Source organism: Diplotaxodon limnothrissa, linkage group LG2 (assembly GCF_057381915.1).
Source record: "Diplotaxodon limnothrissa isolate DT_005_m linkage group LG2, D_limnothrissa_male_GT1.1, whole genome shotgun sequence".
Classification (NCBI taxonomy): domain Eukaryota; kingdom Metazoa; phylum Chordata; class Actinopteri; order Cichliformes; family Cichlidae; genus Diplotaxodon; species Diplotaxodon limnothrissa.
The window spans coordinates 4,352,863-4,414,403 of record NC_140597.1 but is presented as its reverse complement, the minus strand read 5'-3'; the positions used below and the strand labels follow the sequence as shown (position 1 = coordinate 4,414,403).

The following is a 61,541-nucleotide window of genomic DNA, read 5'->3' as shown; positions in this document are numbered from 1 at the left end:
AGGTGTTTGTGCTAATATGTTCTGTTTGTTCTTTTCCAAACATGCTGCCATGTTCTTTTTAGAGAACAGGCTTTCTTCTCCTATATCTTTTTTTGGCAGCTTACAGGGTTTTAAATCATCCAGTGCCCAATTATTATTTCTACATCCACTTATAAGCACTTGGGTCCGAGAGATGTAAACGGTGACAGCGAGGGTCTCTGCAGATGTCCGCAGAGGATTTACATAACAATGCACCAACTACCCATGCGCCCCAGGCGGCAGACTTCAAGAAGTATAACAGGAATGACTGCTCGGCCGTTGCGCCTCGAGCTGTCTGTGCTTGTATATGATCAAGGTATAACATGATCGGTGTCCCAGCCACTAAAGCGTCAGAGTATCCAGTTTGTAACCACTCTCACACAGCCTTGTTTGAGCCCAGATGCATGGTTCTAATCTTTACGTTTTGGTCTGCTGTTTAGCATAATGAAAACATCTAAAAGAGTCCATTTCCTCTTTTATTAAACAGCTCAAGAAAGCAGCTCATCCAGTAAGAACTGATTTTTGTTATGCTGATCAGACATTGGAGCATTTCTCATTTTTAACCTCACACTCTCATACTGTTATTGAGTTTTCAAATAGGTTCTTTTCTACTCCTTGAATGAAACAGGAAGATAACACAGCACAAGTTTCAGGCCAGAATCAAAGAGACTACTTGACTACTTCCTTTATTCTTTTCTTACTGTGCCCATCCTTTTGCACTCCTCAACTTCCTCTTCCCCCTTCCTTTTCCTTTCTAGCGCTCTGTTCCTTAATCTCTCCCGTTGGTCCCACCTAGTCAGCCTCTTTTCACTCATCTTGCCCCCCCTCCTTCCCTCCTTCCCTTCCACATGTTGGCTGGATTCTTCACGCCTGCGGTACCCATCTCCACCTACAGTAGATTAGATTCAGTATCTACTCTCTTCTGTAGTGGCATCCACATTGTTCTGCAGCTCACTGTCAGCATCCATAAATCCAATTTGTTGCCCATGCGTGTGTCTGTATGTGCCTGCGTCTGCATGTGTGCTTCAATGCGATGCAGCTGCCTTACGTTTAGTTGTCCGCGTGAGTGCATTTAAGTGTCGCAGGCATCCTTTTGTTTGTGTGTGCTGCAGAAATATTATTTCCGTGTACCTGCCTTTCAGTGTCAGTACGTTCGTCTTGCATGAGTGTGCATTTATTAAGCTTGTGTCTTTGTGGATGTGCAGGCGTGTATCTTTGCAATTGTTTGTGCGAGTGAGCATGTGTGTGTGTTAGCGATAGCTCTGGGTCTAGTTCGCTGTCAGTCTTGATAAGACACGCTGCAGTGACTATAGAGAGAAAAGGAGTGGGAGGGTGGAGATGTATGGTGAGAACGCCTGAGAGTGGGAAAAAGAGAGAGAGAAATGCAGGAATGAGGAATGGGGTAGGGGTGGAGTGTGTCGTGGTGGTTGATGGAGTGTGAATAAGATCAAGATAGAAACTGGGAGAGGAAGATGATAAAAATCATCACAGTCAGATAAGGAGGGCAGATGCAGGCGAGGTGAAGGCAGTTAGAGAGAGAGGATGAACAGGAAAAACCAAAGGAAGTCTATCCCCAGTTCTTTCCCTCTTCTGTTTCACCTTTTCCCTCCTGAAAATCATTAAATATTCAATCTCTTTTAAACTATTTTTTCTTTTTTCCCTTATATCTCTCTACTACCCATCCACCCCCCTTTGTTTCCTCCTTGCTCCCTGTGGAGCTTGAACAGTTCAGATATCCCCGCAGTGTCGCCTTTCTCTGTCCTTATTTAGAAGCACCAAATATGCTTCATATTTCTTCCATCTCCTGGGGAATATTTGTCTCTCGTATGTTAGCTGAAGTCGCTGTCAGCCTCAGAAACAAGATAAACACGTCTGTTGCTTCTCTAGTCGACACAGGGATGTCAGTTTGCATTTGGTCTGAGACCTCGAGCACCTAACACATTCCTTTTAATAGGATACATGCAACTGTGATGTGTCAGAGAGACATTTCTCAATTACTAATCAGTTTAACTACTAACTGGCATAATTTGTTGAGTTCAATATATCACGGTTATGATACTAAAATACGAGACAGCTCGGGTGCTTCTTCTTGAAACAGCAAGTGGCTGATACATTCTGCAGTGTGGAGCAAATCTCACAAACCTCCTAATCCCACAGCAAATTTTTAAAGTATCTGCTGCAATTTGCACCTAATTTATACGTTGGTTCGTGGGCTTTTCCTCGTCGCAAATTTGATCAGAAACACATTTAGTTACACATGTTTACAGTGCAGAGGTGGAAAACCTTGTTTCTTAAGTTAGAAAGCGCCTCAGGTCTGTTCCCGCCAGCCGCTGCTACTGGCTGCGATAGAAAAGATTACTTCAAGTCAAGCTTTACAAGAGAAACATTCAGAAAATGCCATCGCTTGCCACTGTTCGGTGCTGCAGTGTGAAATAAGCATGAAAGTGTTGTGGAAAAAGCCAGGAGGACCCAAAACAGCCAAAATAACGTGTTTTAGTACATCAATTGTCACGGCTGACAGGTCTCTGGTTCAGTATGTCAAGGCTACTCATATATACGTGCCTCATATATTTGCAAATATGAGGCAATCTGCAGCTCGTTCCTTTGACCTGTTTTTTTTTTAGCGTTGTCTTGTCTAAACTGTGTTTTTTTCCTTTTACTATGTTTACCTTTGGAAAATTTGGAGTCGACGTAATTTCCATCATAGTTCTTTGAAACAGGGCCAGAAAAAAGAGGTTGGGTTATTTTATTTAAAGAAAGAGGCAGTGGCCCAGAGCCATGTATGGTCCACTTCACTGTGTAACTAAAGGGGGGAAAAAGGTAAGGGAGGAGGGTACTGCTCATTTTTAATTTTGTTTCAAACAATTCAACAGTGCATGAAAGGAATGATGGGAGGAAATGCTGGTGTTGAAAACAACAGTTTCGCTAACCCTCTGCCTCTTTTTGGATTTGAACAACTCGCCCACTGGCTGTCTGTGACATTTACCAATAGTGAGCGTGTGATGTAACCATCATTGCTGTTAAACTAGGTTAGGCGCCGGCAGTTAGAGGGGCGTCTGAGGCCGCTTATATCACAGCCGTTATCAAGTGGCTAATGTGTAGATGACAGGAGCTCTAAAGCCATCACTGCAGTCAGTCTGGACAGGTATTTACTGTTGGTGACCAGACCAAAGCACCCAGATGGAAAATTGGAGACTAATTGGATGACACACTAGCTGTTGCTTGCATTTTTGGACACACCTATGAGGTATTATTAGGGAACAATAGAGCATGAAGGAGAGAACGGCCATATTACATCACTGATAAGATTTCTCCTTCTGATAATGGTCTACTTTAAAGGCTTAGTTTTTATGCGCAAAAGGAATCAACAGAAAATAACATGATAAAAATGGCGAGGACATATATACTCGCTGCCCACTTTGTTAAGCACATCTGTTCAGCTGCTCATTAATACAAATATTTCATGCAACAGCAACTCAGTACATTTAGGTATACAGAGTTCAAAACGAGCATCAGAATGAGGAAGAAAGGTGATTTTTAAGTGGCATTGAATGCAGCCTAGTTGTTAGCACCACAAAGATTGGTCTGAATATTTCATAAATTGCTGATATTCTGGGATTTCTCCACATAGCCATCTGTAGGGTTTACAGAGAATGGTCCAAAAACGAAAAAATATGGACTGAGTGGCAGTTCTCTGGCTGAAAATGCCTTGTTGATGACAGAAGTCAGAGAAAGTAGGCAACAAGAACTCAAATAATCACCTATTATAACCAAGGTATGCAGAAGAGCATATTTGAACCTTAAAGCAGAGCAGCAGCAGAAGACCATACCAGGTACTAATGCAGTCAGCAAAGATCAGAAAACTGAAGCTACACTTCACACAGGCTCACTAAAATTGGACAAATGAAGCTCTGATCTGGTGAGTCTGCTGTAAATAACATGAAGGCATGGATCCACCCTGCCTTATACCAATGTTTCAGGCTAGCAGTGGTGGTGTAATGGTGCGGGGGAGGATATCGGCAATTCAGTAGAGCAACTTTACATTATGAATGTTCAACCAACAAATTCATATGGATTTAAGCATCTTTTAATCTACACCATACAAAAAGCAGTTCTGAAGGCAAGAAGACGTCAACTAGGTAGTAGGAAGGTGTGCCTAATAAAGTGGCCAGGACAGCACATAAACAAGATAATTAGAAAGAATAGTAATAGTAATAGAATAGTAACATTTTATTTTTAAATAGATGGATGATTTAATAAAGAAACACCATAATGCAGTAATAAGAACTTTTCACTTATAAAATTTAATGTTCTTTTTCTGGAGGAAATCATTGTCACAGGTTAAATATTTAGCCAAGCAAAACAAGCTAAACGTATATAACAAGGAACTATAGCACAATCAGCACATTTCATACGCTTACTTAAGGCGGGGTAGACTAACAGCACTGACTTCCTCAAGTAACTTCCTTAAAATATAAAAACATGAACCTGTATTCATGCATGGCATAAGCACAGTGTATTTACCCATATAGAAAGTGTGCATTACTCATGGAAGTGGGTTAAGTCAAAAATATAACTAATCCCTCGCAAAAATAAAAAGTTTGAATGTTCTCAAACAAACACAACGCAAGAGTAAACTTATAAACCAAAGATGGTGATTAAACGGGTGTTACTAAAGGCACACATTGATTGCAGTGTTACAACTTGTCTCCTCATTATTCAAATTAAGTTTTGTTATAGTTTCGTTTTTATCACAGAGAACTAGTTTTTCCTCTCTTGCTTCAGCCTTGAAATTGCACAACTCTTCTTTCTTTCGTCTTTCCTCCTCCCTGTCGTCTTTCAGGAAACAAAAGATGAATTTTGGCCCGCGTTAGCTCCTCCCCATTCCTGCTCTCCCTATCGCTCTCTCTTTTTTTCTATGCTATATACCCCCCCGCCATCTCTTTTGCACTCTCCCGCTCTCATAAACGCAGCAGCTCTTGCAAACTGTGTGTGCTTCTTTTTTTGGTGACAGAGAGCTGGAAAGACAGAGAGATTTTCTGTATTAGAAAGTGAGAAAGGAAGGGGAGGGAGGTACCTAAAGACAGCGGGGAGGGAGGGGTAAGAGATAGAGAGAGCAGGCGAGCGAAGGGGACGGAAGGGAGGGGAGAGAGAGAGAGCGAAAAGAGGGGGAGCACATGTGTATGCTTGTCACTAAGGGGCTGGGAGAAGGACTAAGGGAAGCGAGGTAGCTGGCCACAGCCGCCATATGCTGACTGGATTCCTGTTCATGTCTGCTGTGTGAAGACTGTAGGTTTCTGTTGTGTGCTGGCCGGCTGGGGAACACACCATGGGAAGCTCACATCTCCTCAACAAAGGCATGCCTTTAGGTAAACAACCAGCACTCTGCTTTTATGTGGGAACTGCATATCACTGTGTGTGTGTATGAGTGTGTGTGTGCCAATATTTGTGAACTCAGTGTAGATTATTCTGCCTCCTTCTCCCCTCCCCCTTCTCTCTCTTCCTCTCCCTTTTTCCGTCTCCTCCTCCTCCTTCTCTTCTTAATTCACTCACACTGTTATCTTTTGTTTTTCCTTAATCGCTCAGCCGCTCTCATCACACAAGAATGGTTAGTCCTTTCTCTAAAGATCTGTGTGTGTGTGTGTTTGTGCGTGAGTGAGTGTATGTGCACGAAGAGGCAAATCTCTGCTATTGAAAGCTGCTTGAACACCTCTGTTTGCGGTGACAGAAATAGATCTCCCTCTCCTTCGAGGGCTAGCAAGGACATGACACATATTTGCCTTTCATTGTGCTTCTTTTAATGGAAAGTGGTTGCCTTCACTGAAGTGTGCGCACAATTTACGTGCAAGCACACTTACACACTCACAGACATAAAAGGGAACTAAAGTGACACACATATTCAAGTATAAACATGCATGCCCCCAGCCGGATTCACAGGTAATAGATGCACCTTATGATAGGGGCTGCAAAAGACTGTTCTAGAAAATGGGATCAAGGTAGGGCTGCTAGGAATAAGAAAGGGGTGGGAGGGGAGGAGGAAGAGGGGGGTCGGGTGTCGAGCAGGAGGATGAGGGTGTGAAGATAAACGATCATTCCCGTGTTATCGAGTTATTATATCAGCTAAATCTGCATTTGTGAATCCAGTTCTTCTTCAAAGAAAGCAGACATTATTTGATGTCATCAAGAGGCTGCAGGCTCTTTTTCCTGATGACATCAAAGATTAAAGTTGCAGCTATTATCTTACTACCCCCCCACCCTTTTTTTATTGCCCCTCGCTTTGGGCAGATATCTTCTCCACATCCACGCCGGCAGCTTGAGAATCCAAGGTCACAGGACTAAATGACTGTGGCTCAGCAAGGTTTGTCCTTTTCAAGACGCTCATGCACAAATCTCCACCAGTCAATAATCGTGACACTGATTGGGTCGTGGGGTCTGTTTCAGTGCACGGTGACAAGCACTGAACCTTTAAAGGGTGCTGTAAAATCAGCTTGCAGTTTCAGGTGATTGATTGATTCATCTTTCTGAAGGCAGGGGAGCCTCTGATCTCTGTGTTGTATCGTGTCTGAGCTGATTATGAAGGCCTAGATGAGTGACACCCCTCTAAAACCATGTTAAACCAGATCTGCTGGTAAAACACAAAAAATCGAATGTTGGTAAACGCATCCCATGAGGCCTTTACACTGTAAACACGACGGTTATAGTTCCAGGCAGTTTCCCACTGAGAGACGCCTAATGTCAAAGGCAAAAATCGAGGGAAACCGCTCATGTGGTGGCATGTTGTTAGTTTAGAGAAATCCAGAGTAATCTGATTACAAGTCACTACACATCTATGTTGGAATGTGAAATAAGGGCTCCAGTACCATTTCACACACTTATGAAAACAAATACAGGTTTTTTTATACTGCACTACTGCCATATAAAAGGCAGGAATCTCCTCAGGTGTAATTTACAGCACTTAGAAATCTATAAAGTGCTCAGCAAAGAGACTGTAGCACTAAGAGCCATTAAGATGCTTGGTCTATTATGTCAAATGCTTACAGAAAAATGACTGAACTAAAATGGGAATCAATAGTGAAAGATGTGCCAGTCAGAACTAATACATCTCACTCTTTTATTCAGTCAAGGTTAGCCTTATGTAATACTTGCTAGCTGCATTTGACAAGTTCGTTTTTTATTGAGAAGGGCTGTTCAAAGGGGGGAATGTGACTGAGACAAAGTGGCAAGATCAAAAGACGAGTACAGAAAAAACAAAACACAACAAAAAACCAACAGACCTACAATTTACCACCCCAAAACAACAGTTAGCAGGTAGGCTATAATTCAGCTATGGTAGGTAATTAGCAGCTTTGCATTATGATGAGTCCGTGCATACTCGTTATTAATTTATATGTCAACACTGTCAAGTGAGTCTGATTGGGGTAAAACCTGCAGATTAAATAACTTTTAAGATGATACCTGTAAAATGGCTTTAGCAGCCTCTTTAAAACGACCAAACAGCACTTTAAGCAGTTATTTTAGCTCAGCTCAAATAAACGGTGCAATGTGTGAAACTAAACCCTTTTTTCCTTTTGCTGGGAATACCCTTGAAACCGCTCAAACGCCCCCCTGCGGGTCCCCACACTTCAACAAACCCGTAATCTAAATGCAGTAAATGCTTCATAGCCTTAATAATCCATTACGGGGAGGCGTTTACACCAGAGTGTCCAAACTGACCCAATCCAATTGAAACTTCAAAGTGACTGTGATTTAAAAAAAATGTATATTAACAATTAATCCAATGTAACAGGCCAGCAGCCATACAATAATCCAGTTACAGCCTTATAAATGTATTTTTTTCCTCTAGTGCAAATACTGTTTAAGCCAGTACTTATAAACAGTTTATGAATTCCTGCAAACAAACAGTGGGTACTTGTGACATTCGTGGCAATCTGGAAATTGAACCCTAAGTCATGTCAAATTGAAAATGATTGACTTCACAATTGTAAAATAAATATTTTCCAGCAGAAATAGCTTCCAATAATAAATTATTTTTAACAATTACAATTTATTGATCTATTAAGCTAGTCTCTGGAATATTTAAAGTATAGGCACATAGCACAACTGGAACTATAGCCTGCCTCATCAAACTTTGAACTGGTTGCCATTACTGAGTTGCTGTCAAATGTTATTGCTGGTTTGCTGCTGGTGTCTTTCATTATGAGAACAAAGACCTGACAAACCTGAACTGCTTTGCTGACACCATACCTGCAAATGAGAGCCCTGCATGGTGATCGTTTCTATGTGTAAGCACCTGTGTGTGTCATACATCACTGTATATTAGTCATGTCCAAAAGCACTGACTGACGAGGCAAAAGTGTAATACCTGTGTTAGTGTGTAGGTGTGTGAGTCCATGAAAGAAGGAGGACCAGTGGTGATGGATATGTCTGTCTTCTTATTTTTCCTTCCTGGGAGTTGAAGTGGGGGTAGGGGGAGAAAGACGAAAGACAGAAACATCAAGCCACCCCTGAACACTTTGTTCCTGGATATTCACCCGCTTTTTAGCAATATAAATACAACTATTATACAAAGCACGCCTTTATGAATTGCTAGGGAGTTGTGCAGAGCGGGAGAAAAAAAGAAAAACGGCAAGGGAGATGAAGAAAGCCTGGGGAAGTGAGACTGAAATGAGAGATGGAGACCAAAAAATGAGGCAACATCAGATGAAGAGATGTTGAGACGAACACTGAAGGGGTGAGAAGGAGGATACGGGGGCTCTTGTGGTTGCTGCACGCCACAAGAGCCAGTAGCATTATAAATCAGCCATGCTGTGGCTCGATGATTGGTTTCTACGGCTGCAGGCGACTTGAGCGATCACAGGTGCCGACAGCGATGTCGTCCCCGCTTTTCTTCCTTTCCTTTTTCTCGCTCGCACAGTGAAAAATAAAAACACTTGATCTGCTGGAGCTGAATGTAGTCAGACGAGGAAAAGGAATGTGAAGATTTGTTTTTAAATATTGAAATGAAGAAAACGGGAACTATTCTTCTAACTATTCTTAGCTTATAGCTTAATAAATAAACTGTAACAATAGTTATGACCTTTTTTCAGCTGACTAATAGTTCAACACAGAGGAAGCCCTACAGATGCTTCGGAGCGGTTTACCCTTGTTACTAGAGTGCATGTTCTTGTGGGAAAAATCAGGTCCGCTGCAGCTTGTTTTGGCAGATCATTCTGCATCGAGGCTGGCCGACGTCCCGTTGACCTGTACGTTTAAAACGCATGAAATTAGCTGATCCTTTTAATTGTCTTTGTTGACTGACAGTGTGAAAACACGGTCTCCCTCCTCGGGGACAAAAATCCAGCTGTTCCTAAGAGCTGGTCAATGACAGCTGGATGCAGGCAGGCCGCAGGGCTTTCCCATTGGCTCTCGTGCTGCAGTCCCAGCAGTCACTGGCAGATGCTTTTTCAATTTCTAAATGTCAATCAAATGGCATTACCATCATTTTGCTACTTTGGGATGGAGCCTATTTTCATATCCATGATGTCATTTGATCTTGCCCCCCCTCCCCAGGCTCAACTGTTACTGTACAGATGGTTATTGTATTATAGTGAACAATGAACAAAACTTTCTTTGTTTTCGCTTTTCCCAAGTTGCAAATCACTACCACTGCTTTGCTGCGTTTACTCAAAATGTCTACTGTTCATGCTTGTGCATCTGAGTTAAAGAGTACTTGTTCAGAAATGCTGGATGGAAAAGCACGAGCAGAGCTGAAGCTCTGAGGCCTGTTTGCACCGTGAATGCCCCCAGCAGTCACCAAGCCCCGGGGCTACGGGAGAGGTAAAGACAGAGTGAGAGATTACTGGAGTATTTAATATAATGAGAGAGGGAAAGGAGAGGGATAAGCGTTTACAGTTAGGGAACTGGAAGTCTGGCCAATTATTTAATATAATGAAGGATTTAATGAGTGTTTAAAGTGACGGGAGAGCGAGAAAAATACCAGTAATAAAAAAAGACCAAGAAATAATGACCATTTGAGTTGGAGGATTAATATTTACAGGGCACTGCTGTGGTTTGTGAGTGTGGGGGAAGAGACAGAGACAGTGAATAAAGCAGTGTTTTATTGCCTAGTACTACTCAGCAGGCTGAAGTGCTGGTACTCCCAAGGTCATTCATGGGGCTGGAATGAGAGCTATTTCCTCCCTCAGTCTGACCAAGTGTGTGCTGGAGAAATGTCTGGAATCTCTGTAACCCCCCCCCATAAAAATAATACCAGAATGACAAGATTTCATGAAAATCCTGTCTGCTCAGTTACTACTACTTTTTCCATGTCAGTGCCAAAAACTGAGCAGCGCGGTGCCGTAATTCTTCTCGCTGCCGCTGTATTCCATTTTCTAAGCTATGCACCATAGATTTTATATTGATGTGTAAGTGCAGTGGCCTCCAGGCAAATCCTATTAGGTATAGCTGATGTTTTAGCAGGCCACATAAGGCACCATGTGCAAGATTTGAGTTTCACCTCACTGGACTGCTTCATCAGATCAAGTTTCATGCTGTAATCTGACAATGCAGATTTAAGAGACAATGCAGAAGTCGAGTGACGGGTCGCGCGATGTTGGGAGCTATTCTTTGTCGCCGTGCAGCTTCTGAGTGCTCTTGCTTTTCTTTTTTATCAGTGGAAGTATGAAGGAAATGCCCACATTAAACCAGGAGAACGTGCTGTGGGCAAAACTGAGGTGGAAACCAAGTTTTAGCTCACGTACAAGTAGCTGAGCTTCTGTTGTGGCTGCACGACAGCTTCATACCACATGAAACCAAAACTGAAACGTGTTTGAACACAACTGTTGGTGTTAAATTCCCGACAGCGAAGCGTCTCTCTATGTATTTTGTCATGCACTTATAGCGTGCTAGTTTAAAAATAACCACGCGACTATGCTGCTTTAAACAAAGGGAAAGTTAACGGTAGACGGATCAAACGAGACACAAACTGAACGCAGACCCCTTGTATCGGTTTTCTTAATATAGACTGTGAAAGCTTATTTTGTGTCACAGCAGAACTCTAATGGCTGCAGCCTAATGAGACGTACGAGCTGAAATGCAATGTACCGCTGCATACATTACTTCCTCATGCATGCACACCAGTGAAAACTGCTGCAAGTATGTGGGGGAGAAAGTCACAGAGTTTCAACCTTAATGACCTATTTACTTCCCACGGTGGGCCTTTCACATGAGAAAAAAATCATCATCCATCATCATACATACTTTTATAAATAGAAGTTAATTGGATGTTTTCCCCCAGTCTGCCCCTTTTCTCTTAATTATACAGTTACACTTATTTACTCCTAGTGGTTACAAATACAACACAGTCCTCATCTTGTAGTGAAGCAAATGGGAAAAAAAGATCAAAGCAGCAACCAGTTCCTGGCCAAATGTAATTAATGTTAAATGCAAATTTCCAGTGTTAACAGAAAGCCAACAAAGATTAAATAATCAAAACATCAGTGCTAAAGGTCAGGCTCAGACATCACTCCAAATCAAAGAGCAGAGGTGTCTCCCTGAACTGTTTTGCAGCAACATAAAACAGTCACACAGGAAGAAATCAATCCGCTGCAGGAAAGGTTGGGACACCGACTTCTCCAACAACAGGATGCAACCTCAAAAAACATGTTGCATTACTCAAAAGGTTTAATAAATTGGAAAGTCCCTTTATGTTTCAGTCATTCTGAAAGTTGCATTCATTCTGCTTCTTCCCCCCCGCCCCATGTTTCTGTCTTCAATAATCTGAAAAGCATGAACTCACTGTTTGAAGTAGAGAAACGCAGCCTTTAAGTACAAGAAAACAAGTAAACAGCAGCAAAACCCAAAATGACAATGAGCTTCAACTGGGCTCTCGGTGAAGCTGTAGCTGCCAGGAGAAGAGTGTTATTTTTTCAGATTTCTCAAACTAATTCATAAGTTAGGAGCTGCCAAACTTCTGTCCACAAGTACGGTTCTCAGGGATTCTTGGCATGCAAAGTATTGCGTAGACCCTAGAATCTTGATTTCGTTTAATTTAAATGACTGGTTTAATAACTTGGCTTCTTTTGCACGATGTTGGTAATGCAAATGGAAAACACGCTAAAACTCGGGGAAGGTCAATTGTGTATCCTTTGAGTTTTGAGTGGAATATTTTGAGTGAACTGACAGAGGAGGCTGCTTATTCGAGATGTCAGACTGCACATCTCAGATGGGGGGAAAAGTCAGCGATGAATGATGGGTTTGTCAGCATCAGCAAAAACAGGCATAACTCTGCACTTATTTCATCTGCAGTGTTTCAGAGGGCTGTCAAAACTTTACATGTCAAAAAATCCCAATTACACACACACACAGCCAGGACTTTCTTCAGAATCTGCATCTCTATGTCCCTCAGATGTCTTCTGTCTCAGGCTGTAAGGCCCTCAGTCATCTGGAATAATTATTCCATCGGTTATGTGGAAAGAGAAAGGGAGGGAAACGATGCAGGAAAATGCAGCAGGAAGGAATATTCAAGGAAAACTAATAAATCCACCTCCTATCAACCCCTGTTCTTGTTATAACTTCAACAAAGGCCCACTAGTGGGGTCATTTGGCATATCTTCATTGTTAAATACCATTTTTCCTCCTGTACAGCCCAGCAGCACTCTCAGGGTAATGGTTTAATCTTTAGGCATGATTTAATAAAACACCCTGCGGCAGGGGTGCAGGAGGAGTTCGCTGTAATTCGGTTATTGACAGATTTCAGTCGGATTTCAGAGACTCGCGTGGCAAACCGCTCTATCCCTTGCGAACTGTTGCACTTCCTTACGCACCTGCACGTTTACCCCTTTCAGCGATGTTTCGATGTTTTTCTATTTGCATTTTTCTTGTATATTTATAAAGAGACACTTGGTTTCATCCAAAATGTGCTGCACAATAAACAACTGAGATATAATCTAGTGCTTCAGGCTGCATGCCTAGTTATTTTCGTATCAACACCGCCCCATTTTTTCCAAGTAAGCAGCTCCCAAGATGCACTCTGAGTCCATGGGGATGAGCATTTACATTCAGTATATAAAGACTTGTGAACAGGCTGGAATAAAAAGTATTCTTCATTATCACAGGCTGTTGTTTTTCCTCATTATTAATAACACTAAATTCATATAGCAAGATTTGCCTTTTCAACGCTATTTTCTACTAGAATAGCTACGACACCCACCTCATCCATCTTCTAAATTACCGCCTGTTTCATAAAGTCAGCAAATTTAATCATAAGTCAGCAGTAATTAAGCAAAAACAGTGAAATATTTCAAAGTTATGAGGAGAAAAACAGCTGTGAAACATGACCTCACACAAGAGGAATTAGCTCCGCAACAGGCAGACAGCTGCTCCGAGAAACAGCTTTTTTTCCTCCACGCCTATTGTCACTGTTGGCATGGCAACCACCACCTCAGAACAGAAACATTATGGGATGCAGATACAGCCGCGGCCTCGTGTGTGCCTGGGACCTCATCCTTATTTTCACTTTAAAATTTCCTACACAAAAGTAAACGCTGGAAGTTTGAATGAAGTACAGAACAAGTATCCCCATTCCTTTTGTAGGAGATTTACACTGGTGGTGTTTCAGCACCACAGCCTACTTTTCCACCCATGTCTTCCCTGTCTTCTTTTCTTCTTTTGTTCTGCCGATCTGACTCTTTGTCCCTCACTTCTTGCGTTTTTAGGCATCAGGCCCCCCATTATGAACGGGCCCATGCATCCGCGCCCCCTGGTGGCGCTGCTGGACGGGCGAGACTGCACTGTGGAGATGCCCATCCTAAAAGACGTAGCAACTGTAGCGTTCTGTGACGCTCAGTCCACACAGGAGATCCACGAGAAGGTAACATGCTTGAAGTAACATGTACACATAAAGTGCAATAATAATTCTATAATTCTATCTGGATGTTTTTGTGTTTCAGCTAAACAGAAAAAAAAACAGGCAAAGTAAAGCGTTTGCTTTTACTAATTTTGCATATATGGATTAAACAGAAAGATAACCAAGTAGCTGACATGAAACTTGTCACCATGGGCTAAAGGAATAATGAAAGCAACGTCAACCAATTCAGAAACCAGTGATTTAAAACTCTCTTTTCATGCTTTCCTGACTTAATGATGCTGCCATATCTAATAGGCTTAGAATGCTTAAACAGATATGAATCGGTAAAGCAATGGCACCAAAAAGAAGATTTAATTTAAAGCTTTGAAATATAATACTGCCTAGCCCAAAAAGTCACCATCTGGATTTAGCTAAGAAACAGGTAACAATACACACACAATGTCAGAAGAACTCAAGGGATTACGACTAAACAGCTACACAGTCTTTAAAAAGTGAGGGTAATCGGAAAAAAAGGCTTCTTTTTGTCCCGAAGGATAAAGATTGTAGCGATGGAAAAAGTTCACGAGACTTGAGAAGCCCAGATTTACCCTGTTTCAGGGTGATGGGAATGAAGAGATGTGGATGAAGTGATTTACCCATCACGCCCAGTGCTTACCATACAAGTCTGTTGGGGCAGTGTTATGTCTGGGCTTCCTTCAGTTGGTCAGGTCTACATTCAGAAATGCTATGTGCTCAAAAAAAAAAATCAACTGAATATACCGAATGACGAGGTTTTTCCATCAGGATGACAAAGGCAGGATTCGCCAGACTCAGACTGAGAAGAGTGATTCAGGAAGCATGAGACATTATTTTCACACTGGCCACCACAGAGCAGAGACTCTAGCCTCAATGAGAAACGTTTAACCTAAGAGAAGAGTCTAAAGTTAAATAGATGATGTTAAAACAAAAGGGATGCACAAAAATCAAGTACAAACTTGAATGTGGGTCAGATTCTGCAACAGTCACTACGATTGTAAATGGGTTTGTATGTCTGGCAGGGTTATGTCTTGTACTGGGTGTCTGCCAGGCGCACCCTCTCTGTGAGCGCGCTCAGTAGGCCACAGTGTGGGAGAAGCAGATGGCACTCCCTCCCTCGCAATCCTTCTCTTGCTCTCTGTCTCTGGTTCTCTAATAAGCAGCCACCTCATTGTGTAATTAAAAGGGCTTCTTTACTGTAATTGAACCGCATGTCATTTTCATCCCCTCGCACATATGAACCAGGGGGCTGGCAACATTACAGAAAGATCACACCAATTAAAAGGTGTCGGCTCTGTAATGTATTCAATTCTATATGATAATCTTATTATCTGCTTCTGAGCCATTACGGTTATTGTCAGACAATAAGCTAGAAATGATTAAAAGTCACTGAGAATTCAGTGTGAATCGTATTAATTCTAATATTAGACAGTTCAGATAGATGCAGACACCTTATCTTAATTTATCTTAATCTTACTTCAAAAGGCAAAATATCAATGAAATGTAATTCTTAGGAAAAAAAGTTAATAATAATAATAATTTCTTATATGTTAACTTGCTCTATATGTTGTGTTGTGTGTGTTTCCAGGTCCTAAATGAAGCTGTAGGAGCGCTGATGTACCACACCATCACTCTAATGAGAGAAGACCTGGAGAAGTTTAAAGCGCTGCGTATCATCGTCCGAATCGGCAGCGGTTATGACAACATTGATATTAAATCTGCTGGAGAACTTGGTAGGAACATGCACACATACGTGCACATATTTGCATAATAGCAAAATAGTTCTTCCCAGCTGTTTCAGTGCTCTGTCTTAAAGACACAGGCAGAACTGGCACAGATTTTAATTTTCCTGTTAGTAATCTAACAAGAAAGAAGCGTCTCTGACAATTTGGTCTACTGTATTGTTGCAACAGCCAAGTTCGACTTTCTTGTTGCCAAACCTGTTTTACTGTCATGGTCCTGGGTCGTTGACCCAGCGTTTTGTGTTTTGTGATTATTTCCCTCTGTTCTAGTTATTCTGTGTCCTCCCCCCTTGTGTCCGGTTCGGGTTCTAGATTTCCTGTTTTGTTCTGAAAGTCTGTGTCTGTTGTCATTGTGTTCAGCTTGTGTCCTCCAGTCATCATGTGTATTCAGATCAGCTGTTCTTCCCTCCTGTGTGCGATTACCCGATTACCTTGTGTGTGTGTATATATAGTGGGTGTCGGTCTGTGTTCGTTGTCGGCTCGTCTGTGTTTCTTGGTATCCTGGTCCTTGGTCTGCGTCTCTCTGCTCCGCTCTCCGTTTTGTAAGATTTCAGGTTTGCTCTTTAGTTTCTCCCAGTTTAGGTTTCCGTTTGTAATTACTCGTGCTTCATTGCCTGTTTTTGCCACTACCACCCTGTAAATAAAACGTCATTCGTATCATCAGTTTGCTGCATTTTGGGTCCTCCTTTTCCTCCACACCACACGGCTCCCTCCCCCAGCCGTGACAGTACGAGCCGACCAAACATGGACCCAACGGCATCCGCACCTCCCGAGGAGCTTCGGGAGGAACTAATTGACTCTGTTTCCAGGTTGGTTAACCTATGGCTCAAGCATGAGGGGGAAGAGTGTCTCCGCGCTGTAGAAGCCAGGCTACAGCAGCTCATCTCTGCTCACTCCTGGCTGCTGGACTCTCTTCACCCGCTCGCACAGGACTTCATACTCAACGAACTGCACCTTCACCCACCAGCCGCTACCGCTTCCCAACTCAGCCCGGCGGCGAAGATTTTGCCCGGCCCGCCGGAGGTTTTGCCCGGCCCGCCGGAGGTTTTGCCCGGCCCGCCGGAGGTTTTGCCCGGCCCGCCGGAGGTTTTGCCCGGGAGGAAGCGACGATCGCGCCGTCGGCGCATCACCCCACAGCCGAAGACTAGGACTTTGGAACTGCCAGCTGTGGTGAGTGAAAAGGACCCTTTTTCTGTTTTGGACTGTGTGTCTGTTTATTCCGGGGCTGTGTTTTTTGAGTCGGCTGCCCTGCCGGTAGCTCAGTTAGCTGCCCAGCAGCCACTAGCTCAGTTAACCACTCAACCGTCACCCCCATTACAGTCACAGCCAGACCTATTAGACACTTGGTTACAATCCATAGCTCAGTCAATAGCTCAGTTGACAAGAGACTCATCCGCCTTATTATCACCTATTCAGCCATCGTTGTCACCAACTCCTCCTGCACAACAAGTTAAGTCCATCCAACCCGGAAAGAACTATTTTTCACCTGTTCATGTCAAGCAGAGAGACACACCACATAATATTGTAATCAGTCCTCAAAAGCTGGCCAGCCCAGAGACTGTGACACACTCCAGGGCCTCCCCAGAGGCTGGGTCCCAGCCCCCGGCCGACTCTGGACCCCTAGAGATTAAGAAGCCAGCTGAGGACTGTATCCGGCTGTCGCTGCCCGAGCTGGGTCAATGCTCTGTGCAGCTGCAGTCTGCCTTGTGTTTGCCAGAGGCCCGTGTGCCTGCTGGTTCTGACCCGTACCTGCCAGAGGCCCGTGTGCCTGCTGGTTCTGACCCGTACCTGCCAGAGGCCCGTGTGCCTGCTGGTTCTGAACTGTGCCTGCCAGAGGCCCGTGCGCCTACTGGTTCTGAACTGTGCCTGCCAGAGGCCCGTGTGCCTGCTGGTTCTGAACTGTGCCTGCCAGAGGCCCGTGCGCCTACTGGTTCTGAACTGTGCCTGCCAGAGGCCCGTGCGCCTACTGGTTCTGACCTGTGTGTTCCAGGGGCCCCGGTGCCCACTGGTCCAGAGACTGTTTTCGCTGGGGGGCCCGAGGAGCCCGTCCAGCCTCCTGCTTCGCCTGCTGGGGGGCCCGAGGAGCCCGTCCAGCCTCCTGCCTCGTCAGCTGGGGGGCCCGAGGAGCCCGCCCAGCTTCCTGTCTCGTCAGCTGGAGGTTCAGGAGAACCTAGCCAGCCTCCTGCCTCGTCAGCTGGAGGGCCCGAGGAGCCCGTCCAGCTGCCAACTGCAGCCTCATCATCCTCGCCAGCTGCAGCCTCCGAGCCTTCATCCTGGCCCGGCTGCAGCATCGTCATCTGCCTCGCCTGGCCCGGCTGCAGCATCGTCATCTGCCTCGCCTGGCCCGGCTGCAGCCTCGTCATCTGCCTCGCCTGGCCCGGCCTCGTCATCTGCCTCGCCTGGCCCGGCCTCGTCATCTGCCTCGCCTGGCCCGGCCTCGTCATCTGCCTCGCCTGGCCCGGCCTCTGCTTCAGCCTCGTCATCTGCCTCGCCTGGTCCGGCCTCTGCTTCAGCCTCGTCATCTGCCTCGCCTGGTCCGGCCTCTGCTTCAGCCTCGTCATCTGCCTCGCCTGGTCCGGCCTCTGCTTCAGCCTCGTCATCTGCCTCGCCTGGTCCGGCCTCTGCTTCAGCCTCGTCATCTGCCTCGCCTGGTCCGGCCTCTGCTTCAGCCTCGTCATCTGCCTCGCCTGGTCCGGCCTCTGCTTCAGCCTCGTCATCTGCCTCGCCTGGTCCGGCCTCTGCTTCAGCCTCGTCTGGTCCGGCCTCCGCTTCAGCTTCAGCCGCGCCTGGTCCGGCCTCCGCTTCAGCTTCAGCCGCGCCTGGTCCGGCCTCCGCTTCAGCTTCAGCCGCGCCTGGACCAGCCGCTGCTTCGGTCTCGTCTGGTGCTGCGACGGCCACGCCACCTTCGGGTCCCGAACTGCCGCCTCGACATCGGCGGTCAGCCTCCTGCCTCGTCAGCTGGGGGGCCCGAGGAGCCCGCCCAGCTTCCTGTCTCGCCAGCTGGATGGCCCGAGGAGCCCGATGACGCTGGTGGAGCGTCATCGTCAATATGGACGACCTCCTAGACGCCGCCGCTGCCTTCCGCGCGGTCGGCCTCCAGACTTGTGTCATCGTCGCCATTGCTGTCCACACGGTCGGCCGCCTGAACGGTTTCCTCGTCGCCGCCGTTGCTGTCCGCACGGTCGGCCGCCTGAACGGTTTCCCCGTCGCCGCCGCTGCCGTGTGCACGGTCGGCCCCCTGAACTGCCTCCACTCCGCCACCGCTGCCTTCCGCTCGGTCGGCTTATGGATCTACGTCGCCGACGTGGCCGGCCTCAGAAGATGAACTGTCCTGGACTTCTGAGTTGTCAGCCTCCGGGCCGGCCTCCTGAACTGTGTTTTGTTCTCGTGCTCCAGCATGTGTGTTTTTGTTTTGGACAATTCTCTCGGTTCGCTGGAGCTTGTGTTGGTCCCTCCGTCCTGGGCCCCCGCCGCCCGCCCTGGGTTGGTCGTCTGTTTTTGTTTTGGGCTGTCTGGAGCCAGCCCTTGGAGGGGGGGTACTGTCATGGTCCTGGGTCGTTGACCCAGCGTTTTGTGTTTTGTGATTATTTCCCTCTGTTCTAGTTATTCTGTGTCCTCCCCCCTTGTGTCCGGTTCGGGTTCTAGATTTCCTGTTTTGTTCTGAAAGTCTGTGTCTGTTGTCATTGTGTTCAGCTTGTGTCCTCCAGTCATCATGTGTATTCAGATCAGCTGTTCTTCCCTCCTGTGTGCGATTACCCGATTACCTTGTGTGTGTGTGTGTGTGTGTATATATAGTGGGTGTCGGTCTGTGTTCGTTGTCGGCTCGTCTGTGTTTCTTGGTATCCTGGTCCTTGGTCTGCGTCTCTCTGCTCCGCTCTCCGTTTTGTAAGATTTCAGGTTTGCTCTTTAGTTTCTCCCAGTTTAGGTTTCCGTTTGTAATTACTCGTGCTTCATTGCCTGTTTTTGCCACTACCACCCTGTAAATAAAACGTCATTCGTATCATCAGTTTGCTGCATTTTGGGTCCTCCTTTTCCTCCACACCACACGGCTCCCTCCCCCAGCCGTGACATTTACTTGTTCAGCTTCTTATTATATTTTATGTTTTAAAATACTTAAGATGAGCATTGGCGTATGAATTTATTATTCAATAAAAAACGATCCAGTCTTTGGTATGACCCACTGTCTCTCCTATGTGAGGGGGGGAGTGGCCTCATTTAGTAAAGAGATGCTTTTTCCAAAATTAACCACAAATTTCATCACACTTATGCTGTTCCTTACTTTCTATTGTAAATTTACTCTTGCAGCTATGGATGTTAACTTTTGATGTGTCCAAAATTTTAAATAAAAAAGACAAAGTTTTTTGCATGCTTTGGGAACAGATCTTGCTATAAACACAGAAGTAACACCCACCTTGTGTTTAAACCTTTTGTTTTTGCGGAACAGCCAATCACAAGAATCCTGGCTTAAAGAGTGTGAGAAGTGAGCCAGATCTGTAAAGACATTTTCGAAATTAGAACAATAGGGCCCCTTTAAATACATTTTTTAAAGTAATTTAATATATGAAACACGAAAAAGTCGACTGTAAGCTGTGTAAATGCATGACCTAAACATTAAGTCAAATTTTAAGCTTCCTAGCTACCAGTTCCTGTTGCCATGTTTGCAAAAAATCTGTAATAGAAAAAAGGAGAACTTTTTTTAAAACTCAGTTTGCTCCTGCAACAGCCTGAACTTTACTAACTTCCCTTATCTTCTTCTACCGAGAGCCTCTTCCATTTTAAAGTGTCGAGTAGTTTTGTATTTTGCACAGGAAAAAAAAAAAACTGCTGACACCTTCAGCTCGTACTTCCCCACAAAAATAGCTTTCACCAAACGTCATTTCTCTCTCAAAATGGTTTTTAAAAGCTATTACCAATCCTTATCTGCTTTCTGGTCCAACAGGCATAGCTGTTTGTAATATGCCAGCCGCCTCCGTGGAGGAAACGGCAGACTCCACGCTGTGTCACATCCTCACCTTGTACCGACGCACCACCTGGCTGCATCAGGTTTGTAGCTCCGTGTGGCTGATAAAAGAGTCTCAAATTAAATGGATTTAAGCGACTTATTTTAAATGTCTTGGTTAGTGGTGTGCATTCGGTTATCACAATTTTAGTTTCGACAGTTACTAATCAGAAAAATTGAAACGTTCATTCATTTTCTTTAGAATGTGGCTGTATTTGAAAGACGTTGATGTAAGATGTAGAAGGTACAGTAAAATGATTTGTTCCTCAAATCATTATTTAGACTTATCACCTGAAACGACTTAGACTTTGGTCATTGAGTCCAGATATTATGATGTATGGCTGGATCATGTTCAACTGTAACGTTTGTGTGCTCTGCCTTGTATATGCGTGTAATAACTAATTGGTATTCGTGCCAGGCTCTGCGGGAGGGGACCCGTGTTCAGAGTGTGGAACAGATCCGTGAGGTGGCATCGGGAGCAGCGAGGATCAGAGGAGAGACCCTGGGACTCATCGGGCTCGGTGAGTAACAACAAAGACGAACGTATGTGAAGCAGAGCTCAGCAATACACACCGAGGTCAGCATGCTGAGGTGCTCACAGTGATCATACTAACACGCAGGTACAATGTTTGGTCAGCTGGTCAGAATGTGCTGTCTGTTTGTTTTTACATTTCCAGTGATCGAACATTTGTTCTGTCGTTTCTAGTTTTGTCCTTAGCTCTGCTAAATTGGCTTCGCAAGGGGTTACTGCCAATAAAATATAAGCGGATTAACCAGAAGCAATGCAAATCTCTTCCATGTACATTCTAAAGGGTTTTTCCAGTAATAATGAGCAAACGTGGGTAGCAGTCAGAGAATCGCAGTATGTAATTTGTGCTAGCAAAAGACAAAAAGCGGAATATTAGATGCACGTGGATATAGTCTAGATATATAGGTTTTATATGTTTGCAGTTTTTCTAATGCCCCTGCATGAGTATTGATGTTAATGTAATTCCACGCCCGCGGGTATTCCTGTGTTTCTAGGTCGAGTGGGCCAGGCTGTAGCCCTGCGAGCCAAGGCCTTTGGCTTCAGTGTGATTTTCTATGACCCTTATTTGGCTGACGGTGTAGAAAGATCCCTGGGATTACAAAGGGTCACCACACTACAGGTAAAACACACACTTGTGAAACCATTTTATATTTTAAACATCAGCCTCTTTTCACTTTTGTCAGCTCTTCTGTATAATAGAAAAAAACCCCAAAACATCTTTTAACAGTTTATTTTCCATGGAGTCATTATTTTCAAACGGTAACTCCATCACTGTTTATGCTGTGGAAGCACAAACAGGGTACTCCTGTCTGAACGCAGATAGAAAAAATAAGCTCCGCCTAGATTTTACCATGTGCACGTCACCTTACTCCTCAACCATTTGAGAGAAAATCGAAATGGTTAATGAAAGATTAGAATGATTATTCTGATTGATTATTATCTGATTGATATATAATGATTATTTTTTTTACAAATTTTGGAGCCAAAGTTACAATAAAAGTCCATTAGTCCTGTGTGAATCTTGATCAATAGAAAGTTAAACTCATAGGCAGCCTTTTCATACCTCTGCATCCTTGACATCTACAGGCATCGGTCGTATACACTATGTGACACTGAGACCATAAAAGAAGTGAAAGCTAATTAAATTCCACAGCTAATTTGATTTTGAGTGGATTTAAGGGCTACGTTTAATGAAAAATTGCAATGGCTTGTGAGTTACTACTGAGAATCAGATTTTAAGGGGGACGTGCTATGCTCATTTCCATCTGCATATTTGCATGTTTTCACTGATTTTCACAAGAAAGAATCCTTATTTATACATATACACTAATACTAATATATACATATATTTACTTATACTTACCTATACTTATACTGGGCTTTGGTGTATCTCCTCAGTTCATGCTTTGTGTGATACAGGCAGTTTTAGCTCTTTTTCCTTTAACTTTATTCTGACTGCCTGCCCCTAACTAACATGTGAGCACGACCCCTGAGCCCAGCTCTGACCGTATAAAGGCTATTGTTGACAACATAGAGACCCAACAGTGCCAAAAATTGGTAGAAAGCCAGTGTTTAGATCAATGTGAAGCTATAGCTGTCACAGTATGCACATGACAGAACATGAGGAGAAGCAGAGCAAAATGCTTTGCACAAATATCAGCAAAGCACCTGTCACACAACAATGCTCACCTGGCGTGTGTGCCAAAAACAATTTCCACTCAGCTCGTATTTAACCAATAAGAGCTCATCACTAGCACAGCATTTAAATGGATTCAGACTAAATCCTCTTTTTACAGGGAAACAAATCCTTTGTCTCCAATTCTCTTTGCTGACGAGAATGCTTTCTCCACAATCCGCCGTGACAAATAGGCATTTATTGCAATGGTGCTGTGACCACTGTGTGTGGAAAAGTAACAGTAACTGTCGTCTGGACCTGGTTCAACATTTCTGTTGGGATTGGGATTAAGTGGCTCCTTTTTTCTCTTCCTCAGGATCTGCTCTTCCACTCTGACTGTGTGTCTCTGCACTGCAGCCTCAACGAACACAACCACCACCTGATCAATGACTTCACCATCAAACAGGTAAAGATCGGCATTCGCACTCATCGCCCAACACACGCGACACTGAGCAGGTACACTGAAGCATAAATGATTTCTTTGGCCTCAAATCAACTACTGAGTCCCATAGCCATAAATATTAAAGAGCCTACACCCAGGGAAGCCCACCATTTTACAGATTAATGAGGTTCTGTACCACGTCTGAAGGACTATCAGATATTGGCTTTTCTCCTTAAAGGATTTTAGCTTTAAACACTTCTACCCTAACTGGGAGAGGATAAGTGAAAAGACAATTGCTCAGTGTAGGCCTATAAAATATTACTGGAAATTCTGCACTGTGAGCAGAAAATGTGATTTCTTTTTTATTAGCTTTACTGAAAGGGATTTGTTTCATATTTAATATCACAGAGTCTTTATGTACAGGGGCCCCGATCTTAAAATGTGTGTGTGTGTGTGTTAAAGATGCGTCAGGGGGCGTTTCTGGTGAACACAGCAAGGGGGGGTCTGGTGGATGAGAAGGCTCTGGCTCAGGCCTTGAAGGAGGGAAGGATACGTGGAGCTGCCCTGGATGTTCATGAGTCAGAGCCTTTCAGGTAACCTCCTGTTTTAACTGCTAGCTATATTTGACTTTATCGTTAATGAATTCATGAATTATTCCATCAGTGCTACTGGCCACTTTATTAGGTATGTAGTCAACTGCTGGTTAATGCAAATATCTAATCGGCTAATCGTATGGCAGCAACTCAGTCAAGGCAACCATCAGAATGTTAAAGAAAGATGATTTAACTGATTTTGAACATGGCATGGTTTTGGTGCCCGTATTTCAGAAACCGCTGATCCGCTGGGATTTCACACAACCATCTGTAAGGCTGACAGAAAATAGAAAAAGAGAAAAAAAATCTATTAAGTGGTAGTTTTCTGCGAGAAAATGGCTGGTTGATACCAGAGGTCAGAGGTCAATGGCCAGACTGCTTTGAGCTGATAGGATGATAACAGTAATCTCAACTAACGACTCAGCGCAACCAATGTATGCAGAAGGACGTCTCTAAATGCACAACCCATTGAAACTTGAATCAGATGGCCTACAGTAGCAGAAGGAGAACAGGACACTGAGGCTAAAACTCACAACGGTTCACCAAAATTGGATAATAGAAGATAATAGAAGATAATAGAAGGTTTGATGAGTCTCAATTTCTGCTGCAGTCTTTAGATGGTAGGGTCAGGCTTTGAAAGCATGGATCCGCCCTACCCTGTATTGGAGTGGGGAATATTTTCTTGGCACACTTTAGGCCCTTGCTGTCAAGTGAGCATCATTTGAAAGCCATTACCTAGCTGAGCATTGTTGCCTACCCTCTCTAGCCTATCGTGACCACAGTGTACCCATCTTCTGATGACTGCTTCCAGCAGCACAACACACCATGTCACGAAACTCAAATAATGTCAAACTGGTTTTTTTTTTAACATAGCGATCAGTTCAAGTCCTCAAATAACCTCCATAGTCAGCAGATGTTCATCCAATATTACTCCTTAGAGATGTGATAGAACGGGAGATCTGCATCATGGATTGGCAGCTGATAAATCTGCACGATGGTTTCATATCTTATGGACCAAAATCATTGTTGAATATTTGCAGCATCTTACTTCACTTCCATGAAGAATTAGGGGCAGTTTACAGGAATGTTTACTAATTTTATAATATCATGGTATTCAATGACATTTGTGCCACAGCATAGGTCATCAATAAACACAAAACAAAAGCCTTTTGTGGTGCACAAAATCATTTTTGCTGCAGCTCAGAGTGATTGTACTGCTTGTGTATTTGTCAGTTTCAGTCAGGGTCCGCTCAAAGATGCCCCCAATCTCATTTGCACACCACACGCTGCCTGGTACAGCGAACAGGCATCACTGGAAATGCGAGAGGAAGCAGCCAGGGAGATCCGAAGAGCTGTGACAGGTAGTGCACACACACGGTCACAGAAACACAAACTTTAGCAGACAGCATGATTTCTGATGAAAAAAGCCCAAAAAGTGGTATTTTAAGGAATTCCATGCTTCCTGTCGAGGAATTTTAAGGGCCTTCTTTCCTTTTCTTCTATCCTATTTTTCTTTTCTTTAAGGTCGCATCCCAGACAGTCTAAAGAACTGCGTCAATAAAGAGTTCCTCACCCAGAACAACCACTGGGCAGGTGTTGACCCAGCTACCGTCCACCCTGAGCTCAATGGGGCATACAGGTATCAACCAGCAATTACTTGACTGGGTTTTTAGTTGTTCCTTCTTTTGGCATATTTCTACATATTTTCCAACTATATGGAAACCTTAACCCTTAAGCTTTCAGGGTAAAAGAGCTACAATCATCAGTTGATGTTTGTTTTGGTCTTTCAAATGTACTCGAGCTTTAAAGGAGCATGTTGCTGCCCTGTTGACTTCCAGTCTGTTAGTACTCGCAGATGTGATGACAGCTCTGACTATACACGATAAGAGAGGTCGCACGGCAGTCTATAATTATACTGATGGGTAGACAGCGTCGCTGCCTGCCATGAGGAATTCAGCCAGGCAATGTCAGCACAACAAAACACTGGCTGCTGGGGTATTGAAAAGTGCTTGCAGGGTGTATCACATCCTGAAATAGCAACACAGTTCAGCTTACCAAACACTGCACTACATCTACTACGCAAAGCACTGTTTGGTGATGTGAAGAAGGTAATGAATATCCCACTTATAATTATTAGTTTATATTCAAATCAGATTTCTGCAAACCACAAAAAATGGAGGCCAAATTTCTGTACGTACAGCAAATCTAAATATTCCACAGCGACACACAATAATCAAACATGCTGTCGTAATCGGAAGTAGTGTCAAGTGTCCATGGGGTTTTTAAGTGGTCTTTAATGTTTAACATGTGGACATGGTTATGTCTAGGGCTGTGTGATATGACCAAAATCTCATGTCCCGATATAAGAATTCTATCGTCCGATAACGATATAAATCACAAAAATGTAACATTTTCTGTAAATTCTGTGAATCTCGGGCAGCTCGACTTGCATGAAGTGTTTCCAGCTGCGCGTCATGTAGCTGGAGTCGAGTGTTTTAACCGATACATGAAACGATACATTTTTAGACATAAGTTGCCGTAAACAGTTTATTTTGCGACACCACGAAACAAACGATAGCGTAAAATGAAACGATAGACGTTTTTATATCGTCATCCGATATATATCGTTATATCGAACAGCCCTAGTTATGTCACTCTTTTATCATTTATGCGATTCCTGTTTTTATCCATTCTAAGATGTTTAGTGTTTAGCTTTGTTTTTGTTGAGTGCTTGAACTGAATAACCACCTTGGTGGGGGTGTCCTCTTGGAGCTGGACCTTAGATTTACTGACCCACCCTGTAATCATGTGAGTCATCGAAGGTCATATGACCCAAGGTGTGGGTTATTACTGTCAAGTAAGGTGTGAATCCTTTCTAAGACACTACCCTGTGAGTTATTAAGGTTGCATAAGTGAATTTACAAAATGCCTTTAATCATATTAGTTTAACTGCATTTAAGATGACTCAGTTCTTATTCTCTCAGATTTTATTCTCTCCCCATGTCTGTTACCACCAGGTATCCCCCAGGAGTAGTGAACTTGCCATCTGGCGGCCTCCCTCCCCCTGTTGAAGGCATTGTACAGAGCGCCGTGCCAATCGCGCACACCCTTCCGCCCGCCGTCACACACCCTCCTCACGCCCCGTCTCCCGGACAGAACACAGTGAAGCCACCAGAGGGCGACAGAGAGCAGCATCCAAATGACCAGCTGTAGCCCCTCCACAAACACAAAACACACACGTTCCCGTGTTGTCTAGTGACTGGTGGTGGTTGGCACAGCAACCGGTGTCATTGCGATAAGTTCTCTAGTGACAATTGTTATCAGGTTTGGTGTCAGATTGACCGGTTGACGTCCCAATTACAATCAATTCAAGAACTCTCTGGCAACTGGTTTCCAACAGCCGGTTCACACTCCAAAGAGGAAGACAAGGAAGGTGGTGATGAATTAAAGAGCAAGGCAGCTGTCTGCTGCCCCGACCAGAAGTTGGTCTTCCGATCGCTGGATGATCTTCAGATTCTGTGCCAGAAGTAAATAAAAAAAACAACAACATAACAATAACTATCTGTTGATTTGGGAAAAAAACTAGGATCAAATTCCTCTGTCTTAGACTGTAGTGTGTCCAAAGTTAGAGGGGCGGGGTTTATGTCTTTCTCTCTTTTCTGTGTCTTTTCCTTAGTTTGATGTACAAGCAAAGTTAGTAGGTTATAAAATGAATGTAACCTGTCTGTGTACAGTTTTAGACTTAAAGCAAGAAGATACTGATATTTGTATTCGAGTCTTAACAAAAGCAAAAGTGATCTCTCTATGTAGCTGAACCAGTTGGAGAATACAATATCCGTTTTTATTTTATTTTAATGTCCCCAAATTAGCAAGCCCCCCCAAAAAGAGGCAGCTTTTTGCACACCATCTCAGGAGAGTAAGTTTCCGCAGTTGGTATATTAGTTATTTTTTGTTTCTTTTTGTTCTTTTTTTTTAGTTTTGTTTTATAAATTCTTTTTTCATGCCACTTAGTGCTTTTGTTTTTCTACCTGCTTGCCTTTTCGTGTCCCGCTACATTAGAAAAAGAACTTTAACAAGAGCTAAAGTTGAACTGATGTTTGCTTTTGTTAGTTATGTTTAAGGGGCATGTGACTTTGCTCTTGGGACTTGTCTAAATGCTTGACCGAAATCAAGAGGGTTGTGGGAGGAAAGGCTGCAAGAAAGCGGTAAAATGGTATGCCAAGGCTGGGAACTTATCTCCTTGTCTCTATTAATATATATGTCGACAAAATGATGCACTGAGAGCTTGTAGCAGACCGCACTTTGAGAAACAAGGATGTTTATCTTGTCCTGTCTAATGATACAACAGTACCCCTATTACACACAGTAAATGTGCAGGTCATGGAGCATGAACAGTTTGATGAATCACTGAGTCATGGTTCATCATGCTGCAAAGTCAGTATATTACTGAAGTTGCCCTTGCAGATATAGATCTCTCCAATCAGCCCGAAGAGTTGCAAAACACTCAACTTTCCATTTGAAGTTTTAAACTCACTCCCAGATGTCACATCTAGTTAAGCAAAGTTAACGTTTACTGACAGATGAGAAACAGTCATGCGCATGAACTTGAATCAAATGAAATCTTCATACTGTTTAGGACATTTTAAAATTCAAAGCAAAGTCAGTAAATAAAATAAAAATCTCATTTATCCAGACTACTATCCCTTTAACATTTCAAGATGGGTCCTTCCTTGAGTATACCGTTTAGCCACTCTCTGTGGCCTCCGTGTCTATGTGTACATATGGTGTTCTGCCTGCCTGTGTCAATGTGAGTTGGTTGTATCTGTGTCTAAAAAAGCAGCACTGGGAGGAGGGGTGGTGGCTTGTGCTCTCCACAAACATCAATACAAAGACTGCCATTAACAAAATACTTAATACGAAACTATAAACACCTGAAATTGAAACTGATTCCAAACTTAGCCTAGCAATCTCTCAGAAATTAAATCTCTTACAGGTTACATTCCCACATAACAAGAAGAGTACAGTGTCATGCAAGCGTAAAACTCTGCCAAACCCTTTTCTCGCGTGCTGATGTTAACCAGCCATCTGAGTGAAGGTGCTTTCTGATCCCCTCCTACCAGCAGCTGAGTAGTAAAAAAACAGTTTACTGTTGCCTACCTGGTCTTCTTCATGGTTAGGTAGTAAGCGTAGCAATCAGGGATGGAAATTTTGCCAGCGATATCTGAAAGGGGCGCCTCATACTGAAGGTACTGCCAGGCTAGAGCCCCAAAATCCTCAACATCATGCTGAACTGTTTTGAACTTGAATCTTAAACAAGATGCCATTCTTTTTCTGTGGACGAAAGTCTTCTGCTTGTTTCTTTCTAAAACAAACTGCGAGCATTCCTTTATTAAAATGATGGGCGCCACATCAGATGAGCTTTTTAAGTGTCGAGGTGCTCCTTGAATTTCCATCCCTGGTAGTAACACACAGTCCACTGTTGCCTACCTTGGTCCCCTTTATGGTAAAGTAGTAGGCGTAGCAATATACAGTATACATAATCTATATTCTACAGTAAATATCATTATTTTTGGTCAAAACTGACAACCTGACAAAGATACGTTTGTGACTGTATGCATTTGTATGAATTATTTTAAAAGAAATAAACTGTGGAAAGGTGATGGTTGCTTCCTTAATGCCAATGTGTTTGGTTTTAAGGGGAAGTTATGAGTATGTACAAGAGTATGAGAGAATTTCTGATTTAAAGTAAGCATGAATTTTGGTAAATTTACCAAGAAAAAAAACGATTACTGAATGTTTATGGAACACACACCACAATTTGATGTTTGAAGCTCATTCTTTCAATTATTAAGTTAAAACAAAGAATTGAGTGGTCAATACAACACGATAAGTAACTGTTTTAATAGTTTAATAATCGTAAGGTAGGGTAGTTAGTCCAGCAATGGGCAGCATAGTGGCTAAATTTGTTAAGTTTCAAATCTCTACACCACGAGGTGACCAGCTCTCCTGGTCAAAGTTCTCAACTGGGATTTCCAACTTGTAAAATTGAAGCTGTCCAACCAACCACAACTTAAGAATATAGGACGGTGGCAGTGAATGCAAATGTAAATGCCACTGTAAAGCATAAGCAATCTGTACTGACAAGTGCAACTGTGAGTTTCTAAATACAATACATGGAGAGGAAAGACTGAGTTTTATCCCCCCAAAAAACAAGCACCACGGTGTAATGCTAGACATGCACGAATGGCTAAAGAGCAAAACAATCCCTATTTTTTCTTCCTTTTCCGACTTTACTCCTTCAACGCGCTCAACTGGGTAGTGAAGTGACTCCCAACTCTAAAATCAGGCTTCCAAGGTAAATGGGACACAGCATTAAAAACCAGGTTTGTATCAAACATCTATATATTAAATGCTCAAGCCATTTAAAGACTTGAGTGAATACAGATCTATAGCTTAATAGAAGCAACTGCAGATAGGTGACAATCAAACGATTTTTGAAATTCCAGCAGCAGCATTTTGAAGTAACTGTAATTGTCTGAAGGTCTTTTTAAGGATGCAAATAAAAAAACATTGCAATAGTCAACCGAGAATAAGAATTAAAGGGATAAACAAGCTTAGTTATTATTACATAATATTATCCAGAACAAAAAAGTCTTCCTTTATGCTCTTCTACTAAACATGACAAGTACTTAAAACTGCTGTCACATTTACTACTACACTGCTCAAAGGTGGCACATTAGATAGGTTTCTCTTTTTATAATTAAGCACAACACACTCTGATCTTTTTACTTAATCAATATGATTCATTTGGAGTTATTCAACCTTGAATATATATCCTACTTTATTCCACTAGATGTCACCAGCACAACTGCAACAGCCACTGTGACATCCAAGCCAGATGTAACATCTGAATCTGCTCTGCTACCTGCATGTGTTAAATGTATTCACACCAAATTTATGTTCATCTTTGTGTCTTATTCCAGACTTATACCACGCACCTGTGTCACATTATATGTGTGGGTGTCAATATTTCTTGCTGGACTGCTCAGCCGACCACAGCAGTTATTGGCAGCTCAAGCAAAAAGCCTGGTGCGGAATATTAGGTAATAGCGTGCAATCATTAGAGAATTGTTTATGAATTATATTTTACACAGACAGAAGAACAGGGCATCAAAATTATTACTTAAAACTCTCAAAATCAATAAAATGTCATCCATATCACTGGACTTTTGAGTAAGCAAACAGGAAGTCAGATGTCTTTGCAAATCTTGTACAAGCTACGGATCCACAATAAATAATGAATTTCATTTCAATTCAAAAAGAATAGAAATCTATCAGCTATGAGGCAGATAGACGTAAAGGTAGGTCCGTATACTTTTCTGAACACTGGCATAATTTTTGTAATCTCACCTCTGTACACCAACACAGTGCAGTCCAAATCAGACACTCAGTATGTGAGTGATGTGCAAACTTCATAAACGCACAGCATTGGCTATACGTGAGTTCCAGCCAAATTTATATTAGTCTATTTAGAGGCTTAAATTAATTGGACAAATTAACATAATGTGAAATATAATGACTACTTTTAGTACCTGCGATCAATGATCAGCTGAAGTTTAGAAATCAAGGACATCACCAGCTCTGCTGGGCGTTTACTGCAGCCACGTTCAGTTGCTGCTTTTTTGTGGGTCTCTCCTTCAGTTTTGTATTTAGTAGCTGAAAAGCAGGCTCTACTCTGCAGAGGTAGGTGACTGCCTTTGCTGTTGTAGAATGTCCTTTTTCTTCGCCTTCAGAAACTCTTGGGTAGCTTTTGCAGTATGTATTGAAAACACAGATGGGATACAGAAAGGTGAAAATTTAAACTTTAACATTTAATAATAAACATAACTTGAAAGTTCAAAAACACAAACAATGTCCACTTTCACAGAGTCTGTGGTTATTTTAAATAATGCACCAGGATAGCTGCAAAATAGAGCCCTGGTGACATTTTATGTTGGGTGCTGAACAACAGGACTTCGACAGAGTTTAATACTAGCTAATATTAAATGTATATGATTAGAAAAAAACTTTAAAGACATCTTAAAGATATTAAAAAAAAGAATAATCTGCCATTAGGTAAATATTTTAGCTTTGTCATGATCAGCTATTGTGGAGCAGCTGTTAAGTTTTAAGAGGATGACTTTTAAGTAAACCTAGCACACCAGCACACTCTCTTGTGTAGGGAGGACACAAATGCACAAATCCCATACATTAATAAGAAATATAAAGGATAATAATTAAGGGTAAAAAACAAAGAAAGCTTAAAATACAGATAGTAGATAAATACAGATACAGTAGATATTGAGACACCTTTTTTGGGCTTGACACTGAAATGAAAACACGAAGAAGTTACTAATGGGAACTTAAATTTGTTTTGGTTACTGATATGTGATAACTGTTAGTACAGAAAATGAGCTTGTGCAGCTGTTTGGTTTGGAGCTAGGTTTGACTGCTTTGATAAGATGTGTAACTAGTAATATGAAGCAGGAGTATGCCTCAGTGACTTTCATTTTGTCAAATTAGCTCTCTAAGGAAATCATTTTGGGAACTCCGCTTTACTCTAGATTGTTACTTTAGATAAATAAAGCCCCCAAATGGAAGAAGCAAATGGACGAAACCACAGAAAGAATAAGAGAGGAGGTTTCCCTCTCCAAGGCAGACAGATATGCATCAGAGTGATGATGTTACACAGAAAGGAAAAATACAGATGGTCAAGTTATAACATTTTTTTTTTTAACTTTTATTGCCAAAAATAACAAGGCAATTCACATCAACAACATGACCTGAGACCAAATCTGCAGCATATAATGGTGAGGGTTATGCAAAAACTTAATTTAAAAGAAAAAACATATATACATGTATACGCATACATACATACATACATACATACCAATACCTAAGCACAGGTATTCTATTTGCAATAATGGTTGTAAGAATTTTTAAATCAACACAAAGCAGGTTGATAGGGCGATAAGACATGCATAAAGTCGGGTCCTTGCTTTCTTTATGGATAGAATAGAATAGAATAGAATTCAACTTTATTGTCATTGCACATGCACAGGTACAGGGCAACGAAATGCAGTTTGCATCCATCCAGAAGTGCTTTAGTGATATAGATATATTACAATATATATTAGCAATAATATAGATATGTGAGTATATTACAGAAATGGGTCTATTATGGTATGTTATAATGTACACGGTATGAAGTATGTTGTGAATATTCTATAACTATAAGTATGTACAGGCTGTAGTGAGTACAAGCTATGTACAGGATATGAACAGGATATAAATATGAAAAACTATACAGAATATGAAATAAATAACTTTACAGAATCTGAGATATACAGCTATACAGAAATGGGAACTATGCAAGTTGTAAACAGTTGTAGGATTAAAGATTATCGAATGTACAGAATGATTATTTACACAGAGCTATACAGTAGTGCAGTTAAGATAAGTGAGGGTGTGGATAATTTCTACAGAGACTATATAAAGTGCTAGTGGTTGTGAGTGGTGGTTCAGTCCATGTTATTATTGTGTGTTTGAGGGTACAGTTGTCCATTGTGGGTGTGTGTATGTTCAGTCCATGAGTTTAACGTGGGTCAGATGTCAGGAGGCAGAGTTCAGGAGTCTGACAGCTGTGGGGAAGAAGCTGTTCCGGTACCTGGTGGTCTTAGTCCGGAGGCTCCTGTAGCGCCTCCCAGAGGGCAGGAGGGTGAAGAGTCCATGTGATGGGTGACTGGGGTCTTTGATGATTTTCCCAGCCCTTTTCAGACACCGCTTCCTGTAGATGTCTTTTATGGCAGGAAGTGGTGCTCCGGCGATGCGCTGGGCAGTTTTCACGACCCTCTGCAACGCCTTCCGGTCCGAGGCAGAGCAGTTCCCGTACCAGACTGTTATACAGTTGGTCAGGATGCTCTCGATGGTGCAGCGATAGAAGTTCACCAGGATGTCTGAGGACAGGTGGTTCTTCCTCAGAGTCCTCAAGAAGAAGAGGCGCTGGTGAGCCTTCTTGACCAGCTTGGAGCAGTTGGTCGTCCAGGTGAGATCCTCTGAGATGTGGACTCCCAGGAACTTGAAGCTGCTCACACGCTCCACAGCCGTCCCCTTAATGTGGATGACACTAATAATAGCTTCAGACCATGACTGGGGGGGGATCACCTTTAAATAATGCATAATTATGAACTTTGCATAACAATGGTGTTAGCTCTTTTTCAAAAAATTGTAATACTCCCCAGGCAGGCCATCCACTCCGGGGGACTTGTTGTTTTTCAGTTTTCCAATACGTTTTTTTTATTTCTTCAATGGTGATTGGATTTGTTATTAGTTCAGCCTCTTCCTGAGACAGTTTACTAAGATTAATTGGGTTAAGAAATTGTTCAATCTTTTCAATCTTATTTGGGACATTTTCTTCTTTATACAATTCCTGATAATACAAAGAAAATGCTTTTGCAACTTCCTTAGGTTGGCATACAATTTTTCCGGAGTTTGGACATTTAATTTTATGAACAACCCTACTTGATTGCTCTTTACGCAGCTGAAATGCCAGCAGTCGGCTTGCCCGATTGCCGTATTGGTAGTTTGATTAACAAAGCGTAGTTGTCCCTCCGCCTTATACGTTAGCAAATCATCCAACTTTTGCCTCTGGTCTTTCAATGATTTCAAAGTCCCAGTGTCTTTAGTTACCTGATAGACTTTTTCTAATTTCTTAGTTTTGCTTTCTAGTTCTGTTTGTTCTGCTAGTCTCTCCTTTTCAGTCTTGATGAAACTGCTATAATATTACCTCTCAAATAACTTTTGGCACTCTCCCACAAGATTGAAGGAGACACCTCATTATTATCATTGAATTGAATATATTCAGTCAGACTCTTCTGAAGTTCTTGTCGGGTTGTTTCATTATTCAAGATAGATACATTGGCTCTCCAATATTTAAAATGATTGTTTGGATTCATTCTTAATGTCAGACAAACCGGGGCGTGATCAGAGAAAGTGATTGCTTCTATGCTACACTGTCTAGTCCTATAAAGGTTCGTCCTAGGCATTAAAAACATGTCTATCCTTGAATGGCTGCGATGTACATGTGAATAAAAAGTAACATTTTTTTCTTGGGGGTGGAACTGGCACCACACATCCACTAGGCCCAATTCTTTAATCATTGTATTTAAACTACAAGATTTTTTGGATTTGGGGCCATTGTGTGCCGGGAGTCTGTCGACAGCTGCTTTCAAAGTACAATTGAAATCACCTCCCACCAAGATCATTCCTTCAGATTTTTCTGCTATTAATGATGCAATATTCTTGAAGAAATTTGGACAGTCCTCGTTTGGTGCATATAAATTTAGTAAAGTAATTTTAGACCCCCCCCTACAGAGCCAATCACCATTACATAACACCCTTCCCTATCCGCAAATGTTTTTTCATGGTGGAAATATGTTGACCGGTTAACAAGAATTGCAACTCCTCTTTTTCTCCCATCCTGATAAGTAGAGCTATACTGTTGTTCAACCCACTCTCTCCCCAACTTCCTGTGTTCCCTTTCAGAGAGGTGAGACTCCTGGAGCATTGCTATGGAGCACCCAAAGTTTTTCAGTTGGTTCAGTACCTTTTTTCTTTTAATTGGACTATTCAAACCCTTTACGTTATACGAAACACAAATTGGATCTTTCATATCTTAGACTCATATCCTATACAGACAAAATTAAATTATTGTACTCAATGAAATAATGGTCCACAATTGGTCTCAGGCCAAGATAAACAAAAACATTTAGAACTAAACAAACAAAGAACATTAAGAACAGTAGCTTCCACGTACCCGACTGGATTAATAACAACCTGAGTAATCCAGTCCGCGGTGTACCCTGGGCGGAGGGTGGTGACGAGTCCTCCGTGGGGGAAAAACACAATGTGTTATTTCGTCGCTGTTGCCCGCTCGCAGAGTTTTAAAAATTGTAGTTAGGAGTAATGTATTAATCTGGACGGAGCTCGTTCCTTATGCTGCTTGACTAGATCATGGCGTCACCGGAAGCCGAACACTCCAAGTTATAACATTTTTATTAGGTATTATTATAAATGTATTATCAGTTTTAAAGAGTTGGGGGTTTTGTGTGGGTTTCTTTAAGCTTTTGTTCTCTTTGCGTGAGAAATAAAGAGATTTAACCAGGAAACATGGATTCCTGGTTATCTTAAGAGTACCTTAATATTAGGTCATGATAGTCCAAGGAGCTTGGAAAGAAAACAACTGGACTTCTTCAATTCTCAGAGCATCTTAACAAAACCTAAAGAACTGAAGAAGCCTCTTAGATGAGAGGAGAAACGTCTTCATGAAACTCAAGGAGGTCTAGTCGCTTTCTTTCCAAGCTCCTTAGAGAGGGTTAGTCACTGACCAATCTTTTTCCAAACTTTTCCATTACTTAAAACAAGCCACCATCTCTTAAATCTACAAGCTTCACAATGGAAGATGTGACTGCTTTGAGCTTACTGATGGTTTTGTACAATGTCTCCAACTACTGAATTACAGCCTGTTGATGGTCTTGAGGTTTATGCACCCTATTTTTTTTCCCTGACAAAAAGTTTTATGCAGTGCCCTTTGGAGATCCCCATGCTAGCCGAGTTAAACGTGCCCTATGTTTGTTTTCTTTCTTTCTTTCTTTCTTTTTCCTTTATTGCATCTGGTTCCCATCCTGCTTCCTGAGGTTTAGATTAAACCATCTTGAGTTTCCAGCTGCTGAGGAGCCTGTTCCAGTGGTTGTAACCCCGAATGGATGAACCAGAGAAGGAGGAAGAAATAAAGAAGAAAAAAGAGAGCATGATGGAGAGATTGAGGGTAAGCTAAGGGCAAAACAGGGATCGGTGCAGAGAAAAGCAAAGAGAAGCTAAAGCACACGTCTGTTTCTGCACCAGAAGAACCTTTGGTCTCGCTCAAAATTCGAACTTTAAACAGTTTTAATAGTTTATTTATTTCTAATTTTATTAAAGACTTCAACAAGACTGAACAGTAATATAACTTGAATAGTGCTTTCATCAGTAACTACAATTTGGTCTCTTTTTTTTGGTCAACAACACTTTTACATTTTGTTCTTTTTGTTATTTTGTAAACCACTAAATAGTCTTTTAAATCCATTAAGATCTGATCAAAATGCAAACTTTCAGCTGCCTTTTATCAGCTTTTGATAGATCAGATCACACAGCACCAACAGCACAAAGACAGCATAGATCCAGTTTAGTGAATTAGTTGGGATCTAGCATACAACAATCAGTCGAAAGGAGAAACTCTTTCCTGCAAAACGTACTTTTTAATGCAATAAAGTTAAGAATTTTAACACAGGAGTATTTTGGGATCTTTGGGGGATAGACTGGCTTTGGTTTTTAGCCTCAGAGGCTTCATTCTTCTTTTTTACCTGCACATTTTGTCTCTATCAATTTTGCTGCTACCGTATTCTCCCTTGATTTCACGTTCTTTGAGTGTGTCTGTCTTAAAATGTCTCTGGTTCTATTTAATTTCCCGTTTTGTGCGCCAAATATAACTGACCTTAATAATGACGCATTAAGGAAAATTACATTGGAGGATATTTTAGAGCATCCACAGCCTACTATATGCATCTGGTATCAATTTAGTCAGCTGCAGTCAGTACAAGGAAAACCAGCTTTGATTATAGACTACACAGTCTGACTACTTGATGAAATGTTAATTCATTGTTGTGTCAGATTTGAACGCTCACTGCAGAAAGAATTTGTGAATTTAACAAAGCTTGTGCCAGGCTTTAACAGATGAACTGGTTGATGATGGAAAAGGAATAAATCGGGTGGTTTTCACACTTCCTCTCTGCATCTCCTATTCCTGTCTCTCTGCTCTTCTCACCTTTCCTCTTACATCTCCTCTCACCTCTCTGTGGTTTTTCCTCCTGACAATATTCTCCCTTCTGTTTTCTACTCTGCCCTCCTCTCCCCTCGACTGGTCACAGTCCAAATAAAGCCTGACAGAGGATTATTATGTGCAGAAGTATAGTGGAATACAGTGGCAGCCCTAACACTGAGAAGGTGAGGCATCATGCTGAGATGAGTTCCCCACAAAGTGTAAGATTTCCATTAGAATTTGTTTCAGTGGTGGGTTTCAGTGTCCACTGGGCACACACAGTGTTTCATAGGGTCCTTCAACCCTGCCAAGAAAAATGTCTGGTGGTTAATAAACACCAGCCATGTGCTTGTAAATGCTAGCTGGTGCCTGAAAGATGCCAACTCCATCGGCTGCTTTGGCAGGTCATCATTTCGTAGTTGGCCAGTAGAAAAGGATTTAATTCCAATACGTCTGCAATTTGTAGCATTTTATAAATTTTTACAACAATCACTCCCCTTAACACCAAGCATGCAGGCCTTTGTTGATTTTTTACTTTTTTGCCTCAGATGTGCCTCAATGAAAATCTGATGTTTTAATGAGGCACAAAGACTGGCTCTAATTCCTCAAATGTGTCTGTTAAAGTCAATTATATTGTTGTCTCTGGTCTATTGGGTTTTGTTAGGACCATACAATGTTGGAAGACCCTGCGCACTAAAAAAATAAACAGACTGTTGGATAGAGCTTGCACTGCTGGAGAAACCACAGGAACTAAATGGGTGGATGAAGATTATGAGAAAGGCAGCTTTAGATAAATATAGAATAAACATGGAGATGACCGTGAATAACTTTTCGGATTTAATATTTTAGGAGAACAATAAAGCTTTTTTTTCAACCATCCAGTTTACATTTTTCACAGGAACTCTAAGTCACGTTTTAACATTTTCCCTCAACGTGAAAGAAACCTGTGAAGGTGGTGACCCACTTTCTACTGCCAAGTTCCTGGGGTTTGGGTTTTTTCTTCCCACTCGTGTCTGAGGTGGGAGGAGCTGACACTTGACAGTTGCCATGTGGTCCATATAAACATATACATAGAGAAAAACACACACTGGTAGGACTACATATGTGCTCAATGAAGTTCTTTATATGCTTCAGAGTCTGTCGACTAGTTTCACTGCTGGTAAGTTTCTCAAAAAGTACATCTTGAAACCGTAACACATTTATTCTGTTGTTATGTCCTTTCAAACTTCAGTATTAGATCACAATCACACTAAAAAGTGTTACAGCAAAACTGATTTGTGTGTTTTTGGTAATGTAATGCCACTACTACTTGCAGAGTAGATGAACCGCTGTAATTGGCAAACTACATGTGCTAGCTGACAGATTTAGTGCAAGTTTCTATTCGTTCCAAAACACGTTTGCGAGCTAAGAAAAGGTAAATGGAAACAATTCAATCAGGCTTAATGTAAGGGCCATTCAAATTTCCATGTCTGGTCTGACAATCCTCATTTTAAACTGTGAAGATCAGTTATAATCCACAAAAACATAATAAAAGACAAATAATCTCCATTCATAAATTGGTTACCACATACAAGATGCTATTTGCTTAAGCCAAAAAACAGAATATTGTTTTTATAGACCTCGACCCTGTCATTTTTCCAGAGAAAAACCCACAAAAGGCACGCTGTTAATCCAAAAGCAGGATATTTCCAAGAAACATTTACCCAACAGCAGGAGTGCCCAACATTTAAACAAATCTTGAGTCTTCTTGTACTTCTAGTCGGTGAAGAGCAACAGATACACTGAAGCACTGCCAATAATGGGGCAGTGCTTCATTCCTTCAAAAATGAACAACATCATGTTTTCCAAATGTTGATCCAGTAAGATGTTTAATGTCCTAGAGGCCAAGGCAGATTGTTGTAAATGTTATAAACAGGAATATTAAGAACAAACCAACAGGAATGCAAAATGAATAAATATTAGCATGTGATTATTTGCACAGATCCAAGCCTGAGTAGTGATGTCTGCACCTATGCGTGCAGGCAGCAGAATATAATCCTCACCTTAGTGACTGTGGATTCAACAAGGTCGTGAAATAACGTTGGTCCATACCGACATGACAACAACACTTTGTTGATGCCATTTTTATCTCTTTGTTGCTTGGCTGGTGCAACTAAACCCGATTCTCAAAATTCACCTTAAAGAGCAATTCAGCAGTTAAGACCAATGTTAGTAAAGACCAGTCGGAGCAACCACCTGCTGGATTTTCCCATGAACTGCAATGACTGTGATCAAACTCAGTGAGGGAAATTAAACCAACTTTAAAAAGCAATCATAAAATCGAATCAATGCTGTCTTGGCCAATAATGTCCCTTTATTCAGAGATGGGACAATTCAGATCAAAATATTCCCATTGGAGAACAAATGAGTAGATTGTTATCCTTCTGGTTTGGATTTGTACTTTGAATTCAGGTTGAGCAGGTCCACACAAGACATTATTGAGATCACCACTGAGTACTACTTTAATAAATTCAAAGAATAAGATCACATCCATGATTGGGAACTTTTTCCATGTCACCAATTTTACTTAAAGCAAGGCATGACTTTTCTAAAAAGCACCTTTGCTACGGTTTAAAAGTTTTTAAATTAATTGACAGATGAAAAAAAAGCAAAAATGAGAAAATCTGAGTTGATACTTTTATATCATTCATGTTCATTCATGAAATGGCCAAAAAAAACTCTTGTTCTCATTTGAATAATTCACCAAGCTGAAATAAGCAGCTTTAGGTTTTATCATCAAGCAGTACAATTGCTGCATGTAGTTAAACCTCAGTGTTTTAACTACAGAGAAGAAAGAGTTGAATTTGTGCGCAGCTGATAAACAGACTTGTTGCTTGGTAACATTTCAAACTTCATGGCTGCTCTGCGTGCCAGATGGGTATTTTTTTCCAGCTTTTTACGTGTGTTAGACCTCTGGCTTTAATGGACAAAGGCTGCAATTGTTTGTAACGTTACTGCAAAATAGCTTTTGCACTCTCAGTCTCGAAGGACGTCTGTTCTTGTATTCTATCCATAGGAAGTAGGGCTGCTCAATTAATCGAATTTTAATCACGATTACGATCTGGGCTTTCAACGATCATTAAAAATGACTGAGCCGATTATTAGCCCCTCCCTCGTTTATCCGCGACACCTTAAAGGCCGGTCCGTGAAAATATTGTCGGGCATAAACCGGTCCGTGGCGCAAAAAAGGTTGGAGACCGCTGATTAAGAGGACCCGAGGGAAGCTCGGAAAGCTAAGCAGAAGTTATTTGGAGAGTGACTGCCGTTGGTTGAAAAGAGAGTTTAAAAAAAAAAAAAACTTCAGTGGTGTTGCACACCATTTTATATTATTTTTTTAAAGTTATTGTTAACCCTTTAAAGCCGGTCAGAGCAGCACGCTCCGTTTTGCGTAACTATTTTTAAATCCCTGTAGAATCTGAACCGTTTAAGCTAGCACAATAATTTGTTTTGCATATGAAACCGGAGGAGTTGTACTTACATCTGATGCCATCAGCTTGTCCTCGGTCACGGTTTCCTTCCACATATAGCTTTGCAAAAATTGCATAAAAAGCGCTTGCAGGAACAAAAACATAATATTCCAGAAACACGCTTTGCCGTTCCTATCAGCTGTTCGTAACACTTCCCACAGTGAAATGATGCACATGCTGTTTTCTTTGCAAATTTGCATCATAGGATTGTTTTTTGTTTTTCCTGCAGTATATAAAAATTGGTGTATCTCCAAAATAAAACTATGAAGACACTCAAAATAAATTTCCTGTGGTGGGAAACTATTTTTTTGCAACTTTATTGTATTTAAAGTTTTGAGGGATAAACCTCTTAAATTTCTCCAAGTAGAAATATATGTAAACAAAACAAAAGCGATTTTCAATTTTTTTTGTAGTTTATTGCACTTTTTTGCAATTTATGTAATTACTATGGACTTAATGCATACATATTATTAAAATATGGGCTATAACAGTTGTATTGATGTATAGCAACTTGAAATGCTCCCACAAATGGCACTACAACATGTAAAAAAAATATATATATAAGCTCTGGTGGACTTGGTTCTATGGTAGGTCTTAAAGGGTTAAATAAATATCGTCAAATAATCGTGATCTCAATTTCAGTGAAAATAATCGTGATTATCATTTTTGCCATAATCGAGCAGCCCTAATAGGAAGGGATTTTTACATCTAAATACAGACAGGATTTCACTCCAGTCCTGAAATAGGCTCAGTTAGGTTTACGAATCAAAAACTCAAAGTATGCCACTGACATGTAAACATCTCCAACCTGGAGTTTGTATCTATTTGTCAAAAAACTGCTCAGTTTTAGTCAGACTCAGAGCCACAATTGTCTTTTACAAGGGCATCTGTTCATACTTAGGTACTCTCAAATGCCTCCAACTATACAGATAACAAGCCCTCCAGTGAACAGATAAACAAGTTATTTTAATCACTCTTCAGATTCAAACTACATCCCTACAGCAGAGTTGAAACTAAGCACACAGTAATTATTTATACACCTAAATTTGAGCAGTTTGCTTCTGTCTTCATTAACCTCCCAGCATGGCCCACACAGACAGGAGTGGAAGAGAGACAAAAGCCCACAAACATAGGTGGGCAGGCTTCCTCACAATCACCCCCTCGGCTGTCAGAGTTCTGGTGAGCACGTCTCTCATCTGTCATCATTATTTCATTAGAATAGAAACCTGAGAGACACCTTCTGGCAAGGCTATTAACACTGAATATTGTGCAGTAACTGCTCACACCTATGAAAACAAAGTGGAGACTCTATGGCTCTGTCAAGATGTCAGAGGTAGGAAGAAAGAGATTAAGGTGTTACAGTAATCTCACTTAAAGCACATACCATCTTATCTCACTGTAACATTTGACAGATATATGAGAGAGGTCATTTCCAATTACATAATGCGCATATAATTCAGGCATCTGTTTGCATTTTGGTAAGTATGGATAAGTGTCAAAGTCACAAACAGCCTCAGAATTAAAAACTTTGCTGATGAAGAAACCAATAAGTTATGGGATACAAAATAATAAATATACTATAAACTGATTGTCTTGTCTTATATTTTGTAGTTTGAAGGCAAAAAGTGTGCACATTCAAATTATTAGCACTATTGGCACTGAAGACATGTATAAAGTTGACAGCTTTTTACTTCTTTTTTTCCACTAATGTCAATACAAATGAAGACTCTTGGTTTGTCTGAGAAATACGTGGTCATGGAAGAAATAGGTCAGAACTAACCGTGGTAATGTTGTACCCATTACAGCTGAGATTGTTAGCTCACTTAGTGGCATACTGAATTTAAGATGGGGAACTGGACAAGCATGCGCTCAGAGCTGTGATTATACACAATCTGGACTATTTTGGGTCTTACTTTGTAATTCACAGTTATCCTGTTAATCTACTGTAATACTACATACTTGACATCAGAAATACAAAGGACAACACCATTACTGTACAACTCTGCAAAGAGTTTCGACTCAAATCTGTGCAAACTTTAGTCATTTGGGGTCTTAGTGCAACCATCTGGACCGAAACATAGTCTAATGGTTTAAAATCATTAACCATTACATCAACAAGGAACAGATTAGGCAAAGGAGAAGGACGCATACGCAGGACACATGAGACGCAGTTTAAGTCCAGATTCATTTAAATCTTTAATCCTAGTTTCCAGGTTGGGTCTCCATGTGGAAGTAGTTTGATAGATGAACAAAGCAAATGAGGTGCAGGCAAAGGGAAAAGTACAGACAACCTACCACAGGGTCACGAGCAGAGCTATAGACAGTGAGGAACTGACAAAATACAGAAATACACAGAAGAAAAAATAATCTTGACTATGAGAACATTGCTATCTAGCAAAGGAAACAAAGGGAAACAGGGGTTGATCGGGAACAACTGTTGAAACTGAACAAATGTTAGAAGTAGAACTGCCAAAAGTACATGATAAACAGATTCTAAACTAAAACAGAAACACAAAAACCTGCCAGTTTAATGTTTTTTGTAAACTGACGGTATACAAAACCATCAGTTTACAAATGTAGAAATGGAGGCTGCAGCCTGGCTGCCCTTCAGTTTGTTACCTGCTGAAATTCTGGGTCTGGTCTCTAGGCTGGGGTCGACATTCAGTGTTAACATACCTACTGTGCAAGTGCTTGCAAAGAGTCGAAGTTGTGTTAACAGCATAATGCAGCCATTTCTGTCCTGGATGCAGTTTGGACTTCCTTTGTGGAATAAAAATAAAAATAGTGTCCATATCCACGGTGAAAACTACAACTATACTATTTTCCTCCTCCGGCATACAAAATGAAATCAACTGATTGTAGCGCAACTTCAAGCGGATAAGCGGGATAGGGATTGATAGGCAAGCAGACTAACAACTCCAAGGAACTGAACTACTTCGGTTCCTATCTCTAGTTGGTACTTCATTAGTCCAATAAGGGTCTTCCCTCAAATTTTAATCTCCATTCCATAAAACAGTTAAAAGCATAAAGTTTTCTACCTCTAAGTCTTCAGAAACCAAAAAAAGTCACAGAAAATAAATAAAGAAATGCAATCTTTGCTTTAACTTAAAACTTGCTGATGACAAATGACAATAATGACAAATGTTACAAAAAAGTACAGTGAAAGTATGGCCCATTGTCTCAAATGACTGTCCCTTTGCACCCTTTGCAACATCCTATTGAATGTCTTGAAATGTCACCAACACAATCCCTTTTTATGAACTGCACTCTGCAGTTTTGGTGACTGTGATATTGAATTGCAATAATCCATGTATGAACCAAAATCACCTGTCAAAAGCTACCATGGCAAAGAGGAATTTATGAGGTGATTAGGTGAGTGAGGGATCATAGGTTTTACCTAGGTTCATTTTGGTTAGCACGGTTCATGGAAACAGCAGGTGCTCCTGATAGGTTTTCTTGAGAATCACAGGAGTTCTGGGCAGTGAAGCAGCATTACTTAACGATTCCTCAGAGAGGGACAGTAAATCCCTGAACAGAGACGAAGACCAGAGGTACTAGATGATCCCTCTGGCTGACTTACTGAAAGGGAATAAGGTGAGTGAGTGTGTGTGTGTGAGAGCTTCTATTATGTCACTTTTGCTGTGTGCATTTGTATGTCGTGTGCATTAAAATCTCTTGTGTGCTGTTCTTCAATAATACCACGAAGAAATGTCTGTATTTTTACAAGACTGCACAAGTGTGGGTCAGTAGTTCTGCACTTTTTCTGCAGAGAACTTCTCCTTTTGCATAATAACAAAAGCAGAAGGTCGACTCTTCTTTCTGCAGACATCTGGTCTAACATCAAACCACATCTTCACCAAAAGGTTTCTGAATGTGTTCTTGCATTTTTATTCATCCTGTTCAATATTCATAAGTGCAGTCCTGTCACTATGTTTGCAATAAAAATCAGCGATGTGCACTGTTTTGCAGACATTGGACTTATTATTATTACAGCCTGTCAATCAGGGTTTGATTTACAGCAAGAACTAGCCAAAGTTTAAAATGACACCAAGGGATTGGGAACAAAGAATCACTGTCCAGATGCAGTTACACAACAGTACGGTTGTGTGGAAATCTCCTATATTCACATTTGGCTTTTGCTTCATTTTCACCTTGACTTTAAAGCTGACATCATCCTCCAACATGCTGAGGGAGTGATATGACCTTTGTGTCTGCAGAACCCATTCCATTACCCAAAAAAAGGCCTCACCATGAAATAAGAATTGCTTTTTTCTTTCTGCTGTGCTGCAAAATCAATCTATTGTAACAAGTCCTTCAGTGCAGAATGGAGGCTTTAAACCTTATTGTGCAGAAAGCTACTGAAGCAAAACCTGGCAGGAGACAGTGAAGTTTGCTGAAGCAAGCTGGTTTGTTTAAGCAATTTTCAAGTAATGTCAGCTTGATAATCCTGAGATGATATTATCCGTATTTCACAATGTCATCGCTTGTTTTTAAAACCACTCTGGTAACCAGTGAAATTATTTCACACATTTTCACCTCCTTAAAAGAAAAACAACATCTTAAGAATTTTTTCTGCATGATGATATGTCTTCTGGGATTTAAGGTTTTGAGGTTTTGTTTTTACTTCAGTGATACTTTAATATCCTTCCTTGTCTCTTTATTTCCCAACTATTAGTAACTCATCTGCAAAGCCTGACAGTTGGATAGAGGTTTCTCCTCTTCATTGTCAGTGAAAGAGCTTCAAACAATCACAAGTCAAAGTACATAATACAGGATCTTACTTAGACTGATTTCTCAGTTTTTGTAGGTGTCGTCAATATCACATTTTGTTGGGACAGCTTAGACACCAGTGTTCACAGCATATCTCTGGCTTTGTTATCAAGTCTATTAAAAACAGGGGAACAAACACAAACCTAATTAGGAACAAAAAAAGCAACAGTTAGTTAACCGGTTACTCTAATTTAACACAAGTTAACTGGCACACTTATTACATTATTACATTTTTACATCTGTCTCCTTCGCTGTGGCTTTTAGAGTGATTATCCTGCCTTCAAAGCTGTTTTCAGAGCAAACCAACCTCTAAACTGGAGGTCTAGGGATCATTCTGGGTCTATCCTCTACTCTTTAACTCTTTCCAGCATGGGTGAACCTACCTGGGATAACTCTAGGGTTCACTGAAACATGCAGGCTCCACGATCAAAATAAGGTGGCAATCCAACAGTTTTAATTAGCTACAGGACAGAGGACTTTGATGGTCCCCTATAGATGGCCTACTCCCCACAGTGTGAAAGGCTAAAGAAAAAAAGATACTTTTGAAGGCTGACGTAGTAAATATACTTATTTTTTCATGAAGAGAAATGTCATCTGCATTCATTCACAGGGCTGGAAATTTGTTTTTTTTTTCCATGCAATACTTTTTTCATTTACTTTGAATATGGGGACTCCATGGCCTACCAAACTGAATTGGGAATGCTTTGCTTCACTTTGTTTGTGGTGCTTGCAGTGAAGAGTTCAATACTACAATCACCGGTACAGATGCCAACAAATCAAATCACATTTATTTAAATTGCATTATGAAAATATCTCATACAGAGTCTATGAGAAAGGGATGTGGTTGCTGGTATATTTTGTCATGTGACATCAAAATTGACTGTTGTTATTTCTATGCCCATTAGGCATGCATCAACAGAAAGCCAGCATGTGAAAGCAGCAGAGTAGGGGTTCATTTAATACCTGCTGCAAATGTGAAAAAAACAAACAACAAAAACTAGTCTGTTATGTCACTATGTTAATGATGTTATATAACAGATGACTATGACTTCTTCAGGCATACATTAATCAAAAAAGCTCTGTTTGATTATTGATGTGGACGATAAGCTTAAAGCCTCTGTCTTCCCCCAGTTGTTCTGCAAAAGCTTTCACCTGTAACCACTAATGGTTTTACAATACAGTTACATGAGAACATGACAGCATAAGACAGCATCTGTAGAGCAAGAGGAAAAATAGAGTGATCCACCATCACTGCATGTGTGTGTGTGTGTCCTACAGAGCAGTGAGCTCTTTCCAGGAGCTACCCAAAGGTTATATTTACATATATCTAATGTAATTTGTGATGTGGGTAGTAATTTACATTTATATGTTTTTAACATTAGTCAGCAAAGAGTGATGCCGTTATATGGTAAGTCCAAAGTAAACTATGGAGGTGCATCTTGGTTTGGTATGATTTCACTTTGATTGGTTCATTTGGTCATTTAGGTACATCTGGTCATCTCACTAACCATTAAGTGGTTAGCGAGGTGACATAGTGGTAAGCACCTCACCGAAAAAAGGTTCAGTGCCCAAATCTTTAAAAAAGTACGGCTTAAAGGTGATGGCACAGTATTAGTGTAATCATAATGGGCCATATTTGCTTTACTGTTTCATTTAATAATACATGTGAACAGCTTTGTAATTTGACTGTACTGTATGTTTGACCAGCTATAAACAGCTTACCAGTTTGTCCAATTAAGTGCAGGGCTGGAGGCGGCTGAGTAACAATAAATTATATAGATCGATCAGGCATAGCATTATGACCACTGACAAGTGAAATGAATAACACGGATCATCTTTTCATCATGGTACCTGTTAGTGGGTAGGCTATATTAGGAAGCAAGGGAACATTTTTCCCCAAAGTTGAAAGAAGCAGTAATAATAAATGGAAAGCGTAAGGATTTGAAGGCGTTTGGCAAGGCAAAATTGTGATGGCTGTGACAGAGTGACACCAAAACATTTGGTTACATGCATAACTCATGTTCTCTGACAACCTCACTCGGTATCTCACTATTGGAAGTGCCCTCTGATTGGTCATAAATGGATTGGTCATGCCAGAGTGCGCTTCCCACACTGAGTGAGTTTGAAAGAGAACTGAAGCTCTTGCTATCATTTAGTTTTTGATGATTGTTTTTTGAGGATCACTTCTGTCCTAGTTTGTCTCTTTTCTAATATTAGTAAGAATGCTTGTGGCAGGGTGTGGTTTGTGGTTGTAGAAGGAGGGGTGGAGCAGTGGGTTGAGGGGGTAGTGCCAGGGGAGGCTGGCTGGCACAGCTGTCAGCCATCACACCAATTATGCCTTCCCTATTTCAGTAGCCCCCTAACCCCGGAGAAGAAGGCTGTGTGGTATGTGTGAGTTGGAGAGGGCAGCTGAAAAGCTTTCTGTACATGAATCACTGTAAATAAAAACAGTTTCCTGCCAAGTGCCAGGTCCTTCCTACCACAAGGCTATTTTCTTTTATGTTATTACTATATCCTCCAGCGCTCAGTTTGTATTCTAGTCCATCTAATTATGTATCTTCTAGTTGAGTCCATGTGTCTTAGTTATGTAGGATTTTTCTCTGTTTCTGTTTTTCCATTCCTGTCCCCATGTTTGTCTAGTCTCTCTGTGTTCTGTACCCATGGTTGACTGGTTTCCCCATTTCATTGTCTCAAGTTATTCTTGTCTTCCCATTCAGTTATGTCTCTTTGGCATGTCACTGTGCATTTAGTTCTCTGCCTGCTTTGTTGATTATACCTTTGTTAGTTCCCTTTTGTATTCCCATCCGGTTCCCTTGTCTCTGTTTGTTTTTGTCCCTATGTCAGATTCGCTTGTGTGGGTCTGTCATCTATTACTTCCTGTTTTACTTTGGTGGTTGTTTGTGTCATGTATTTTGCATCTAGTTGTGTCTACTTCCCTTCTCTCAGCTTCTGAGATCAAACCTTGTACACTTTCAAAAGGACAATGCACCATGCCACAAAGCAATCATTGTACAAATATGTTTAAAGCAGCACAACAACGAGTTTTAGATGTTAACTTGGCATATAAATTCCCCAGAGAAACAAGTCAAATCCTGAGAGGCTTCATCTGGCATTTTACAGGACTCAAAGAATTTGTTGCTAACATGTTGGTGCCAAATACCATAGCATACGTTCAAGGTTCTAGTGGAGTCCATGCATTGATGGGTCAGGGCTGTTTCCTTTCAGTCGATCCACTCTGTGCAACACGCAAGTTTGGTATATCACATCCTCGTGTGTCCTGGCTGAAGAAACCTTTATTCACGCCTTTTTGACCTGTGATAACATATGCACAGCCCTGCCTGCGCATACATCCCCTGTCATCACATCACCCAACAGTGACCAGCATCATGCCTGTCCTGTTTGCTGGGGATTGTCCATGCTAGGAGAGCGTTGACAGAGCCCAAAGCCTGTGCATTCTGTCACCAGCACCAGCGCTCAACCCTGGAAAGACGGATGATGTTTGTGGAGAAAGTGCTGGGATGGACTGCTGTCGCATAGCATGACCCTCTCCTCTCGTCTGGCATCTTAACGAGGTCAGAGTCGCCACAGATTACATCCTCTGTGCGTCCCACTGTACAGCACTCTCCCAAGTCAGAGGGATGGCTTCAACAGTAGTGGCCCAGAGGCACCTGTGGCTGAGCCTCTCTGATGTCCCAGACAGGGACAGGGCTGTGTATCTGGACAGACCAGTGCAACAATCGATCTAACAGATGCTTATTTTCACCCAAACCAAAGGTAGTTTCACTGCATTCGAGGGCGTAGCCTACCAATACCTTGTGCTGCCGTTCGGGTTGTCTCTCGCTTCTCGGACCTTCGCGAAATATGCCAAGGCAGCGCTAGCACCCCTCAGAGCACGAGGGGGAGGAGGTTTCACCCTTTGATGGTGTCCCAGATTTGGATCTATTTGGGTAGGCGTAAGTAGATCTTTTTGCCTGCAGGGTAAACGCTCACTGCCCCCTGTTCTTCTCCGTAATTGACCACGATGCACCCTTGGGCATGGACGCAACAGTGTACCAATGGCCAGACGTGCTCCTGTGTGCATTTCCTCCAGCTGAAGTGATATCTCCAGTTCTAGAGAGAGTGTGTCGGCAGTATCTCTCAGATTCTAGTGGCCCCTTGGTGGCCTCCAAGGCCGTTGCATACAGAGATAATCGGTCTGCTAGCAGTGAGTCCTTGGCAGCTACCTCTCCGTAGGGACCTTTTCTCTCAGGCGGGAGTAGAGGTGTTTCATCCGCACCTGGATCTGTGGCACCTTCATGCTTCAATTTGATTGCTAAGGGTCTGCCACCTAGTGTGTTAGTGACAATTCAGAGTGCTAGGGCGTCATCCACTAGAGGCTTGTACGCTTACAAATGGCAAGCCTCTGAGCTATCGAACTGAGGGATGACTGTGATGACAGTGGGTATATGTGCAGGTGGGGCTCTGCGCATGTCAACACAGCTCATCTGCCTTAGAGGCATGAATAAAAGTTTCTTCAGCCAGGACACGAGAGGGCGTGGTATCCCATACTTATGCGTTGTACCTCATTCCTCTCCTTCGGGGAACAGAAGTTATAGATACAACTGTTTGCTTTGGCTGCAAAAGTTGGACCAATACATTCGGTGTTCGATGTACATTATATTAAAGAACAGAACTACAGTATGATAAGTTGGCATAATTCAGGCTTGTTGAAACATGTCAATATAGAGAACTTCCTGTTCCTTGAATGAACTTCTGGATTGCATTGTTTTATCAGGTATCTACATAAATAATTAGTCTAAATTCTCAAACTGGTAATTAATCATCAAGTAGAGATAGACTCTAGCCAAGGTCTCTCTGCACAGTACATACAAAGCTTGATTGTTTTACCACATCATGTTCAGAGAAAGCACTGCCATCATTTTGCTTCAACTGTAACCCTTCAATTACATAACCAGAATTTATGACCTAGAATGTGCTTTAAAGCTATTTAAAAGGCAGCTTTAAAATGTGTTTTTTTACCTATTGAATTGTACAGTCATTTACTCTGTTCAACGTTAAATGTAACCCTTTTTATTTGACATGGAAGTTTAATAAACTACATTTTATTTTACCTCTTCAGTTTTGCTATTGCAAGCAAATGAATTTCAACAATCTGACTTTGGGAAGCACAATAACTGTTAATAGCACTCCAGCGGCACCATGATGTTGACATCGATTCAATGGATTACTATGAATCAAATTCTTGTTTTCATGCAAGATGAATGTTACAAACCTGAACCATTAGTTTTCCAAACAGCACAGTCATCAGTTCAAAATTCTATTTTCTTTTGTGATTTCAATTATACCAACAGGATCGGATCACAGACAGGATCCAATCTCGTCTCTAGTCTTGTTTGGGGGACGAGGGGCAGGATTTCAAGTTATAGACGTTTTGTGAACCTAAGAACAGCTTCCCTTCTTTTCACAGATGATTCTGTTGGATTCATCGAATCGTGACCCAACTGCGAAACAGCTATAATGGAAGTGAGCAAGGCAAAGTCTGAGGCTCTATGTTGGATGTAAGCTCCCTTTGGGTCAGGAGAGAAAGGCCACCCCCAAGTGACAGAGTTCAAGTATTGGGATATTCTTAACCCATAATGGGAGAGCAAAGCGTGAGTTGGACTGACAGATTAGTGCACAATCAGCAACAACGTTGGTGTTGTATCGAACTATGAAGGTGAAAGAATAGCTTAGCCAAAATATTTACATTTTTACATCAAGGACAAAGATCTGGGTAATGTTCAAAAAAGTGAGGTCTCAAATACAAGCAGCTGAAATTAGTTACCATCGCTGGCCTTTGCATGGTTGGGCTCAAGCTTACAGATAGGACGAGGAGCTTGGACACATCAAAAACCTCACAGTTGAGCCACTGGTTCTTCGTGTCAACAGGAGCCAGTTGAGGTGGCTCAGCAGTCTGGTTAGGATGCCCTCTGGGCACCTCCTTTTGCATGTTTTTTTGGCACAACCACCAGGGAGGAGACCTCGGGGAATACCCAGAACTCATCATAGAAGCTATATATCTAATCTGTCTTAGCCCGCTGCCACCAAAATCTTTGAAAGATGAAAATAATGGTTGGATGAATGGACTATATATTATGTTATCCTCACTCTGCTAGCTGGCTGTAGACTTTTAGTGTAGCATATATTTATAATGTAAACACATTCAGGACAGTTAAACATCTCCATATCTAATCATGTCCACCTATAATTATTAGTTTGTCATTGCTTTAGATTTTTTTCTGTTTGACATGCTAGAATTTCCTGTTACCTGGCACTGTGTTTTGTTATTGTTCTTCTGTAAGTTTAATCAAAGGTCACCTTTGTTTGCTTTACCTGCCTGCATTTATATTAGTACAGTCACTCAGGTTTATTTATCATTTATTTTAGTTTAGTTGCATATTTTCAGTTTCTCATAACATTTGTTAGATTTGTAATTACTTTGTTTCTTGTTGTGTTTCCATATGTAAAAGCCTTAATGGGTGTTTGGGGTTTGTTTTGACACTGGAGCACAGATATACTGGTTTGTTTCCAGCAGTAAAATTTATAGGCGCAGCCTGTCACAACTTCACAGTGGTTTTATTCATGAGGACTGTCTGTCTGGGTGTTGTTGTTTTTCAAATGACAAGAGAGATGAGATGTTGAGCAGCAAACAGTGTGTGTCTGATTACGTAAGAGCATGGTAACCTCCCTAATCTTCCCAACATATGGCTGTGAATTAGTGCTTAATAGCATAATACTTGAATTTCACTCACTAAAAACTGAAGCACAACTTTGCAGAGAGTCTGTATCAGACAGCAAACCACATCATTTGCCAGTAATTCCATTTAAAATGCTCCAAATGGCAAAACACCACAAACATCATTCAGTTGAGTGACTCGAATCGCAGACGTAAAGACTAGCACAAACCGATCAGCTTACAGCTCTCTTTGTCAGCATACCTGTCAATCAAAGCAGCTGAATTTCCTATACTGAAGCCTTAATGGTATCCAAGTGTGACGTAGTCAGACTCGAACGTCAAGGAATGTGGTAGGGAAGTAGACTACTCAGGTGGCAGAGCAGGTCAGCCACTAATCAGAAGGTCGGTGGTTCGATCCCAGGCTGCCTCCTGGCTTCATGCCCAAAATATCCTTGGGCAAGATACTAACCCCATGTCTGCCTACTGGTGGTGGTCAGAGGGCCCGGTGGCGCAAGTGTCCGGCAGCCTCGCCTCTGTCAGTGCGCCCCAGGGCAGCTGTGGCTACAATGTAGCTTGCCATCACCAGTGTGTGAATGTGTGTGTGAATGGGTGAATGACTGAATGTAGTGTGAAGCGCTTTGGGGTCCTTAGTGACTAGTAAAGCGCTATACAAATGCAGGCCATTTATCATTTCCAAAGGCGAGCAATTTATTTACAGTGAACTGAATTTAATGTATAACTAAACAAAACGTTCCCCCCCAACAACAACCCCAAAAACCCTCACCAGCCCATGGATCTGGTAACACAACTCACCTCTCCTCTCTGCTGCATCTGGTAAAGACTGGCTTTAAATAGGGCCATCAAAGGTTTTTAAGGATAAACCATCTAGGGATAGTCAGGTTATAAAGAGTCTCCACTTTGGTGGCCTTTTATTTGCAAACTGTAGTTCAGCAGTGGTTCAGTTTGCACTGATGCGGTTTAGAGCTGAGTGTGAAGTGGCAAGAATGAGAATGAGCATTTCCAAATCCAAGACCATGGTTCGCAACCAGAAAAGAGTGGACCACGAGATTGACATACAGTTCGCATTGCCAGAAGAATACAGTAGAAGCAATCTGTAGCATTTCAGGTTTGAACTGAAATAACATTGAAGATCTTGGTCACAATAACAACATCCATAAGGAAATCCACATGAATCATTTCTGATCTCACCTGAATCACATAACAGTGTTGAGGTTAACAGCTCCAACTGCAGTTGCAGTCCACACATGACAGGTGTTTGGGATTTGATGTTATGTAAATACAGTGTTGGGGAGTAACGGAATACATGTACCGCCGTTACGTATTTAAAATACAAAATATGAGTAACTGTATTCCGTTTAGGGCTGCACGATATTAGGAAAACCTGCGATGTGCGATAACTGTGATCAATACTGCGATAACGATATGACTTGCGATAAAATAAATAGCAAAAAAAAAAAAAAAAACAAATACATAATTTCCGTTTTACTGCACAGTTTTATTTAATGAAAGCTGCTGTATTAGCAGTGTAACAACAAAGTGCAGTCAAACATTGAAACATTGCCCCCATAAAAAAATTTCTGAGGCTTGAATTCTGAAAGACATCCTTCCCGGTCTCTATAATTAGTTTTAAATAAACATAACTTAAATTATACTGCAAATTATCTCTATGCAGTTGTTCATCATTTTACCACTCACCAAGTAGTTATGATGCAAGTCAAAACTGGAGTGGAAACTTTACTAGATTAAACTATAGGTAAGAACTTGTCTGCTGTGGGAACACACCAAAGAACAATTGTCTACCTTTGTGGTCGTACTGGCCAAGACTAATATTATCAACAATTAAGAACAATGTAGGTAGTGTATTTTTGTAATTTTTTGAAAAAAAAAAAAGGTTTCTCTATCTTGCATTCATCCTTCCTGAGTGAATGTTTTTTATGGCAAGTTCTTGTTAAGGAAAACCAACATGTTTACTCTCCAAGGTTTTAAACATGTGCGCTGACATGTTACTATGTTTCCTGATGTACTAAAAAGTCTCTCTGAAGGTGAGCTACTTGCAGGTATGCAGAGATACTTCCTTGCAAGCTTGCTTAGCTGTGGGAATGTCATTTTGTGGAGTTTCCACCATGCCAAGGGGTCTTCCTCACTGTCTATGGCCGTGGATAGCAAGTAGCTGTTAAGCTCAGCTTCAACAGCTTGTGAGAGATGCATAAAAGAGGAGGTAGGGATTGGAGCTGCCTTGAAGAAACTGCCCAGGGACTTTTTTGCCTTCTTCAGGGGACGACTGGGTGGATCATCTGTCTGGGCCTCTGGTTCAGCGGAGCTTCTCTCCTGGAACAGAAAGCAGATTATAAGAAAAGTAAACATTTTGGACTAAATATGAATTGAAAGGTTTTATATATAAGCATGCATGAATACCTTCTGTGCCACTGCTTCCATTTCTGACATCACTCTGGTCTTGATGTCTGAGACTCGATCAGTGCTGGTGTAGCTGACTTTAAATCTGGGATCCATGAAGCACGCCATGTCCATAAGTTCCTGGGTAGCTGGATTTTCATATTTAGTAATCAGGTACTCGAGGATTTTCTTCTTAATTGATTTTGTCAAATCACTGTCTTCTTCCTTCTCTGCAAGCACCGACGTCTTCATCAGATGAAGGACTGGTTTTACATATGAAACACTAACGTAGCTCTCACCAGACAGGGCATCTGTAAAGTCTTGCAGGGGGTGTAATGCCTGGTTGACAGACTCCAGTACCTCAAGATCCTGCCAAGTAGGAATCAAGTGTCTTGATTTCTTGTCTGCTGAGATGACATCAGAAATGGCCCGCTGCTGCTCCAGGACTCTCTCAATCATCTTCTGCCTGGAACCCCACCTGGTTGGGCATTCTGTGATCAGTGTGTGCTCTGGGAGGTTGAGCTTCTGCTGTGCTTTTTTCAGAGCCATCTTTGCTTTCCAGCTGTGGCAAAAATGTCCAACTAACTTTTTGCAAAGTCCAATGGCTCGGGCAATGCGGGCATCATCTTTGATAGAATTTTCTGGAGAAATAAGAGGAAACAAAAAAAACTGTCATGTTTAAAACCTTTTTTTTAAAAAAAAAAAACTAATTGAAATTTATAACTAAAGTTGTCTAAAAAGGTAACATTATCCTTATCAATATCAATTTGATAATAATGTATAGCACATTTTCATTGCTAAAAAGATCTGCCTTGAATAAAACTTACCGATTGCAAGGTGCAGCCTGTGTCCAAAACACTGAAGTCTGACCCAGTTGTTTAGCTCCGTGGCTCTCACAACATTGGCACCGTTGTCTGTGGTGATGCACACTTGTCGATCTTCTTTAAGATCCCAGCTGGCTAACACCTCACGTAATACATGGGCTATATTTTCACTAGTGTGGGAGTCTGGAAAATACACAGTCTCTAGACACCGTGTTTTCAGTTCAAAGTCTTCGGTGAGGAAGTGCACTGTGAAACTCATATATGGTTCCGTTGTACGACTTGACCATAGGTCTGTAGTGCTTGCGTAGTTTTCAGCTTGGCTCAGTTCAAACATGACGGTCTTGCGGCATGTTTCATACATTTGTGGAATGGCGACATGTGAAAAGTAGTTTCGTGAGGGGATGCGGTATCTCTGGTCCACTTTATGTATCAGACTGGTGAAGCCCTCTCTGCTAACTGTATTTATAGGCATCATGTCTTTAGCCAAAAAATGTGTAATGGCCTCTGTTATTTCTTTGTACCGCTTCGACGTTTTCTCATAAGGAATTCCACTTGAAAAACTCTGATACAGAGACGGCTGTTGGACTGCTGCGCTCTTTGTCTTAACATTAGCAACCTTTGTTTGGCTAGCCCTATCTTTCTGGAACTCTTCAAACAGTTCTCTGTGGTTGTATTGAAGATGATGGTGGAGATTAGTCGTGTTTCCTCTGGTGGTTGCCACGAGTGTTCGGCAAGTTTTGCAGAGTACCTGTGTTTGGAGAACGTCGTCTTTATCAAATCCAAAGTACCTCCAAATAAGTGAGGTACTATTTTTTTTTTTAGCCACGAGTTCAGTAGCATTCTCGTCACGCGTCTCGCTCTCAGCCATTACAACTCTGACTCGTTGCTGCAGCGTTGTTCGCGCCCGACCTGCGTAGGAGGCGGGCCTCTAATCCATTTGATTGGTTAATGCCGTGAAGGGCTCTATTCGACTGGTCAAATGTGTAAATGGATTTCTTTGATTGGTAAATTCTTTACAGCACGTGTGTAAACATTTTAAGGTACCCAATTATCGCAGTTTACGCCGTCTTTTGCGATGGGCCCATCGCGCAGGCTGATATCGCGATGACAATAAATTTTCGATTTATCGTGCAGCCCTAATTCCGTTACAGTTACCGTTTAAAAAGGTGGTATTCAGAATACAGTTACTTTGTTGAAATAAATGGATTACACTGCGGTACTTTCCTGTTTCATTTTGTCGCGGGTCAGGACTGTTTGGGTTTTGTTTGACAGCTACGTTCTGTTGTTCCAGGCGGCAGCGTTACGGTTGCCATGGTTACAGGGCGACGCTCTCTCTCTCTCTGCGACTGTGTGTTTCCTGGGTGAGAGAGTGCCTTTTCGTTGTTGTTGTTGTTGTGCTAAGCTAACAGGCAGAATGCTACAAGCATAGCTCTAAAGAATGTAGCATCATGGGCAGTGTAGTCCGTGTTGCAGGGAGAATGGACTGCCATACACGTTATGTGTCTGTGAGCGCGAGGAGGGAGAAAAAGGGGAGTGGAAAGGTACGAGTTGTCATCGAGGAGAAACGGGAGCTGGAAGCATGTAAATATAATAATAACCACTGCAGCCAAGAAGAGTGCCTGACGAGCCCAGTTGTAAGTAAGCTATTAAGACTCGACTGTACACCGTGTTCGTGTTTTCCTCCGAAAACAATAAGTTCCGTTGGAGCAGCCTTTCAACGCCTCTCTCTGTCTCTCGCAAGAAAAGTTGACCCACACAACAAAGTAAAGCTATTTTTCGGCTACGAGCCGACAGGGACCCCGCCGTATTAGTCAGAGGTCCCTTTACTACAGTTCAGAGCTGCGGACCTTCAGTAATAGTAATAAATCACACAGCAATAGTACATTCACGTTGTTGTAAAAAACATGGTAATATATTAAGTAATCCAAAGTATTCAGAATACGTTACTGTCATTGAGTAACGTAACGGAATACGTTACAGAATACATTTTGGGGCATGTATTCTGTAATGGAATACATTTTAAAAGTAACCTTCCCAACACTGTGTAAATATGATACGAGGCGTTAAATACCGCAATGATGTGAGGCTATGATTTTGTGGCATGTGGTGAAATATCAGAACCTAATTTTTGCATTTAGTGCAAGAGTCTCATCCCAGTCAAACTAAACAAGCACAATTAGATATTTATACCACATAAGAGTCTGGAGAGAAAACGTCGGGCTTTTTACCTCTACAAATTGACACCTTTCAGCTTTCCAGTGTAAACAGTCTTCTGCTATTGACCACGGACCTACTCCAGCTGACCAGCTGGGGTTAAAATGTCTTTGTTGCTTAGGGATTAGAAACTTTTGTTGATTTTTTTTCTTCTTAAGTCTGTCCAGAATGTAAATTCTTGACTTTCTAGCCACAGATCTCCTGCTCCAACTTCCAGGCTAGATTTTTGTACTATTAAACAGAATCAGTGTTTGGCTTCAAACTCATAACTGATTATAATGTATAACTAAATCAAAATCAGAAGAAAGCATTTATTCTGGAAGACTTTGTAGTGTTACCTCTATTTGTTAAAAACATCGTGATATGCTTCCAAGGTTCTACAAAATAAAAAACATTCCAGGGTTAACTGGTATCTTGGATTAGTAATTCAAAATATTATTAACTAAAACAGCCACTGTGTGATGTTTTTCAGAAAGAATTTTCCTCTATTCCAGACTACCAAACATCTAGTACTTACTTCTGAGAAATATTGACTGCAACGCCAGTATTGTCTGATCAAAACAGAATTCCACTGGCAGTCATGTAAGTCCACATTTTATTTTGATTTTGTCATCTAAAAGCAACCCAGCTCCACTGCTAATTCACATTAATGATATGCTTGCAGACAGCTTTCCAGGACACTATCTATTTAAAAATTAAAAATCAGGTCATTCACCTTTGAGCTCTTTTTCAACGTGTAGAAGGCTGCACAGTTCAGCTTCACACTGTATATATTTATGTATGTATAAGTTTTTGCTGCACAAGATAAAAAAACGAGACTTCATTTAACTGGGACTTCACATCCCATGGTTTCTTTTAAACCACAGCATCCCTGAGTGTCAATAGCACAGCCCTGGGCCTTAATGTTTAACTGTTGTTCCCACTTCCTCCCTCATTTGGTTCTCTGTGCTGCCCATCTAGATATGTCAACAGAACCCATATGGAGAAAACCAAAACCAGCTTTAACATTGTTTTCTTCTCCTGTGGAAATGCATTTTGGCACTTTTGCAGGATGACAAAATTGGACCACACCATGTCGTTGTTGAACTGACATATATCAAGTAAAAAAAAACCCAAAAAGACCCCAAAAACACTGACGAGTGAAACCTGCATTGAAGCACAGGGCTACTGTGCTGGAAAACTGATCTCTCTTTTTATGTCTTTTTTTCTTTTTTCTTTTGCTGCAAAGGAGCCCTGTAAATCATGTCCTTTATACCTCCGGCTGGGGGTTCAGTGCCTCACCACAGGGTGGGAGGAGAGCATGATGGGAAAAACATGATGGGATCTTACTTTAGTGCGTCAGACCAGACAGCGGGAGAGAAAAGAGGGAAACGAGAATGAGAAGCTCCAAACGGGTAGAGAGACAAAACCAGCAGGAGGGTAAAATATTGAAATACAGTCAGAGAAAGACAAATAAAGACACAAGACTATGAAGACATAAAACTGCAGTAACAGTAATAAAAATTAGACTTACTCTTTCAAAACATTTTAAATGGCCAGCTCGGTAACTCTTTAACTCTGTAATAGCAAAAGGGCACAAAATGTAATGATATACTAAAACATCAGCCATGACCTACTCAAAAACAAAAAGGAAGAAAAAGGGAAACCGATACATAAATCTTCCTAACTCCTTATTGGTTCGACCATCATTTTTTCAACAATAGCACAATTTTTGTAGCTGTGTTGTATTTGTAGATTTAAATAAATAAATTAAGATACAAATGAAGTGCAGACTTTCAGTTTTGGTTCATGGGTTTTAACAAAAGTAATAACTGTTTCTGAAGTAATAGTCATTCTTATATACAGACACTCATGAAGGATCAAAATTAATTGGAGATCCAGTTTCATGGCGAGATGACATCTGTTTTTATTCCATGAAAAATTAAGAACATAAAAGTTCTCGAGTTGATTTCAACTGAATAAATGAATGTATTAACGGAACGCAGTGGCTAGCTCGGCAACACCAACAGGCCTGAAAAACCACAGAAGGAAACTGAAATGCACGATGACTGTTATTTTCTATGGTTAAGAAAAACAACTTGACATCTAACAAAGAACACTCTCAAAGAGGTAGGTATATCATTGTCTAGGTCACAACTAAAAGATGCTTTCAAGACTATGATGGAAATGGAATGTGTCAAACATAGTTTCTCAAGGTAAGGGTATTCTTTAATGGTCAAGTCAATCATCTAATTTGAACCCATTGGAGCCCACCTTTCAGTTATTAAATGCAAAACTGAATGCAGAAATACCAACAAACAAGCAACAACTGTAGGTGGCTGCAGTAAATGCCTATCAGAGGGTCTCAAGAGACGAAAAACAGCATTGGGTAATGGCCATGAATTCTGCAAAGGAGTTTGATCTAAGTACCAAGATGGAGCATGAAAATGATTATAGAGCTTATAGTGGTTGCTAATTTTCCACCCTTGTCCCATGTTTGTAGATATTTTTGCCAGTAAATAACCTTTGATAAAAAAAAGATTTAAGTACTCAAACTAATGATAAATGTTGCCTTTTAACCTGTGAGCAAGCCTCATTAAAATCATCATGTTTGAATGTCCCCACAAGAAAAAGTACTGTGACCTTTTCATGGGCCCTAGCGTTTTTTAAAGTTTAAAAGTGTCTCCTACTCCTATGGCAGATATGGTTGAACAAAAGACAAAGAACGAGAGAAGACAAAACATGTATTTATTGATAAGGGATACTGTACTTCATGAAATGAGGGCTTGCCAACCAACAATTTCAGGATCTGGCACTCAGGTCATGGAGGCATTTCAGAATTTTAAAGTATACCTAGTGGCCATCTGATGCAGTTTTTTACAATTTTTCATATATAATTTCTCTTTAGGGTTTTAAAGCCACCAACAGTTACTCGCACAACGCAAGCTCTCTAAGAAGGCAAAGAAAGGCTTGCCAAAAAATAGAAATAGCAAATGTTATTGCAACTAAGAAGTAAATGACATGAGTCACTAACCACAGCGCTTCTCTCCTCTACATGAACCCTCATGTCTATTTGAAGTTACCCTTGTGCAAATGTTCTCTGTGAAGCTTTTAAAAGCCTTCCAACAAAACCTAGACGACGCAATCCAGGTGCCAACTGCTCGAAAATTGCCACAAAAGACACAAAATCGAGTAAGAGGAAGCTGGAACAGCAAGCTCAGCAGCTGTGCGTTCCTTGTGGTAAATTTACGTGTTGTGTTTTAATACTCTTCTGTCACCTAATACTCTAAACAGAGCTGTTCATCCATAATTCTCAGATATAAATCGCTTTGGTCTCGACATCTAATATTGGCTTGTCTGAATGTGGTGGGTTCTGATGATTGATTGCACAAACATTCAACAAAGTCAGTTATAATATTCTGTTC

General features: G+C 41.4%; 2 protein-coding genes across 2 annotated transcripts; one reads left to right on the top strand and one right to left on the bottom strand.

Annotated features, from left to right (window-relative positions):
• The first annotated feature begins 5,228 nt into the window (after positions 1–5,228).
• ctbp1 (C-terminal binding protein 1) lies at positions 5,229–29,449 on the top strand. The gene is made up of 11 exons (XM_085365947.1): positions 5,229–5,387; positions 13,713–13,867; positions 15,468–15,612; positions 20,561–20,664; positions 21,039–21,141; positions 21,644–21,768; positions 23,141–23,230; positions 23,669–23,799; positions 25,033–25,160; positions 25,324–25,438; positions 26,817–29,449. Exons 1-11 carry the CDS (start codon positions 5,348–5,350, stop codon positions 27,010–27,012), a joined length of 1,332 nt encoding a protein of 443 aa, XP_085222073.1. The 5' UTR covers positions 5,229–5,347; the 3' UTR covers positions 27,013–29,449.
• Positions 29,450–54,626: 25,177 nt separating this feature from the next.
• Positions 54,627–56,880, bottom strand: LOC146638097 (E3 SUMO-protein ligase ZBED1-like). Its single transcript, XM_085365934.1, has 3 exons — positions 55,927–56,880; positions 55,121–55,740; positions 54,627–55,033 (listed from the first exon to the last, which is right to left on the bottom strand). The coding sequence occupies exons 1-3, from the start codon at positions 56,789–56,791 to the stop codon at positions 54,638–54,640; spliced, it is 1,881 nt and encodes a 626-aa protein (XP_085222060.1). The 5' UTR covers positions 56,792–56,880; the 3' UTR covers positions 54,627–54,637.
• Between the last annotated feature and the right edge of the window lie 4,661 nt (positions 56,881–61,541).

What these genes read in the sequence shown, in the direction of transcription:
- ctbp1 (XM_085365947.1), top strand. Translation starts at nt 5,348, where the DNA reads ATGGGAAGCTCACATCTCCTCAACAAAGGCATGCCTTTAG. An exon ending in GCACCACCTGGCTGCATCAG is followed by an intron (nt 20,665 to 21,038) that starts GTTTGTAGCTCC and finishes TATTCGTGCCAG; the next exon opens with GCTCTGCGGGAGGGGACCCG. An exon ending in CATGAGTCAGAGCCTTTCAG is followed by an intron (nt 23,800 to 25,032) that starts GTAACCTCCTGT and finishes TGTATTTGTCAG; the next exon opens with TTTCAGTCAGGGTCCGCTCA.
- LOC146638097 (XM_085365934.1), bottom strand. Translation starts at nt 56,791, where the DNA reads ATGGCTGAGAGCGAGACGCGTGACGAGAATGCTACTGAACTCGTGGCT. An exon ending in CAGGCTGCACCTTGCAATCG is followed by an intron (nt 55,741 to 55,926) that starts GTAAGTTTTATT and finishes TTATTTCTCCAG; the next exon opens with AAAATTCTATCAAAGATGAT. An exon ending in TGGAAGCAGTGGCACAGAAG is followed by an intron (nt 55,034 to 55,120) that starts GTATTCATGCAT and finishes TTTCTGTTCCAG; the next exon opens with GAGAGAAGCTCCGCTGAACC.